General features: G+C 38.2%; 1 protein-coding gene across 1 annotated transcript; it reads left to right on the top strand.

The window, feature by feature from the left end:
- The first annotated feature begins 15,542 nt into the window (after positions 1-15,542).
- Positions 15,543-56,697, top strand: LOC110133248 (complement factor H-like). The gene is made up of 9 exons (XM_070463092.1): positions 15,543-15,840; positions 33,922-34,107; positions 34,422-34,527; positions 37,521-37,597; positions 42,281-42,472; positions 47,620-47,790; positions 50,207-50,380; positions 54,324-54,512; positions 54,938-56,697. Exons 1-9 carry the CDS (start codon positions 15,783-15,785, stop codon positions 55,120-55,122), a joined length of 1,338 nt encoding a protein of 445 aa, XP_070319193.1. The 5' UTR covers positions 15,543-15,782; the 3' UTR covers positions 55,123-56,697.
- Positions 56,698-72,089: the final 15,392 nt, after the last annotated feature.

Here is a 72,089-nt window from a genome sequence, read left to right as displayed (position 1 = left end):
TAAAACTAAAGGTCATGCGAAAGCACTACTCTAGCTAACCAAATTATTTCTCATATGGACATGGGTTGATAATTCTGATAGTGTTATACATTTATGTGTGCTGTGCTTCGTGGCTCAGTTGTGTCCGACTCTTTGTGACCCCATGGACTGTAGCCCACCAGCCTTCTCTGTCCATGGGATTTCCCAGGCAAGAATACTGGAGTGGGTTGCCATTTTCTTCCCTGGGGAATTTCCCAACCCAGGAATCAAACCTGCATCTCCTGCTTAGCAGGCAGAATTTTTTTTTTTTTTTTTAACCACTGAGCCACCTAGAAGCTTCATAAATTTATACCAGAGTGTATTTAAGTCTGCTATAACTTCCTGGATCTTCAAATCATTGTAAAATGACATATAAAACACAGACTAGTTGTCGCCAAAAAGTACTCAATCTAGAATCAGTGCTCTACCACTGGATATTCCCCAGTTCATTTATATTCTCTCAAGACAGCTTCTTCATATGGAAAATGGAGTTATGAATTTCTTCCTCATAAGCATTTAGGAGAATCAGAAGGTAAAATATATTTGAAAAAGATCTATCAATCAAAATCATGGAGCATTTTTTTAAATGAAAATGTAAGGATTTTACATGGGATAACATGAAAAAGGCCATACAAAGAGCCTGATTCATAAATACTTAATTAAAGTGTGTTCTTTCTGTATAATTTGTAGTTAGGAAATGGTTAAACATAAACCAAAGACACCCTCATCAAAGGTACATTGATTTATAGTAAATAAAACTATATTTATCTGCAAATACTTTTTTCATACATAATTTTTTATTGTCTTGATTCTGTGTTAGAGATTTGGATCATGAAGGCTTTTGAGGGATCATGTCTTCAAATAATCTCTGAATACAACTTTTATTGAATGGTCTTCAAAGAATAAAGTAATTTCCTTTTTTTGCCAAAGCTCTTGCTAATTGGAAAATAATTTGTTTCAAAGACAGTGACAAAAAGAAAAAGAAAGTTTAACCTTCTTATACTAGGATTAAATAAAATTAAGCAGATGTTTGGGCTTCCCAAGTGGTGCTCGTAGTAAAGAACCCACCTACCAATGCAGGAGACGTATGAGACAGGTCTGATCCCTGGATCGGGAAGATAACCTGGAGGAGGGCATGGCAACCCATCCAGTATTCTTGCCTGGAGAATCCCATGGACAGAGGAGGCTGGTGGGCTTCAATCTATAAGGTTGCAGAGTTGGACGTGACTGAAATGACTTAGCACACACTCATGCAAACAGAGGATTCCTTGGTGGCTCAGACAGTAGAGAATCTGCCCGCAAAGCAGGAGACCTGGGTTTGATCCCTGGGTCAGGAAGATCCCCTGGAGAAGGAAATTGCAACCCACTCCAGTACTCTTGCCTGGAGAATTCCGTGGACAGAGGAACCTGGCAGGCTACATGGGGTCACAAAGAGAAGGACACGACCGAGCGACTTTCACTTTCACTTATGCAAAAGGATACTGGATGGTGGGAATCAGGCTTCTCACCAATGAAAAGCAAGATGGTAGGCAAGCAAGGAGGAAGGCTAGGATCAACCTTGTATTAATAGTTTTAGGTTAGGATCATATCCGTTAGCCTGAATTCATGTTTGGCTTAGTATACAAATGGACGGATATAGAGGTTATCATAGGTGTATGTATAAACATAGACTGAGATACATGCATAAATTTCCTAGCTCTGCTGGCTGAAAGAACCTGGAAGAAAATAGCACTCCAGTGAAGCAAGCATAGGTCAGTATCCAGATCTTTGTTTCTATACTCTTCTCCAACAGAAAGAATCAGGGCTTCTTGGAGAAATCACTGATTCTAAGCCTGGGACAGGAATCTATAAGATGATCCTGAATCATCTTGTAGTGCTATAAAGTAAAGACGTGTTTAAAAAAAAAAATGCTGAGGACATGCCAAAAGTACACTGGCATCAACCTAAAAGAATTCTCAATGGCCAAAGCTGGGACAATTTGAGAAAAAATGTAAATATGTAATGGTGGATTATGGACTTCCTTGGTAGCTCAGCTGGTAAAGAATCTGCCCACAGTGCAGGAGACCCAGGTTTGATCCCTGGGTCAGGAAGGTCCCTGGAGAAGGGCATGGTAACCCACTCCAGTATTCTTTCCTGGAGAATCCCCATGGACAGAGGACCCTGGCAGGCTATAATCCATGGGGTCACAAAGAATCAGAGACGACAGAGTGACTAACACACACACACACACACACACACACACACACGCACATGCACGATTGGCTTATCATCTAAAGAAAAAACGTCTGCAGTGGCTTCCCTGGTGACTCAGTGATAAAGAATCTGCCTGCCAATGCAGGAGACATGGGTTCGATCCCTGATCCAGAAAGATCCCACATGCCGTGAAGCAACCAAGCCTGTACACCACAGCTACTGAGCATGTGCCCTAGAGGCCAGGAGCCACAGCTACAGAGTCCAGGGCCAAAACCACTGACCCCTTCCAGTCCATGCTCTGAAACAGGAAGCCACCACAGCCAGAAGCTAGAACACCACAACTAGAGAGTAGCTCCCGCTTGCTGCAAATAGAGAAAAGCCTGTGCAGCAACGAAGACCCAGGATAGTGAATAAATAAATAGCTAAAATTATTTTTAAACAATGGTCAACCAAAAAAAGTTTTAAAAAAGAAACATCTGCAAATCCATACTGGTATATATAAATGATGGAATAAGTGGGAGTGAAGAAATGGATTTTCAGTATGGAAGGATTCCAAATAGTTTATGTAGACCCTCCCGTCAAGGAGCTGGGGTTTCACTTTCCACCTCTCGTATGGGTTGTGCTTAGTAACCAGTTTACAACAAATATAATATAGGAAGGGACAAATAGCTTAGTGTGGAAATCTCACAGATTTCGCTTCAGCCATATAATACAGGTGAACATCATCAGTGATGTCATGTTGATAGCAGGTACCTTTGATGTAATAAGAATGACACTTCTTTCTTTAAGCTTTCTCCCTAAACCCATAACTTCAATACAATCATGAGAAAACCGGCATACAAATTGCAACTGAGAGACATTTTTCAAAGCAGCTGATCAGTCGCCCTCAAAATTGTCAAGGTAATGAGTCTAAAAATCTGTCAGTCCAGATGAGCCTAAAAAACATGATGACTAAATATAATCTGATATTTATATATGATATAATTTGGGTGGGACTTTGGAAAAAGAAAGGACATCGGGTAACAACTAAGGAAATCTGAGTAAAGCATGGAGTTTAGTTGAATACAATGTATCCATATTGGTTCATTAGTTGTAACAAATATTGTATGGGTAATCTGAGAAGCTAGACTTCCCTGGTATCTCAGTGGTTAAAGAATCTGCCCGCCAATGAAGGAAACACAAGTTAGATCCCTCATCCTGCAAGATACCCTAGAGGAGGAAATGGCAACCCACTCCAGTAGTCTTGCCTGGAGAATCCCAGAGACAGAGGAGCCTGGCAGGCTGTAGTCCATGGGGTTGCAGAAGAGTCAGACATGAGTTAGTGACTGAACAGCACCTACAACATGAGATGCTAACGGTGCGGGCAGCTGAAGTAGTGAGGGATTCCTGGCACTATCTTTGCAACACTTCTATGAATTGAAAACTATTCTATAAAAAGCTATTAAAGATTAACACAAGCAGAAACAAGTAATGTGGATATTATTTTATTTGTTAAAGAAATATACTTTATCATTAAAACCTATCCATCAAGAAAAATTAACCTGGTGAATATGTACTCATTTTCTTTTTTTTTTTTTGGTCAAAATCTGGTTTATGTCTCCTCAATTTTGCAGCCTTTCTTATTGAATTATTTATCTTCCTTTTATACTCAGCTTTATATTTACTGATGTTTTACATATATCCCAGTTTTACTGGAAATTCCTAAGCAGAAACTGTGATTAATTTTCTCTACATAGTCAGTTTCCAGCAAATAGAAATACATGTAGTTACCAGTATGTGCTTATTAAATGCATGGAATCTCAGACTATGGGGGAAAAGAAAGAACTAAAGACAAAATTCTGGGAATGTAGAAAACAAGAAGATAAAACAGTCAAGAAGACACAGCCAAACAAAGTTAGAGAAGACAACAGAAAAATTCAGTATCATGGAAGACAAGAAAGGGGATTATCAAGAGAAAAGGCCAGTAGTTTCAAATGCATCAGAGAGAATATGGGGGATTCTCACTGACTGAATACCGTGGGTTGAAACATGTTACTAAAACAGTATGTTCAAGTCCTAACCTCGTACCAGTGAACGTGACCTCATTTGAAAATATGGACTTGGTGGATGCAATCAAGTAAGATTAAGTTAAACTGGAGTAGGATCCCTAATCCAGAGATTGGTGTTGTCATAAGAGAGAGAAGAGGGAGATGTATTTCCACAAGCACAGACACAGCCAGGGGAGACAGCCACCTGAGCTGAGGCGGCACCACTGCAGACGGAGGAACTGCAAGGGTTGACGCCACCACCAGCAGGCAGGAGGACTCACTGAAGGATTCTTCCAGCAGTGCCTGGCCCTGCTGACGTCTTGACTGCAGACTTCTGACCTCCAGTAATTGTGAGAAGACAAATTTCTGTGATCAGAGTAGCCCAGAGAAGCCAATACACCAAAAAGGGATATATGATTAGAGAATTTCCTGGGATTGTTCCAAGGTAGTTGTTTTTGATGGCAGATAGAAGCCAAAATGAAGACTAGTTGGGAAATATATGAGAGGTGAAGAAATAATTCCATAATCATAAACCAGCATTAAAAAAATTTTAAGTGATAAAGGCAAAATAGCTTATGGTTTTCCAGATACTACAGTAATTATCATACTGAGGAAAGTAAGTCAGACAAAGAAGGAGAAATATTGTACAACATCCCTTGTATGTGGAATCTAAAAAGAAATGATACAAATGAACTCACAAAACAAAAAAGACTTCACAGACTTAGAGAATGAACTTATGGTTGCTGGGGGAAAGGATGGGGGAAGGGATAGGGAGTTTGGGATGGACATGTACACACTATGTTTAAACGCATAACAACTTAAATGGATATATACTATATTTAAAATAGATAAGCAGCATTGACCTACTGCATAGCACAGGAATCTAGGTTTAATGTTATGTGGCAGCCTGGATGGGAGGGAGTTTGGGGGAGAAGGGATACTTGCATGGGTATTCCTGACCCTTCATTGTCCACCTGAAGCTATCATAGCATTGATAATTGGCTGTACTCCTCTACAAAATAAAAAGGGTTCTTTTTTTTTTAAAGTTTTATATTAAGCAGTTCTGTAAAGTCAACAAAGCACCTGATAACATGCTTCCACATGCTTTTGGGGTGTGGGAATTAGGATAACATTCTCAAGCAACACTTGGAAATGGTTGAAATGTAAAAATTCATTGCATCTATAACACTTTACAAATTCATTGTCATTTTAGAAATGTCCTTTCTAAATTTATTTTAAAGCCAACAATACATAATCAATTTTCAGATGAGTTCATATTGAAGTAAGAGTTATCTCTTTGTCTCGGTGTGTCTTTCTTTCTTCCTTCACTTTTCTTTCCCTACTGCATGATCTAATTCAACTTCCCTTCCACCCAGTTCTTTGTGCAAAGAATCAGGATATCATTTCCTTCCATGTTAATGAAGTTCAGTATACAGTTCAATCTTAAAATATCTTAAGGTCTAGACCAGTACTTCTGTTTGACTCCTTTCACCCTGTGCTGTGTTTGCTGCAAGATAGATACTGCTTGTAGAGGGATTACATCAACAGCTCAAAGCAACCATTTTTTTCATCAAGAATAGATTTCAACTGACCTTCACCATTGTTTTTAAGAACATAAAGAGGTCATTAATTACAAATCTTTTCATAGGAGTGCCTTAGTAGAACCAATATTTCCCACTATTAATGTCTTCTAAATTTAAATCTTGTAACGAGTTCAAGATGTCAGTATCAGAATAGTCATTCTTACCCTTTGTCCATGAAATAGATCATTACAACAGGCCTGAGTTTGGACTGCTACTGAGAGGACCAGAGATAAAATATGAGACAAGTGCTGTTGACTATTTTATTCAGTAATTCTACCATTTTTTTTTTTACATATAATATCCTAGCACTGTAGTTTTCAAGAACTACAGTTTTAATCTGTGAACACTTAAAAAATAGATTTTATATACAGTTTTAAGAGATCTTCAAAACCTTTGCATTCAAACTTATTTGTACTCATTCTTCTGAGAGAAAAAAACAATTAAAACTGGAATACTATTAAGGAGACTCACAAGTAATTAAGAGTATGTGTCATCTTCTGGTGTATTGAAACTATTGTGAACTAATTTTCCAATTATAGTATTTCTATAAAATAAAATTTTGGAGAAGTTTATTTTAAAATTCTTCATTTCAGAAATTCCTTGTGAATGGAATTTTATTCTTATAAAATATCTGAAAGGAAAAAGTTTATGTTTTACAGCCTTTTTGATAATGACATTAAATACAAATGTTATTAGTAACATGATGTTTAATGATTAGTAGGCTTTCTTAAAAGAATAAAAAGTGTTAATACTGGAACCAGCAGCAACCATGTTGCTTTTGATATGAAATAAATAGATTCAAATAGATTCTTATACCTAATCTACTAAAACCTGGTAATGTACCCAGTGTGATTTTTACATGTTTTATTCTCTTTGATTGTTGATACACGTCAGAATTTAAACAATTGTGAATTCTTAGGTATCATTTTGCATTTGAATTCCATTTAAATGATGGCATATAAACTGACCCAATTGGTTATGTTAATTGGGTTTCTGACCATTTAATTTTGGCTAACTACAGATCGTAGACAAGACTCACTTTATTTCCACCCCCTCCTCAAGTGATTATTTCTACTTTAGAGTAGATAATTTATTAGAGTTTTTAGAAAGATAACTTTCAAAAAATTATCATCTACCAGAACATAGCTTGGTATTATTATAAAAAATACTGCATTGTATACCTCTGAGTCTTCATTAGAGGCTGGAAAAAGTCAAACTCTAAGAGTTTCTTCTCTCCAGAAGGAAAGCTGATGATGAAGCTTGGGAATAATACACACTTGGGGTCAAAAAAGGTGGTGAGACTAGTGTTTAAATATTTAACTTTGGAACCAGACAATCTGGGTTCTAACATAACTTAAATAAGTCACTTAACACTCTCTTAAAGTCAGCTTCCCTATGTGGAAAAAGAGAATGATAGAACTGTCTCATAAGGTTTCTGAGAGAGTTAAAATATGTAATACCTTTAATACAGCACCTGACATACAAAAGTTAATCATTATTAATTATTAATAGATTAATGGAGTGTGGAAGATTGAGGCAGTGCCAGTTGCAGGGGCCATCAGTTGCCTTTGCTCACAGATTTCTAGAAAAGGCTCAGAAACGTGCAGTTACATTGTATGTTGTACCCTATGGTGAATGCCTGGGAACTGGGAAAAAAGGACATTCGTGAAGAGAGAACTAGTTTTCTTGAGGGCTTTTAAAGCTTTCTGCATGTTCTCCATATGCTTGAATGAGTTGCTAAGGAGATATCAGCATCTTTTTTTTTTCTCTTTTTCCTCCTAAGAGTTGAATTATTTGAAAGTGCTTGCAATCTAGTGTTAGAAATGTACCTAAAAGAATAAGTGCAATAAATAGGAATTGGGTGTTTTTGTTTCAACTGGAATTAAGCAAAATCCAGAGTCACTGTTCTTCACTTCTATGCAAATTATTAAATTGGATTATGCTGGTAATATCCCCATGGGAATAAGAAAAAGTTCTAGCCTCCTAAGGAGCAGGGAAGCAAACTCTGGAATGTTCAGGGCTTCTCCATGTAAATGAGGGGAGATTCTAAGATAAATTAGGAGAATGATCTTTACCTAAGGCCATATTTGTACAGTACAACTTGTATATTAATTTTCAGGATAATCCAGGAGGAAAGATGACAAGAAAATATGTCAAGATGTTTTAAGCTTTTTCTGTCAGGAGAGAAAGGAGATCATTACATACCTGAGTAAGTAAGGGGAGGAAAAGTTAACCTCAAACCAGAAACAATGACAGAAAATGAAAAACTGTTCCTAGTTTAAATTAATTACAGAAAGGATAATGAATTCTTCATATTTTTTTCATTTTTTTAAACTTTAATTTGTATTTGCAACAGTGGTGGTGCTCTTAAAACAAGGAGATCAAACCAGTCAATCTTAAAAAAATCAACTCTGAATATTCATTGGAAGGACTGATGCTGAAGCTGAAGCTCCAATACTTTGGCCACCTGATGCAAAAAAAGCTGACTCTTTGGAAAAGACCCTGATGCTGGGAAAGATTGATGGCAGAAGAGAAGGGGATGACAGAGGATGAGATGGTTGGATGGCATCACTGATTCAAGGGACATGAGTTTGAACAAGCTCTGGGAGATAGTGAAAGACAGGGAAGTCAGGTGTGCTTCAGTTCATGGGGGGCAAAGAATCGAACACGATTTATCAACTGAACAACAAGAACATGTTGGTATGAAAAGGAAGATAGCATTTTCTATAGGTTGATCCTGATATATATTTAAAAGAGGAAGACATGGAACAACAGTCAACAAAATCATATACACATGTGACTACAGAATATACTTCACTCATCTCCAACTACATGCATTCTTCCCTTGACTTCTTGGTTGAGTCCTCCAAAGCTGGTGAAGCCAATTAAACTCAGTGGAAGCATGATGAAAGGGAAATCGGAGTAGAAAAAGACAGTAGTTTATTCTCTTGCAATTAAAACTTCTTTCCAACTTTTATGAAAATATATGACCATGAAACAACATCACTAGGGCACCTCTCAGGTCCTTGATGGTTTCTGTTCAAACCAGAAACCCTGAAGTTTAAACGTAATTAGTTTCAAAAGAAATCAAACTCTGACTGTTTTCATCAATTTTCCCCTTTTTTTTCCCATCTTACTGAGCTTCGACATCATTGTTGCACGATGAATTCTTTCAATTATCTGCTTGATTTGTACCCACTCTTCCAAGCACTTTTCTCTCTGTCTGTCCTAATACAATGGCTAAAGCAATTCTACTTAAACTACATCTCCTACATTCTTTTTCTTTGATTAGATCTATCAACAATTACTGGCTTCTCTTGTGGCTCAGCTGGTAAAGAATTCACATCAACAATTACATACTTCTTATACAATGATATACTCTTCATAGACGTTAAATAAGTAGGGTGACAATATACAGCCTTGATGTACTCCTTTCCCAATTTGGAACCAGTCTGTTGTTCCATGTCCGGTTCTAATTATTGCTTCCTGACCTGCATACAGATTTCTCAAGAGGCAGGTAAGGTGGTCTGGTATTCCCATCTCTTGAAGAATTTTCCACAGTTTGTTGTGATCCACACAGTCAAAGACTTTGGCGTAGTCAATAAAGCAGAAGTAGCTGTTTTTTTTCTGAAATTCTCTTGCTTTTTCAGCGATTCAAATGGTGTTGGCAATTTGATCTCTGGTTCCTCTGCCTTTTCTAAACCCAGCTTGAACATCTGGAAGTTCATGGTTCACATACTGTTGAAGCCTGGCTTGGAGAATTTTGAGCATTACTTTGCTAGCATGTGAGATGAGTGCAATTATGTGGTAGTTTGAACATTCTTTGGCATTGCTCTTCTTTGGGATTGGAATGAAAACTGACCTTTTCAGCCCCATGGCCACTGCTGAGTTTTCCAAATATGCTGGCATATTGAGTGCAGCATTTTTTTAAAATTTTTTTTAATCGAAGGATAATTGCTTTACAGAATTTTGTTGTTTTCTGTCAATCCTCAAACTGAATCAGCCATACATATATCCCCACCCTTTTGAACCTCTCTCTCATCTCCCTCCTCATCTCACCCCTCCAGGTTGATACAGAGCCCTTGTTTGAGTTTCTTGACCATACAGCAAATTCCCATTGGCTATCTATTTTAAATATGACAATGTAAGTTTCCATGTTACTCTTTTCATACATCTCACCCTCTCCTTCCCTCTCCCCATGTCCACAAGTCTATTCTCTATGTCTGTTTCTCCATTGCTGCCCTGCAAGTAAATTCTTCAGTACCATTTTCTAGATTCTGTATATATGCATTAGAATATGATATTTATCTTTCTCTTTCTGACATCATTGACTTCCTTGACTTCATTGAGTGCAGCATTATCACAGCATCATCTTTTAGGATGTGAAACAGCTCAACTGGAATGCCATCACCTCTACTAGTTTTGTACATCATGATACTCTCTAAGGTCCACTTGACTTCACATTCCAGGATGTCTGGCTCTAGATGAATGATCACAGCATTGTGGTTATCTGGGTCATGAAGATGCTTTTTGTATAGTTCTTCTGTGTATTCTTGCTACCTCTTCTTAATACCTTCTGCTTCTGTTAGGTCCATAGTGTTTTTGTTCTTTATTGTGCCTGTCTTTGCATGAATTTTCCCTTGGTATCTCTAATTTTCTTGAAGAGATCTCTAGTCTTTCTCATTCTATTGTTTTCCTCTATTTCTTTGCATTGATCACTGAGGAAGGCTTTCTTATCTCTCCTTGCTATTCTTTGGAACTCTGCATTCAAGTGGGTATATCTTTCCTTTTCTCCTTTGCCTTTTCTCAGCTATTTGTAAGGTATCCTCAGACAACCATTTTGCCTTTTTGGATTTCTTTTTCTTGGGATGGTCTTGATCACTGCTTCCTGTACAATGTCATGAACCTCCATCCATAGTTCTTCAGGCAGTCTGTCTATCAGATCTAACCCCTTGAATCTATTTGTCACTTCCACTATATAATCATAAGGGATTTGATTTAGGTCATACCTGAATGGTCTTGCTGTTTCCCTACTTTCTTCAATTTAAGTCTGAATTTGGCAATAAGGAGTTCATGATCTGAGCCACAGTCAGCTCCCAGTCTTGTTTTTGCTGACTGTATAGAACCTTTCCACCTTTGACTGCAAAGAATATAATCAATCTAATTTCAGCATTGATCATCTGGTGATGTCCATGTATAGAGTTTTCACTTGTGTTGTTGAAAGAGGGTGTTTTCCATGACCAGTTCATTCTCTTGGCAAAACTGTGTTAGCCTTTGTCCTGCTTAATTTTGTATTCCAAGGGCAAATTTGCCTGTTACTCCAGGTATCTCTTGACTTCCTACTTTTGTGTTCCAGTCCCCTATCATACAAAGGACATCTTTTGGAGTGTTAGTTCTAGAAGATCTTGTATGTCTTTATAGAACCCTTCAACTTCAGCTTCTTCAGCATTTGTGTTTGAGTAATAGACTTGGATTACTGTGATATTGAATGGTTTGCCTTGGAAAGGAACAGAGATCATTCTGTCGTTTTTGAGATTGCACCCAAGTACTGCCTTTCAGACTCTTTTGTTGACCATGAGGAATTCTTGCCCACAGTAGTAGATATAATGGTCATCTGAATTAAATTCACCCATTCCAGTCCATTTTAGTTCACTGATTCCTAAAATGTTGATGTTCACTCTTTCCATCTCCTGTTTGACCACTTCCAATTTACCTTGATTCATTCCAGGTCACTATACAATATAGCTCTTTATAGCATGGACTTTACTTCCATCACCAGTCACATCCACAACTGGGCATTGTTTTTGCTTTGGCTCCATCTCTTCATTCTTTCTGGAGTTATTTCTCCACTCTTCTCCAGTAGCATATTGGGCACCTACCTACCTGGGGAGTTCATCTTTCAGTGTCATATCTTTTTGCCTTTTCATACTGTTCACAGGGTTCTCAAGGAAAGAATATTGAAGTGGTTTGCCATTCCCTTCCCCAGTGTATCATGGTGTTTTTTTGTTTTTTGTTTTTTTTTTGGTCAGAACTCTCCACCATGATCTGTCTATCTTAGGTGGCCCCACATGGCATGGCTCATACTTTCACTGAATTAACAAGGCTGTGGTCCTTGTGATCAGTTTGATTTGTTTTCTGTGATTGTGGTTTTTATTCTGTTCACTCTCTGACGGATAAGGATAAGAGGTTTATGGAAGCTCCCTGATGGGAGAGACTGACTGACAGACTAAGTCACTTGTTATGTCTAATTTTTTGTGACCCTATGGGCTGTAGCTCACCAGGCTCCTCTGTCCATGAGATTCTCCAGGCAAGAATACTGGAGTGTGTTGCCATGCCCTCCTCCAGGGGATCTTCCCTGCTCACGGATCGAACCCACATCTCTTATGTCTCCTGCATTAGCAGGTGAGTTCTTTACCACTAACACCACCTGGTGTCAATATTGTTTTTAATTCTAGGACACTCTCGATACGTTCTGATACCTCAGAGTCTTTGCTTGGATGTCCTCTTCCCTTAAATTAGAATTTAATTACCAAATATTCCAAATATTCTTGTTGTTCAGTCACCCAGTTGTGTCCTACTCTGTGACCATGTGGACCACAACATGCCAGGCCTCCCTGTCCCTCACCATCTCCCAGAGTTTGCCCAAGTTCATGCTCATTGCATTGGTGATGTCAAGCCATCTCACCCTGTGATGCCCTCTTCTCCTTCTGCCTTGATCTTTCCCAGCATCAGGGACTTTTCCAATGAGTCATCTGTTCACATCAGATGACCAAAATACTGGAGCTTCAGCTTCAGCATCAGTCCTTCCAGTGAATATTCAGGGTTGATCTCCCTTAAGATTGACTGGTTTGATCTCCTTGCTGTCCAAGGGACTTTCAGGAGTCTTCTTGAGACCCTCCCAAACAGAGCCTTTGGGGGAAATTTCCTCTTGTGTTACATAGTATTGATTTATTACTGAATGCAGATATTACTTCTAACTTTAAAAATAGAGTTTTAAAAGTCTGTTAAGTCTTGTAAAATTTTGCCTAAATTTTTGCCTTGCTATACATAGAACACATTTGTTGAGAAAGTGTCAATGTGAATATTGAGAATAAATAGGAGTATTTGGGGCTTAATTTTAGTATAATGGTTAATTATTTGCTGTCTGTTCTTGCTATGGTAATATAATACCATATAACAACTTCATGTCATGAAATAATAACACGTTGGTAATTTTATGTTTTTCTAAATCTCTTTGAAATAAACATTTGCTTCTTAAAAATACTGATGGATAATAAAAAGGAAAACAAAAGCAATCAACTAATGCCTTAGGCATAAGTCTTTGAAATCAAATAAAAAGGAGAAAAAATGGTAAAAATAATACATTTAAAAGATATTGTTGAAACTAATTTGAAGCCATTACTTTCACTTGAATAGTTGAGTGGTATCTTCTGCAAACAAAGCAAAAATTTGTAAAGGTATATCACCCTGAAAATACTTTAAAATCTCCATAAATGTATAACATCTCCATACACACATACATAAATATGTGTGTGTGTGTGTGTGTGTGTGTGTCTGTGTGTGTCTGTGTGTGTGTGTACATACATTAAAAGCCTCTAGGGTGATTGCTGTTGTTGTTAAGTCACTAAGTCATGTCTGACTCTGCACCTTCATGGAATACAGCATGCCAGGCTTCCCTGTCCTTCACTCTTTCCCAGAGTTTGTTCAAGCTCACATCCATTGTGCTGGTGATGCTATCCAACTGTTTCATCTTCTGTCACTCCCTTCTCCTGCCCTCAGTCTTTCCCAGTATCAGGGTCTTTTCTATTGAGTTGGCTCTTCACATCAATTGGCAAGGTATTGGAGCTGCAGCATCAGTCCTTCCAATGAATATTCATGTTTACATAATTATAAGACAAATAGGTAAATGTGAAGCATTTACTAAAATACATATGGAAATATTTTGTAGTATTTTAATTTATAAGTGTTTAATACTATGGGAAGCAAATAATTTGAAAGGCAGATCTGTATGCATAAAAAATAAAATTCAGGGAATCATATCACTGGGTTTGAAATCTAGTCGGGAAGATCCCCTGGAGACGGAAATGGCAACCCACTCCAGTACTCTTGCCTGGAAAATCCCATGGACAGAGGAGCCCAGTCTGTGTGGTAGCAAAGAGTCGGACACAATTGAGCAACTTTACTTACTTACTCTAGCACCATGTTTTTTGACTTTGAGAAAATGGCTTAAATGATCGTTAGCTCAGCTAAATGTCTCCTCAAGGCATGAATTCACTCAGCTTCATTCCTTATCAGCAAAATGCATATGAAAGCCACAAAGGGTTATTGTTCTATGCTCACCAGAAGGGCAAAAATTACAAAGATAGAGGGTGTGTTGAGGGTGTGGAACAACTTACAACTTGCTGATGGGAATATCAACTGATGGAGTCCTTTTGGAGAAATGTCTGATGATCCCTGTTACACCCAAACCTAATCATACGTTATGTCCTGATATTTCACTCCTCAGTATGTAGTTACCGGAAGTGAGGTCACGTGCTTACTGAAGCCTCATAATATGGCATTCACAGCAGCACTCCGTGCGTTACCACCAACCACAATCTACCCAGATGCCCACTGACAGGCACCAGGTAAATAAAATGTGGCATAGTCAAAGAACTGAGTGAAAATGAAAGTGTTTGTTGCTCAGTCATGTCAGACTCTTTGTAACCCCGTGGACTGTAGCCCACCATATTTCTGTCCATGGGATTTCCCACGTAGGAGTACTGGAGTGGGTTGCCATTTCCTTCTCCAAGGAATCTTCCCGACCCAGGGATCAAACCCAGGTCTCCTGCATTGCAGGCAGATTTTTTTTTTTTTTTTTTTTTTTTAACCATCTGAGCCACCAGGGAAACCCGAAGAATTGAATATCATACAGCGAAAAGAGTTGATAATCTACAGCAACACCCAATGGTGTGGCTGAATAATCTAAACATTGTTTTTAGTGGAAGACTCCAAGCACAAAAAGATGAATATCTTATTACCAGATGTATATACAGTATTAATATAAAACCAGGCAAATCTGTCCCAGGTGCACAGAAATCAGGAGAGGGTACAGTGGGGCAGGATTGAGGGTTGACTAAAGTGTTGAATGGGAGGATGGGGTGGGGTGGGGGGGGCTAGGGGGATGCTGGGGTTTTCCTGAGAAGCTGTTCTTCACCTGGAGCTCTTAGCATGTGTCTCTTCACTTTCTCTACATTCAGCAAACCATTTGCTTAAGTCTCTTTATGTATATTATATTTCAATACAAAGTTTAAGAAATTCAGCATTTCAATTTCTTGAATTTTGAATTATTAAACTCTTTTGTACCTAAAGAGAGTGAGTCTGTTGCTTTACACACATTTATAACAAATCCTTAAAAGATTAATTTCTTGAACTGCAGGAAAAGCAGGCTTCCAAATCAGCCAGCACTTGCATTCTTGGCAAAGTCTATTCCTGTTGTCTGGGTCTTGATTGTGAAAGCATTGCCTAACCTCGAGTTCTGTAAATGAATTTGAAAGAGCTTCTATTTATTTATTTTTTAATCTCCTGAGGTTATAGATGGGAGATCTGAATAGGTCTGATTAATCGGAGGGTTTATGAAATGCAGAGTATTACCAGGTATGCACATTCCAAGAACTTGAACATTTCCAGAGAACTAGCCTGGGTTTATAAAAACAAATCAAGGGCAGGTCACGGCATTCACTTTCAGTGGGAGTGCAGGTTCAAACTCTGGCATTGCTGGGGCTCCTGACTGAGATTTTTCTTTCACTTTGCAAAGTTTCTGATGGGCGGGACATCTAGCAATCCCTTTAATTCCCAAGCTGTGTTTCCACTTCCTTTTGAAGCAAGTGGTTTCCTGCACTTTTCACAGTTTTTAGCAGAGGGGAACTTGACACAGTGGTGAGCACTGTCAATGCTAGATGTGCCCTGAAGGGTCTCCAAAATGAGATTTCCAGCAAAAATCGTGTGGCTTGTGTTGTGGACTGTTTGTGTCGCAGAAGGTAAGAGTTTTGCTTTTTATTTTTTTCCTATATTGCAAAACATTTGCTAATGTGCTTTTTATGGCAGTAAGAAAAACTTGGTCTAGAAGATGTGTTTTCATTACTGTTCTGTGGCCTCCTGTGTGAGACAATTTTGACATTGTGAACAATGTCAAAAAGTATAAGCAGCTTTTTGAATGGCATATCTGATCATTCATCATAATTTTATTTAACGTAAAATTTTAGAAAGTGTTTTAATAATTATTTTCAAAAACTGTAACATGTCATAATTGCAATTACCATAGAATGCACTTTACCGTTTTTTTTTGCCTAGAATTTTCACCTTATGTGAAAGTATTAAGAAGTGTGTGAACAAATACAGAACAGGAAAATAAATTAGAAAATAAAAGCCTTCATATTACAATGATTGGACTTATTTCAGATAGAGACGTTAAATCTTTCTAAAGAAAAATTTACTTATCATTTACAATTGATACTGCAATGGCCTTAAAAGTCTTGGAGTCAAACAGCACTTGCCTCATTAGAATGAAAATATATAAATTTGAAAAAAAATTGCATATTCAAACTTTGTAAAAGTTGCTTAATAGGATTTTTTCCCTCAGTAGTTGTATATAAGATATTCTAGAAGAATAGCCTTTAGGAGTGGCACATCTGAGTGCAGGGTTTTTTCTTTATATCAATAAGACAATTTCTGGATAATTAAACTATAACTTTTTCCTCGTAGATTAAAAAAATTTTTGTGTGGAGGAAATTTGGTTTTCTAGTTCATGTTAGGTAACCAATTATGGGATAGATGTTTGATTGACATTTTTTTAAGTTATCACACATGAATTCCCAGAATTTTTCACTAAATCAACAAATTTTGATCAAATGCTTATTTCAAGTCAACCTCTAGGCAGTGAGGAATATTAGCAAATAAACAAAACCCCTATTCTTGAGGATGGTTCAATCTAGAAAATAAAGGGTTATTTTTTTAAGTTATATCCTTTCATAATTTTTTCAGATTTTCTCAAATGTGTTTAAGACTTTTTTAAAGATAAAGTCTTTTCTTGTTATATTGCTAATATGTGATTGCTTGATTTTTAGCTTATAAACCATATATCCAGTCACTTTTTATACTAGGTATATAGTCATTTCCCCATCCATAAAAGTATTGCAATAATAACTAATATTACAACAAAATATACCAAGAGATGATTACATTGGCAAAGAGTTCTGGAACAATGTAATGTTATCAAAACCAAGCATCTTTTTCTTTACACATGTGTTTTCTGTCTTTTCTTTAATAAGAATACTTTTAGTGCCTCCCGAGTGACATCCTGTTTGCGGAAGTTTTCTGTCGACTGCATTTGTCAAGCTAGGGATTTGTTTTGTTTCTAGATCATGTTTAAAACTAAGGATTGATGCTAAATTTAATTAAACTGTTTCAGTGATCCACAAAGTGGAACTTGAATTATTATTTAAAATTGGTTGCTACAAAGAATAAATGATTAAAACTAAGTAGCAGTGATTTAAAGTCCTTGCTTCTCTAATTTATTCCAGCTGGCTCATTTCATTTGTATTTTATGTTTCATCAATGTATGTTTGAATGTGACATGAGTTTTCACTAAAGAACTGAGTATTAGGACTATACCCATTACAGTGAGAATGGCTATAAACCTGGTCACATTCTAGATAAAGTACAGCTTTAGTATTTAAAATAATGTTTAGGTTATCCTCGTGGTTTTCACAAAAACCACACCCAATGCACAAGCTAGTAGAGAAAAATTACATGAGCTTTCAGTGGATATGGGGGCTTCCCTGATAGCTCAGTTGGTAAAGAATCTGCCTGCAATGCAGGAGACCCCAGTTCAATTCCTGGGTTGGGAAGATCCCCTGGAGAAGGGATAGGCTACTCACTCCAGTATTCTGGCCTGGAGAATTCCATGGGGGTCACAAAGAGTCGGACATGACTGAATGACTTTCACTTTTTCAGTGGATATAGAACTGTTCTTTTACCGCTTGTTCACCAAATATTTCTGAAACTGTTAGTTCAATTGTCAGTCAATTTCATCGGTCTAGCATACCTAACAGAAATTTTATTAAAGAGTGGCCTTAGTCATTTAAAAATATACACATATACTTCAACACATGCCTCTTTCTTTTTCTCCTATGTAGAAATAACTACAGAATACAAATTGAGAGGTTGAGAAATACTAAATTGAATACCGAATGCTAAGTTGAAACATTAAGAAAAGATAGTTGTGTCTGCTATCACGATGGGCTTCACTCAACTAGATACAGCCTTTCAGCATTTCCTACATGGTCTCTGTCTTGTTAGGAGTGAACATTCCCCAACAATACTAATCACTACTAAAGAGGAATAGTAACCAATGGGAAGAATTTATAAGCTCAACTCTCTTTAAGTTTTTCCTTTATACTGGAGACCAAGTAGTACCTTTTTAATGCAGTAGGTTATCTGCTTTTTCATCCTTAGTTGAACAAGAACATCAGTTGCTTCAGGGGGAGTCACTCCAGGCTACTAAGAATCTGGTCAGATTTACAGAGTTTAGAATGACAGTTCCTCAGTTATAACACATTGTTTCAGCCTTCTGGAATATCTTGTGACCAATTTTTCAAGAAGACCTTTTAAGATCCAAAAAGTGTATACACTTTGAAATTAACTATGGCCCCCAAATTCCAGGCTGATTAAAGTAAACAAATCAAAACATAGCTGAAGCATGTCCAAGGCATGATGACTGTGTTGCTTGGCAAGATATATGTTTTGTAATTCTGGAGGTTAAAAGGGTAAAAACATTCTTTCAGGACCGGAAATATATTACATATCAGAGAGATTCTATTCCAACACAGAGAGGAGAATTCATTTTTTAATATATTTTATTGTTTCAAGTACAGGGTTGTTTTAAATTAGAGTTAACTCTAATAAAAAAAATGATATGATCATAAAAATTAATTGTAAATTCATAAAAATTACTTTTTAATGCAAAAAAGAACTGATATGATAAGAACTAATTATAAATTAATAACTATTGCTCTTTTACAAGGATAGATGTGAATGTCATATATAGTTATCTAACCCAGAAAACTAAACTTATGTTTCAAGTCTAGTGTGATAAGTAAGAATCCTTCCTCTCCAGAAAATCTCACATTTTCAGAGCTAGTAGTGTGAGAATTTACCTATATGGTGTGACCAGTTGTCTTCAAAATCTTCTCTTCTCTTAAAATGTTGTACATATTAATAATACCAAAAATTCAACCAGTCTGAAATTTATGTGGAAGGCCATACATGAGTAAGAGGTGGGGTAGTTAAATTCAGTCATCATGATTTACTGTGAATTACATGTTGATAAGTTTTCTGCAACAGTTTTAGTTAGCAAAGGGTAGCAACGAATGGAGGTAAGAACAGAATTAAGCAATTTGGAAGATGAGGTGTTCCCAGGAAGGAAGATCTGATGGAGGAAGTGCTCTCTGGGTGCTTCGACAAAAGGTGGAGCAAATGCCCCCAGGGCAGCCAGGAGAGGGAGAGCCTTGCTGATTTTAAGTTTAGGTCCAGTGTGGGAACGCACATGCTACTCTTTTACCTGCATGTAATTTCAAACTAGGGGCTTCCCAAGTGGTGCTAGTGGTAAAGAACTCACTTGCAATGCAGGAGACATAAGAGATGCGGGTTCCAATCCCTGGGTCAGGAAGATCCCCTGGAGGAGGGCATGGCAACCCACTCCAATATTCTTGCCTGGAGAATTCCACTGACAGAGGAGCCTGGCGGGCTATAGTCCACAGGGTCACACAGAGTTGGACACAACTGAAGTGACTTAGCATGCAATTTTAAAGTAGAACTAAATCATTTAAGTATTGCTAAAATTATTCTCAGCTCGAAGTATGTTTTCAAATACAGGTGGAAGCACAGATAAGGAGGCATTCTTTATCTGGGGGCCTTTATGGCTAAGGCTTGAGCCTCAGTCTGAGTTGACCCAGTTTTATTCCCTCAGGCTGTGACTGTCCTACTATTTTGACCATGTTTTCTTCTTCTCAACTTGCTTGTTCCCCCGTCTCACCCCCCACACCATCCCACACCTGCCTGTCCTGAGATTCTGCCAAGCAACCTGTCCTGTGGTCACTTAACAAATGTGTACTTTGCCCATTTCTTAACATCTTGAACCAGTCTCAGGACATAGTGCTCAAAAAGGATATGATGTCACTGAAAAAATAGTGCTGCATTTTAGCTTAAGACTAAAAGGAAACATGATAAAAATAGTTCAGAGAAAGTAAAGTAATGGAACAGGGAAAAAAAATCATAAAAATAATACAAGTAAAAAGATTTGACAGAATACTTCTATTTGTTTTGACATTTTGACCGAGAGAGCCAAGTTTCCCCTAAACCTTGTTAACCAGAAATGTAATAGATAGAAAAGTGATTATAGAAATGTTCCTTCAAAGGTGCTCTGAAATTTTCTGAACTAAATTAAAATGATTCTGAACTTCAAAAAGTATAAAATAAATTCAAATATAGGACCCATAAACAAGATGTAGAATGTAATTTTACAGATGTTAAAATTTCTGGGTTCATGCAACAGAGCACTAAACATTTGTACCCTTGTCTTATCTTTTACTTTTGCTCCCATCTACGATGCCTTTTCTCCAGGTTATCCATTCAGTTCAGTTCAGTTCAGTTGCAGTCATGTCTGACTCTTTGTGACTCCATGGACTGCAGCACACCAGGCTTCCCTGTCCATCACCAACTCAGCATGATCTTGCTGAAATTCTTGCCCATCGAGTCGGTGATGCTATCCAACCATCTCTACTCTGTCGTCCCCTTCTCCTCCTGCCTTCGGTCTCTCCCAGCATCAGGGTCTTTTCTGATGAGTCAGTTCTTCACATCAGGTGGCCAAAGTATTGGAGCTTCAGCTTCAGCATCAGTCCTTCCAATGAATATTCAGGATTGATTTCCTTTAGGATGGACTGGTTTGATCTTGCTGTCCAAGGGACTCTCAAGAGTCTTCTCCAACACTGCAATTCAAAAGCATCAATTCTTCAGCACTCAACTTTCTTTATGGTTCAACTCTCACATCCATACATGACTACTGGAAAAACCATAGCTTTGACTAGACAGATCTTTGTTGGCTAAAGTAATGTCTCTGCTTTTTAATATGCTGTCTAAGTTTGTCATAGCTTTACTTTCAAGGAGCAAGCGTCTTTTAATTTTATGGCTGCAGTCACCATCTGCAGTGATTTTGAAGCCCAAGAAAATAAAGTCTGTCATTGTTTCCACTTTTTCCCCATCTATTTGCCATGAAGTGATGGAATCAGATGCCATGATCTTCAGTTTTTGAATGTTGAGTTTGAAGCCAGCTTTTTCACTCTCCTCTTTCACTTTCATCAGAGGCTCTTTACTTCCTCTTCGCTTTCTGCCTTAATGGTGGTGTCAACTGCATATCTGAGGTTATTGACATTTCTTCCTGCAATATGGATTCCCGCTTGTGCTTCATCCAATCTGACATTTTGCAGGTTATCCATAATCTACAGATAAAATGGAAAGTCTCTGGGTTAGCTTTGCGTTCATTCATTCATTCTTTTGTTCATTCAATGATCTTTTTTTTTTTTTTAGTGATTGCTGAATACCAGGCACGATGACAATAAACACTTTTCAAGCACCTCCCACTTGGGAGGGAAAAATAGCAACGGTTATTATATATCACTAATATATTTATTTTATCATATATTTTGATGGAGATAAATGAAAACACTATAGGATCACTTAGGGAAGGTAAGATACTCAGACTGGAATGAAAGGATGGAGTAGGGTGGGGCTGAGGAGTTGGTTTGTAAGAAGAGCAAGGAGGGGAGGGAAGTATGTCAGAGTTGTGATGACAACATAGGTAGGTTCTGACAGTTGAATAGGAGTTAACCAGATGAGGGTTGACAAGGAGGATATTGATTTTAAGAAGATGCAAATGTGTACTCCAAGGACTAAAAGTAGCCCTGTAAAGCCAGAGGAACCCAATCACTTTCCATATTTCTAATTCTTTAATCAGTTGAACTTGTCCAAATAATATGGGTAAAATTGAGTATCATGTGTGCTGTTTCCCCCCCTTTCTCTTTTCATATGAATCCCCAAGGTTGTTGTGATAGTCCTTATTCTCTGGGAAGTTACATTTTCATAGGAGGACAGATGAAATTCTAGTAAACATAAACATAACTCTGAATCATGAATTACATTGTGAAGAAAGCGAAGCAGGGGCTGAGGGAACATGACAGAGAAGAGGTAGTAGGGTGTCCAGTGGGTCTTGGAGCCTAGAGATAAGTGGATCCCTTGCAGGAAGCAACATGTGAGTAGAGCCTGAAAGATGGGACAGCTAGTCACCAAGTGCCTAAGGTTAAAGTGACTGAGGAGGGAAACAACATGTGCACAAGGCCTAAGGGGAAAAAATTCATTTGAGATGTTCAACTAAATATAAACAATCAAACTATGGCAGCATTGGCATTGTGAATAAATGATGGAGGTGATAAGATGAAATCAGAGAAAGACAAGAGCCAAATACAGATTCTAAAGCCAAGGGGAGGAGACATACAAGTATAAGGAGAAGTCAGGGGAATTTTAATCCCAGAAACGACATGAGCAAATTTGCAAAAGTCACCTGTGGCTCTGATGCCAATATGAGAAGGGAGCTTGGGGACTAGTTAGCAGATTGAGTTATCATCAAGCTGACAGATGATGCTAATCAGAATTAAGATTTTAGAGATGGCAGAGGAAAAATGGAAAAACAGTGTAGTTGATGGTAATCTCTTTTTTTCATAGAGACAAGAGATGCCATTTAAAGTTCTTGGACGTGTCTGTGTTTTTTCAGTTAACACCATGTCTTCAAGATTTAGCATGTTGTGGCATGTATCAAAGTATCCTTCCTTTATAAGGCTAGTATTCCATTGTATATCTGCTATATTTTGTTTATCCATTTGCCTACTGATGGACACTGGGGTGTTTCCATTGTTTGGCTCTTGTGCTCCTTTGAGTATTGATATACAAGTATCTCTTCAGGTCCCTGCTTTCATTTCTTTTGGGTCCATATTTAAGAGTTGAGTTGCTGACCGTTCATAACCACTTTAGCACACCTTGTATACTAAGTTAATTCAATTGTGTTCGACTCTTTGTGACCCAATGGACTGTAGCCCTCTAGGCTCCTCTGTCCATGGGATTTTCCTAGCAAGAATACTGGAGGGGGTGCCATGCCCTTATGCAGAGGATCTTCCTGACCCAGGAATCCGATTCATGCCTCTTACCTCTCCGGCATTGGCTCCTGCCTTGGGTTCTTTACCACTAGCGCCACCTGGGAATTGCTGCTGCTATCTCCGACTCTGTGCGACCCCATGGACGGCAGCCCACCAGGCTCCTCTGTCCCTGGAATTCTCCAGGGAAGAATACTGGAGTGGGTTGCCATTTCCTTCTCCAATGCATGCATGCATGCATGCTAAATCACTTCAGTCGTGTCCGACTCTGTGCGACCCCATGGACGGCAGCCCACCAGGCTCCTCTCTCCACTGGATTCCCTAGGCAAGAATACTGGAATGGGTCGCCATTTCCTTCTCCAGGGAATTGCTGAATCACGTTAATACTGTTTAACTTTATGGGGAACTGCTAAACTGTTTTCCACAATGGCTGCACCACAGTGGTTAAGTATAAAATTTAAAATTTATCCTTTCAAAGTCCTGAACTCATTCAAGTAAATGATTCATCTACTATAAGGGGGAAAAAAATTTCATGGAAAAAGCACCAGAAGCTTACGTATCATTTGAAGTATAATCAATATGAGAACTCTTTTTATAGTAAATATGTCTACACAGAGTAAGTATTGTGAGAAGCTAGAAGGAAGAGTTTATGAAAGTAATGTATCCTTGTCTTTCCTGGTTGTTCAAAGCAAGTAACAAAGGAATAAATACCCTTTGTGTAACTGCATTGCTTTAATAAAAATCATTTAAATTGAATAAGCTAATGGATAAAAAAATTTTACTTTTTCCTTGCATGAGCATAAGGAAAGGATAGGAACTAAATTCGTCAGCATGTTAGTATATTAGTGAAAATTGGTGCTTCACTCGTGATGCTGCCATCTACATTTGGAATTTGACAGATTAATTTTTCTGGCAACCTAAATGCCATGAAGTGGATCTGAATTTAGAAAGTGGAATAATCTTGTAATTAAACACAACATTTCCATGTTAAAAAGAAAAAAAAATCTTTAATTTGAAAACGCGAAACCAAAACCTCGGGCTTGATGGGGGTGGGGGGGGGGGGCGGGGGGTGGTGGCGGGCGCTGGTAGGAAGAGGGTCAGGCAGTTTGTGTTGTTTTATGATGGGGTGGTAGCACCATCTAGTGGAGAGAGAGTAGGTTTACTTAAATTTTGGAAATCAAAACGAACGTGAACTCACAAAAATTCTCTTAACAAATCTGCCACACAGTTGCAAAATTCAAGGAAAAACTAGTGCATATGAAAGCCCATGTAAGTGTTATATGTTACAGAAAAATGAAGTTTCATGTGAACTTTCTGTTCTGTTCAATGAAATGTAGAACGTTTTCAAAATGGGATCCAGCTCAGTAGATTATTTCTTTCCCTTGTCTTTATGAAAAGATATTCTAGAATAGAATGTTAGATCATTATTATAAAACCAAGTAAGAAACGAAGTTTAGCAATGAAAATAATATCAACGAATAAATATGGTGAGAAGTATCTTTGAATTTGCCATTTTTAAAGTAATATGTTGAGCATCTACTAATGAAGTCATCCTAATATCAAGGGTTCAGTTCAGTTCAGTCGCTCAGTCGTGTCTGACTCTTTGCGACCCCATGAATCGCAGCACGCCAGGCCTCCCTGTCCATCACCAACTCCCGGAGTTTACTCAAACTCATGTCCATTGAGTCGGTGATGCCATCCAACCATCTCATCCTCTGTCGTCCCCTTCTCCTCCTGCCCCCAATCCCTCCCAGCATCAGGGTCTTTTCCAATGAGTCAACTCTTCGCATGAGGTGGCCAAAGTATTGGAGTTTCAGCTTCAGCATCAGTCCTTCCAATGAAAGCCCAGAACTGATCTCCTTTAGGATGGACTGGTTGGATCTCCTTGCAGCCCAAGGGACTCTCAAGAGTCTTCTCCAATACCACAGTTCAAAAGCATTAATTTTTCAGCACTCAGCTTTCTTCACAGTCCAACTCTCACATCCATACATGACCACTGGAAAAACCATAGCCTTTGTTGGCAAAGTAATGTCTCTGCTTTTTAATATGCTATCTAGGTTGGTCATAACTTTCCTTCCAAGGAGTAAGTGTCTTTTAATTTCATGGCTGCAATCACCATCTGCAGTGATTTTGGAGCCCCCAAAATAAAGTCTGACACTGTTTCCACTGTCTCCCCATCTATTTCCCATGAAGTGATGGGATCAGATGCCATGATCTTAGTTTTCTGAATGTTAAGCTTTAAGCCAACTTTTTCACTCTCTTCTTTCACTTTCATCAAGAGGCTTTTTAGTTCCTCTTCACTTTCTGCCATAAGGGTGGTGTCATTTGCATATCTGAGGTTACTGATATTTCTCCTGGCAATCTTGATTCCATCTTGTGCTTCTTCTAGCCCAGTGTTTCTCATGATGTATTCTGCATATAATATCAGGGGTAGTTATATCTAAATTAAGCAGCAAGAAATATTGAAATGATTATCAATTATAATAAGTAGACATTAACTTCATTATTAATTGCATCTATTCCTCTTTTTATATGTCATATTGTTAATGAATTATTTTTTCAGAAAATAAGAATCATACGGTATAGGCAGATTCTATTACTAAATATCTTTATTTAGTATTACTAAATTTATTTAGTATTTATTTAGATATTACTAAATATCTTTATTGTGAAGTATATGAGTGAATGTATATGTATATACATATGTATATGTATATGTGTGCTGTGTTAAAAATAATTATAACTGCCCATGTCAACATATAGAACTTTCTGAGCATCCCCAACATACGCTTGGGTTTCTTTTGAATTAATACCCCTTCCTTTCTTCCAATGGAAAACATTATTAATATTTATGGTAATTATATTTTTGCTCTTCCTTCATAGTTTTTAAATGTCTATGTACACATCCCTCTTATATATGTTTGTTCTTGAATATTATGTAGATGAACATAATTTTGTAACACTTGAGGTCTTCTTACTTCATGTGATTGCTATCATTTGTTTCTGTACCATTTTGTGGCATTGGTGTGATATTGTAATGCAGAAATATACACAAATTTCAATCCACTCAATAGTTGACAGACTTTGAAATTATTTCCATTTTTAATTATGAAAAAAATGTATGACTATAAAATATTACCATACATGAAAATATAGTTTAGTGTATTCCTAGGAATAAAATAGCTCTTCAGTTCAGTTCAGTCTCTCAGTCATGTCCGACTCTTTTCGACCCCATGGACTGCAGCACACCAGGCTTCCCTGTCCATCACCAACTCCCAGAGTTTACTCAAACTCATGTCCATTGAGTCGGTGATGCCATCTAACCATCTCATCCTCTGTCATCCCCTTCTCCTCCTGCCTTCAGTCTTTCCCAGCATCAGGATCTTTTCAAATGAGTCAGTTCTTCGCATCAGGTGGCCAAAGTATTGGAGTTTCACATCAGTCCTTCCAATGAATTCAGGACTGATTTCCTTTAGGATGGACTGGTTGGATCTCCTTGCAGTCCAAGGAACTCTTAAGCCTTCTCCAACACCACAGTTCAAAAGCATCAAATCTTCGGCGCTCAGCTTTCTTTATAGTCCAACTCCCACATCCATACATGACTACTGGAAAAACCATAGCTTGACTAGATGGACCTTTGTTGGCTAAGTAATGTCTTTGCTTTTTAATATGCTGTCTAGTTTGGTCATAGCTTTTCTTCCAAGGAGCGAGCGTCTTTTAATTTCATGGCTGCAGTCACCAACAGCAGTGATTTTGGAGTCTCAAAAAAATAGTCTCTCACTTTCCATTGTTTGCCCATCTATTTGCCATGAAGTGATGGAACCAGATGCCATGATCTTAGTTTTATGAATGTTGAGCTTTAAGCCAGCTTTTTCACTCTCCTCTTTCACTTACATCAAGAGGATCTTTAATTCTTCTTCACTTTCTGTCATAAGTGTGGTGTCATCTGCATACCTGAAGTAAATGATATTTATCCCGGCAATCTTGATTCCAGCTTGTGCTTCATCCAGCCTGGCATTTCGCATAATGTACTCTGCATAGAAGTTAAATAAGCAGAGTGACAATATACAGCCTTGATGTACTCCTTTCCCAGTTTGAAACCAGTCTGTTGTTCCATGTCCAGTTCTAGCACTGGCTTCTTGACCTGCATACAGATTTCTCAGGAGGCAGGTAAGGTGGTCTGGTATTCCAATCTTTAGAATTTTCCACAGTTTGTTGTGATCCATACAGTCAAAGGATTTGGCGTAGTCAATAAAGCAGATGTAGATTTTTTTTTTCTGGAACTCTCTTGCTTTTTCGATGATCCAGCAGATGTTGGCAATTTGATCTTTGGTTCCTCTGCCTTTTCTAAATCCAGTTTCAACATCTGGAAGTTCTTGGTTCACATACTTCTGAATCCTGGCTTGGAGAATTTTGAGCATTAATTTGCTAGCATGTGAAGTGAGTGCAATTGTGCGGTAGTTTGAAACATTCTTTGGTATTGCCTTTCTTTGGGATTGGGATGAAAACTGACCTTTTCCAGTCCTGTGGCCACTGCTGAGTTTTCTAAATTTGCTGGCATCTTGATTGCAGCACTTTTACAGCATCATCTTTTGGTTTTCAAATAGCTCAGCTAGAAAATAGCTGAGTAACAAATAATGATATCTTCAACTTCACTATGAGTTGCTAAGTTCCTCTCTGTCATGGGATTTCCAATTTTCCTTCCCAACAATAGTACCTAATACTACACATTCTTTCCAAGTAGTAGGATTTTTAGACATTAAATAAGTCTGCCAATGCCATGTTATTTTATTTGCAGTTTATTATGGTTTTAATTTTTATTTGCATTTTGAGCAGTTTTTAATAAGTTTACTGATCACCTGGATTTTCTTTTTGGTGAAATCCATTCCAGTCTTTTACTCATTATCTTTTTTTTTCCTCACATGTAAGTGATACCATAGTTTTTATCTCTCTCTCTCTCTCTGACTTGTTTCACTTAGTAAAAACCCTCAAGAGTTGTCCGTGTTGTGGCAAATGGCACGACTGACCTCTTTTTATGGCTGAATAATATTCCACTATACATATATAGAGCATTTTCTTTATTCATTCATTCCTCAATGTCCACTTAAGTTGTTTCCTTATCTTGGCTATTCTAAGTAATGCTGCAGTGAAGATGAGAGCGCAAATATTCAAGATACTAATTTAGTAAAGACCATTGACTTTGAACTATATTTAATCTACTCCTATCCAATAAAATTACTGCTATGTTTGAGTTAAAATCTAACATTCAATCCCCAGTACTGTATTTTTTCCTCTCTCTGATCTTGCCATCTTTTGATTTAGTTATTTCTTGTTATTTAATCTTTTCCTGTCAATCAGGATGGAATTTTTATCTAAATTCTGCTTCTATAATTTTAATAATTAACTTAGAAATTAAAATATGCCTTCTTCTCAAAGCTTGGTATTAATTTATCAGCCAGGGTTCAACTAGAGAAACATAATAGTAAAAGCTTTTCATCTATGTATCTATCTATCTGACTTCCCTGGTGGCTCAGTGGTAAATAATTGCCTGCCAGTGCAGGAGATGCAGATTCAATCCCGAGGTCAGGAAGATCCCCTGCAGTAGGAAATGGCAACCCACTGTAGGATTCAGTCCAGTGGCTTCCAAAAGAGTCAGACACGACTTAGCAGATAAGGAATAACAAAAATCTATCTATCTACCTACCTACCTAACTGCCTATCAAGATAGAAATCTATCAGAAGAACAAAGTTGTCTAATGCAATTGTGGCTGTTTATTGTTGTTCAGTCACTAAATTGTGTCCTAGTCTTGGGACCCAATGTGACAAACCAGGCATCTTTGTCCATGAGATTTCCCAGACAAGAATACTGGTTCAGTTCAGTTCAGTTCAGTCGTTCAGTTGTGTCCAACTCTTTGCACCCCATGAACTGAAGCACACCTGGCTTCCCTGTCCATCCCCAACTCCCGAAGATGACTCAAACTCATGTTCGTTGAGCTAGTGATACCATCCAACTATCTCATCCTCTGTTGTCCCCTTCTCCTCCTGCCCTCAATCTTTGCCAACATCAGGGTCTTTTCAAATGAGTCAGTTCTTCACATCAGGTAGCCAAAGTATTGGAGTTTCAGCTTCAGCATCAGTCCTTCCAATGAATATTCAGGACTGATTTCCTTTAGGATAGACTGATTGGATCTCCTTGCAGTCCAAGGGACTCTCAAGAGTCTTCTCCAACACCACAGTTCAAAAGCATCAATTCTTCAGTGCTCAGCTTTCAGCTTTCTTTATAGTCCAACTCTCACATCCATACGTGACTATTGAAAAAAATATAGTTTTGACTAGACAGACCTTTGTTGGCAAAGTAATGTCTCTGCTTTTTAATATGCTATCTAGGTTGGTCATAACTTTTCTTCCAAGGAGTAAGCGTCTTTTAATTTCATGGCTGCAGTCACCATCTGCAGTGATTTATTGGAGCCCCCCAAAATAAAAGTCTGCCACTGTTTCCACTGTTTCCCCATCATCTAATTGCCATGAAGTGATGGGGCCAGATGCCATGATCTTTGTTTTCTAAATGTTGAGCTTTAAGCCAACTTTTTCACTCTCTTCTTTCACTTTCATCAAGAGGCTCTTTAGTTCTTCTTCACTTTCTGCCAGAAGGGTGGTGTCATCTGCATATCTGAGGTTACTGATATTTCTCCCAGCAATCTTGATTCCAGCTTGTGTTTCATCCAGCCCAGCATTTCTCATGATATACTCTGCATACAAGTTAAATAAGCAGGGTGACAATATACAGCCTTGACGTACTCCTTTTCCTATTTGGAACCAGTCTGTTGTTCCATGTCCAGTTCTAACTGTTGTTTCCTGATGTGCATACAGATTTCTCAAGAGGCAGGTCAAGTGGTCTGGTATTCCCATCTCTTTCAGAATTTTCCAGTTTGTTGTGATCCACACAATCAAAGGCTTTGGCATAGTCAATAAAGCAGAAATAGATGTTTTTCTGGAACTCTCTTGCTTTTTCAATGATCCAGCAGATGTTGACAATTTGATCTCTGGTTCCTCTGCCTTTTCTAAATCCAGCTTGAACATCTGGAAGTTCACGGTTCACATACTGTTGAATCCTAGCTTGGTGAATTTTGAGCATTACTCTATTACATGTGAGATGAGTGCAGTTGTGCAGTAGTTTGAACACTCTTTGGCATTGCCTTTCTTTGGGATTGGAATGAAAACTGAACTTTTCTGGTCCTGTGGCCACTGCTGAGTTTTCGAAATTTGCTGGCATATTGAGTGCAGCACTTTCACAGCATCATCTTTTAGGATTTGAAATAGCTCAACTGGAATTCCGTCAATTCCCCTAGCTTTCTTCATAGTGATGCTTCCTAAGACCCACTTGACTTCACATTGCAAGATGTTTGGATCCAGGTGAGTGATCACACCATCGTGGTTATCTGGGTTGTGAAGATCTTTTTTTGGCATAGTTCTTCTGTGTATTCTTGCCACTTCTTCTTAATATGTTTGATTCTGTTAGGTCCATACCATTTCTGTCCTTTACTGTGCCCATCTTTGCATGAAATGTTCCCTTGGTATCTCTGATTTTCTTGAAGAGAGCTCTAGTCTTTTCCATTCTATTATTTTCCTCTATTTCTTTGCACTGATTGCTGAGGAAGGCTTTCTTTTCTCTCCTTGCTATTCTTTAGAACTCTGCATTCAAATGGATATATCTCTCTTTTTCTCCATTACTTTTCACGTCTCTTCTTTTCAAAGCTATTTGTTAGGCCTCCTCAGACAGTCATTATGCTTTTTTTGCATTTCTTTTTCTTGGGGATGATCTTGATCCCTGCCTCCTGTACAAAGTCATGAACCTCCATCCATAGTTCATCAGGCACTCTGTCTATCAGATCTAATCCCTTAAATCTATTTCTCACTTCCACTGTATAATCATAAGGGATTTGATTTAGGTATACCTGAATAGTCTCATGGTTTTCCCAACTTCTTCAATTTAAATCTGAATTTGGCAATAAGGAGTTCATGATCTGAGCCACAGTCAGCTCCCAGTCTTGTTTTTGCTGACTGTATAGAGCTTCTCCATCTTTGGCTGCAAAGAATATAATCAATCTGATTTCAATATTGACCATCTGGTGATGTCCATGTGTAGAGTCTTCTCTTGTGTTATTGGAAGAGGGTGTTTTCTATGACCAGTGCATTCTCTTGCAAAACTCTATGAGCCTTTTCCCTGCTTCATTCTGTACTCCAAGGCCAAATTTGCCTGTTACTCTAGGTGTTTCTTTACTTCCTACTTTTGCATTCCAGTCCCCTGTAATGAAAAGGCCATCTTATTTGGGTGTTAGTTCTAGAAGGTCTTGTAGGTCTTCATAGAACTGCTATTTCCTTCTCTATGGGATCTTTCCAGATCAGGGATCAAACCCACATTTCCTGCATTAGCAGGCAGAATCACCAGGGAAGCCTGCACTGTGGGTAAGCAGGTCTAAACTTCATAGGGCTGACTGTCAGAAAGGGCAGAGCACAGGTAAGGAAGCTGAGTCCACAGTACAGTTTCTTCTCTCTTTTGGATCAGGTTTAGCCCTGCTTTAAAAGCCATTCAAGTGATTTAATTGGGCCTACACCAGTTATCCAGGATAATTAGCTTGTTTAAAATTAAGTGTTTAGGATTATATCTTGTCATGTAGCTTCTCAGCAGTGCTTAGATTAGTGTTGGTTTAAATAACTGAGGGTGGATGCCCAGTCAGGCTGACGCCTCATCAAAGCTATCACAGCTGATTCATATCTCTTCATTCCTCTGGACATTGTTATCCTTCAAGTTATATTCTTCATTTTCTGTTTTCTTCTCTCAATTAATGCATGGCTGTCCTGTATTTTATGTATATGCATATGTGTATGAGTATATATGTATTTTAAATTACATAAGACTACAGTTTTATTGTTTCAAAGTTGGTGTTCTCTTAGACTTATTTGTTTAGGTACTGTTATTGTTTTTCTTTCATTACAAACCTTATATCTGAGATAATTTTCCTTTTTCTAAAGTACATGTTTTATTTTCCTTTAATGTGAATCTATAAAACAAATTCTCTCACATTCTATTAATTGAAATCTTGAACCTTAAAAAAATTGTTCCTTTATGTAGAATTCTAAGTAGACAATTATTGCTTTATGCAGATAGAAGTGATAACACCTTCTGGTTTCCATTACTGCTGCTGAAAAGTCAGCTTTAAGTACTGACCATTCTGATCCTTGATCACTATAGTATATATTAGAAACAAAAAGTCTATAATACCTTCCCCCTTACTCTTATGCTAACATTTACCCATATGATTAAATATTCCCCAAAACACAATTTTCAAAAGCCATAAAATATTTCCTTAGGTGAATGTACCACAATCTGACAATATTCACATTAACATATCTTATTTTTTACACTATAAAAATGTTGGAATAAACATCTTATACATAAGAATCTTAGAAAAACTTTATTGCTTTAGGATCTTTTTTCAGTTTGAAATTCTTTAATTTACATTAGCATTTTTAAGATTCTTTATAAGTGTCATCAAATCGCTGTAGTCATTTATACCTCTAATTTTATTTAAAATAATATTTATAACATTTCTTTTTCTACAAAATCAAGTGTCATTCCCTTTACATTTTTGCCATTGAAATTTGTCCAAAAACATCACTTACACTTAATTGTCATGTCTTTGATTTTAGTAATGCTTATGTTATCAGCCATTCTTAAGAAAATGTTTTATCATCCTACTGTATTTTTCCTTTGGTTGTGTTAGTGCTTTTGTTATTGCAAGAAGTGCTTTTGTGTGGAAAATAATTTTGCAGATAATTTTCCTTTGAATTTTGTATAGATTAAATCTTCATAAATAGAATTTTAATTAAAAACATTCTAATATGTGTATACTTTTTATAATTCACTTTATTCCTTGAATTCATGAGTTTCCTAATGACAGTTTTCTGAGAAAAGTAGGGATTTGATTTTATTCATTTTTATCTTCAATGGCTTCTAATTGCTAGAGTGCCAGAGTGGGTTTCAATTTGAGATTGTCAATCACATTTACACATACGCTTGACCACTCCAGCCCCAAGGTTACTGAGGTTCAAGAGATTGTATAGAATAGGTGGTAGAGCAGACTGTACAAGAGCTTGATGAAGATTTCAGACACCTGGATACGTCATATCTTTGAATACATATTCAATAACTTCCTTACTAGAGTGACAACATTTTGCGAGCACTTTTGTCTCCATACCCACTGTTGTTTCTTCAAACCTTAAAATAGTGCCTAATGTTTCCTGAATTTAAGGAAGAATGTGCTGTGCTGTGCTTAATCGCTCAGTTGTGTCCGACTCTGTGACCCCATGGACTGTAGCCCATCAGGCTCCTTTGTCCATGGGATTCTCCAGGCAAGAATATGGGATGGGTTGCCATGCCCACCTCCAGGGGATCTTCCCAACCCAGGAACTGAACCCAGGTCTCCCACATTGCAGGCAAATTCTTTACCATCTGAGTCACCAGGGAAGCCCAAGAATACTGGAGTGGGTAGCCTATTCTTTCTCCAGGGGATCTTCCCAACCCAGGAATCGAACCAGGTTCTCCTGAATTGCAGGTGGATTCTTTATCAGCTAAGTTACCTGGGAAGCCCTTAGAAAAGAGCAGAATTACAGAATCTTGAAAGTTATTCTTACAAATCTATGTAGATTTAATTTTTGTAAGGTAAAAATATATATTGAGTTACATTGGATGGACCTGTATAAGTTTTGTTTTTGTTTTGGTTTTTTTTTTTAAAGCAAAACTAACCTAAAAATACTGCATTTTTCATTGTATTTAGACACTTACTTTTTTTTTTGTAGACTGTAGAGAACCCCCTCCCAGAAAAGAAACAGAAATCCTGTCAGGTTCTTGGAATGAACAAACATATCGAGAGGGCACTCAGGCTACATATAAATGCCGCCCTGGATACAGAACTCTGGGGAGTATCGTAATGGTGTGCAGGGGTGGAAAATGGGTGTCTCTTCATCCATCAAGGATATGTCGGAGTAAGTAATTCCTACTTTTGTGAAACCTGTGAAAAGTTGTGAAAATAACGAATGCTATTGTGGCAATACTGGCTGAATTCTATCGCTAGTGTTATTTAAATACAAAGCGATATATCCTCATCATTCTTAAAAAGGGGTTGTCATCTTCCAAAATTAAAAAAAAAAAAGCGTACAGATAACTTTGGCATTTTTCACTTTTCTATATTTTCCAATTCTGTCCTCTAAAACAATATCAAATATCCCTGTTCTTGAACTCCTATGTAAATTGTTACTCCCTGTGCTACATGCTAACATCATATTCTTTTTCATTTTAGAAAAGCCGTGTGCACACCCTGGAGACACTCCATTTGGTTCTTTCCATCTTGCAGAAGGCACTCAGTTTGAATATGGAGCAAAAGTTGTTTATACGTGTGATGAGGGGTATGTCATCAACAGAAAGAGCAGTTTATAATTCAGATTTTTCATACTGGAAAGAGTAAATAGAAACTGATCTTATTTATGTGTTTAAGGTTACTATGTTTTTCTATGAACATTTTTATAAGTAACATACAAGTAATCTGAAAATGTAAACTATAATGAAAATGACTATTTTTGGATAATATGATTATCTCCTCAACATTGAAGAATTAAAATGAATTATAATTACTCTGGTAGAGTATAGTTACAGGAGAGTGGGAAAATTGTACACATTTAAATAAAAATTCTCCGCAATGAGTCCTCACCGCATCCTATTATGTGCAGAGTAAGAATTCTCAGGGGCAGTGGGAATGGTAACAAAATTAGAGAACGTGGATCTACTTGGGTAAAATTTTATACAATTTACGAGAAATCAGACTAACTGAACACTGAAATAATAACTATCATTAAGTTTCCACAATTGTAAATTACGCTTATCACGCAGACCGAAAATGCTCCTATGCTCAGAAGAGGTGACTCCGCTCCTTCTAAGCACCTGCTGGGTTCCCACAGCTCGGCTAGTCTCAACCCTGTGTTGTTTCCTCCTCGGTCTTCTTTCTTTCTTGTGACTCCCGGCACCTTGTTTCGAAGAAAGTTTTATACATAGAAAAACTGATCATTGTACTTTTATACTACATAAATATACATAGGGTGAAGAAATTACACGTGGAATCATTATTCACTCCCCATTTATTTCTTGATTTGAGGCAGCAGAATATTTTAGAGTTTAGGCTTTGAAGTAAGCTCGCATTCCAAAACTCTACCACTTAATTACTATATGTATTAAAAAAAAAATAGCTCTTTACTGCAGTTTTCTCACTTATAAAAGCAGAAACATATCAAGCGCACCACGGGCTTGGTGGGAGAAGTAAGTGCGGCCGACTGTAAGCGAGCAGGGCTGCTTTTCAGGGTCTCCTCAGCTGGGAGCAGGGCGGGGCTCCCGCGGGCGGGGCAGCGCGGGCCTCGGGCTCCAGAGCGCGCTGGGCCGTGCGGCGACAGCACCGGGCCCCAGGCTGAGGCGACACCACAGAGCCCCAGGCTGAGGCGACAGCACCGGGCCCCAGGCTGAGGCGACACCACAGGGCCCCAGGCTGAGGCGACAGTACCGGGCCCCAGGCTGAGGCGACACCACAGGGCCCCAGGCTGAGGCGACACCACAGGGCCCCAGGCTGAGGCGACACCACAGGGCCCCAGGCTGAGGCGCCCGGGCGGCCATTTTGAACTGGGAACGCCCGTCTGAAGGGCTGGCTCGGAGGCTTCGGTATGCGGGACCCTGTGAGCCTGCTAAAGGAAGCTCAGCGCGGAGGGGGAAATAAGGTTAGATTTATCCCCCAGGTTCTATTTTTATTCCTAGCTGGTAGCACTAGGAGGATTTGTGTGGAATTTCGCAGAAATCCGAAGAGAGATTTAGGCAAATGACTGGGTCCCTGGTGGAAAATAGTCAACAGGGAATGTTCCTTTGTTATAAGGCGGAGCCAATAAAGGAGCCAGAGCAGAGCCTTTGACAACCAGTCATGTTGTTCCTTTGTGTGAAGGGGCACAGAGTAAAAGTTCGAGTCCTGTTTACTCTACTGAAACGATTTCTTCCCTTAGAGAATTAGGGACAAATCAACCCCAATCCAAGAAGGCAAAGTGTTTTTTGAAGGAGAGAGTTTCTTTTACTTGTATAACTAGCAGGACTGCTTTCATTCAGGGTCAAAGGAAAAGTTTGTCCAGGTACAATTCTTTAGACGTTTATGAGAGGCCTTTTTTTTCCCCCTCCAAAATTCTCTCACTTGTGGTTATTAAAATGCCTTTCCTTATTTATTTTTTTGAGTAAAAAAATTTTTTTTTGCTTCCAATTGTCAAATGTAATAAATTTGAGAAGGATGCTTTTTTTTTTTTTAAGTTTAGTCTTTTGTATGGAGAAGGAAATGGCAACCTACTACAGTATTCTTGCCTGGAAAATCCCGTGGACAGGGCAGCCTGGTGGGCTGCCGTCCATGGGGTTGCAAACAGTCGGACATGACTGAAGCGACTTAGCATGCATGCATGTATACATTGGAGAAGGAAATGGCAAGCCACTCCAGTATTCTTGCCTGGAGAATCCCAGGGACAGAGGAGCCTGGTGGGCTGCTGTCTATGGGGTCACACAGAGTTAGACACGAGTGATGTGACTTAGCAGCAGAAGCAGCAGTATTTTGTATTGGAATATAGCCATTAACAATGTTGTGATAGTTTCAAGTGAACAGCAAAGGAACTCAGCCATACACATACATGTATCCATTCTCCCCAGACTCCCCTCCCATCCAGGCTGCCATATAACACTGAGCATAGTTCCCTTTGCAGGTGCAGCATCTTTGGTTTGAAACGCAGGCTTGATGAGTTAGTATAGTTTGTCACTGAATGACTTCTGTAAGCAGGCTTGACTTGGTGACCACACTCTTGGAAGCATGGGCCAGGATGGAGCTGGGAGATGTAGATAAGTGCTGACAATAAACCACATTGAAACATTCTTGCTAGCACTGTCCTTGATCATGTTAAAAAAAAGCCCAAAGTGTGCAGAAAATATCACAATCGTGGAGGGTAGGGCTATGGATAGAAATATGGAAAAAAGTGGACTGGGGTAATATACAGTGAACTGTTGTTTACTGCGTTTATCATGATCTTATGTTTCTGTCTTTGGTTTTGGTGATAGTTCGTGGAGCTTATTACATTGTTAAGTGTATCTCATTAACTGACTCAGAAAAATAAAAGTGCATGAAACAATAAGGAGTTTGCATCACGAACCAAGGATTTTGATCATTCAAGTCCATGCACCTGAGGGCTTAAGGGCCTTTCCTGAGGAGGGAGGGAAGCGTGTGCTCTTATTAATAGTTTTCCTCAAAATAGAGTTTCTGGATATTTGAAATGGTATCAAACTTAAAACTTCACATAAACACACATCAGCTTACAATTCTGTTATTTTTTATTTTCAGGTATCAGATGCTGGGTGAGATGAATTTCCGTGAATGTGACACAAATGGATGGACCAATGATATTCCCATATGTGAAGGTAGATGTAAAACTGATTTACAAGTATATTAGAGCATATTATTTAAAATATGATTTTTTGGAAATGTCTTACATTAAATATTCTTAAAGTTTATAATTAAATATTTCTTACTCACATTATTTTTGTGGATTCTACTTTAGTGCAGAGTTGGATCTAATCTTTTATTGCTATGTTGTTAAGTGTTTCAATAACTAAGTGTAAATATAGGTTCATCTAATCTAATAGTCCAAGTATTAAGACTAGAAAAAAAAATCTAAGTTTTGTTTTTCCTTTTGGATTCTAACCACTGGGAATAACACACATATCACATTAAAATGAAGATGAGAGTTTCAGCTCTATTAATGAAGGAGCACTCAGTCAAATAGCCACCCCAATGCAAGGATCTCTGATAACAGCTTAACTGGAGAATATGGTTTAGACATCTCCTTCCTCCTGCCTGACAAGGGGAGTTTTCCTATGGTTTTAGTTTACTGAAAAGAGCCAGAAACTAAGGAAGAGCTCTGCCGTTTCTTACTGATCCATAAAGCAAACAGAAAGAATGAAAAAATTGCACATCCTATTTCCAACTTTTAAACCGGTACTTCCAATCTGTAGTCATCATGAAAATAACAGCCCCTTTGCTGTCCACCTGAAACTATCACAACATTGTTAATTGACTATACTCCAATATAAAATAAAAAGAATAACCTGTAGTTATCATGAAAATAAATTTTCCTAGTTGAACGGTGATGATTAAGTAGAGAGGGAAAAGGAGAGGTAAATGCAAGGCAAAGACAGAGAGAGAGGGAGGAAAGAGAGAGAAAAAGACAGAGGCAGAGAAAGACGGTAAGAAGAAAAGTGATCACTCAAAACTCCTGTTTTCTGAAAAAGAGACTGGGAGGTCTTTCATCTACAGAAATGAGAGGAAGGGGATAAATGTTGTATGGGACATCCATACTGGAATGATCTGGAATGCTTGTAAAAACTGAAATTTTTGGATCATAAAGATTGACTGAATCAGTGTTCCTTGGGTGATAGCACAGAGAGCTAGCCACAGAATTTCCGTATAACAAGCATCCTGGGAGTTTCTATTGTAAAATAAAGGTTGACTATCTTAAAACTAAGGGATATTGGAAAATAATAAGGGAAATAAAAAAAGTGCTCTAATTATTTTGATATAAAAGAAGAAAAATTAAAGATTATTTATTTATTGAGGACATATAACCAGAAAGTTTGCTTTTACACCTTTTAAGAATTCAGCTTTATATTGTTGTGAGACAAATGGAAAATTTGTATTCAAGTATCCCCAACTTTATATTTCTCAATTATGTAAGAAACACTTATTTTGCTACTACAAAATATATCAGTTCAGTTCAGTTCAATCGCTCAGTCATGTCCGACTCTTTGCGACCCCATGGACTGCAGCACTCCAGGCCTCCCTGTCCATCACCAACTCCCAGAGTTTACTCAAACTCATCTCCATTGAGTTGGTGATGCATCCAACCATCTCATCCTCTGTCATCCCCTTCTCTTCAATCTTTCTCAGCCTCAGGGTCTTTTCAAATGAGTCAGCTCTTTGCATCAGGTGGCCAAAATATTGGAATTTCAACTTCAACATCAGTCCTTCCAGTGAACACCCAGGACTGATCTCCTTTAGGATGGACTGGTTGGATCTCCTTGCAGTCCAAGGGACTCTCAAGAGTCTTCTCCAACACCACAGTTCAAAAGCATCAATTCTTCGGTGCTCAGCTTTCTTTACAGTCCAACTCTCACATCCATACATGATTACTGGAAAAACCATAGCCTTGACTAGACGGATCTTTGTTGGCAAAGTAATGTCTGATTTTAATATGCTGTCTAGGTTGGTCACAACTTCTCTTCAAAGGAGTAAGCATCTTTTAATTTCATGGCTGCAGTCACCATCTGCAGTGATTTTGGAGCCCCCCAAAATAAAGTCAGCCACTGTTTACACTGTTTCTCCATCTATTTACCATGAAGTGATGGGGCCAGATGCCGTGATCTTAGTTTTCTGAATGTTGAGCTGTAAGCCAACTTTTACACTCTCCTCTTTCACTTTCATCAAGAGGCTCTTTAGTTTCTCTTCACTATCTGCCATAAGGGTGGTGTCCTCTGCATATCTGAGGTTATTGATATTTCTCCCAGCAATATTGCCTCCAGCTTGTGTTTCATCCAGCCCAGCGTTTCTCATGATCTACTCTGCATACAAGTTAAATAAGCAGGGTGACAATATACAGCCTTGACGTACTCCTTTTCCTATTTGGAACCAGTCTGTTGTTCCATGTCCAGTTCTAACTTTTGCTTCCTGGCGTGCATATAGATTTCTCAAGAGGCTGGTCAGGTGGTCTGGTATTCCCATCTCTTTCAGAATTTTCCACAGTTTGTTGTGATCCACATAGTCAAAGTCTTTGGCATAGTCAGTAAAGCAGAAATGATTTTTTCTGGAACTCTCTTGCTTTTTCAATGATCCAACGAATGTTGGCAATTTGATCTCTGGTTCCTCTGCCTTTTCTAAAACCAGCTTGAACATCTGAAAGTTCATGGTTCATGTATTGCTGAAGTCTGGCTTGGAGAATTTTGAGGATTACTTTGCTTCAGTGTGAGATAAGTGCAATTATGTGGTAGTTTGAGCATTCTTTGGTCTTGCCTTTCTTTGTGATTGGAATGAAAACTGACCTTTTCCAGTCCTGTGGCCACTGCTGTGTTTTCAAAATTTGCTAACATATTGAGCACAGCACTTTCACAGCATCATCTTTTAGGATTTGAAATAGCTCAATTGGAATTGCATCACCTCCACTAGGTTTGTTTGTAGTTATGCTTCCTAAGGCCCCCTTGACTTCACATTCCAGGATGTCTGGCTCTAGGTGAGTGATCACACCATCCTGGTTATCTGGGTTGTAAAGATCTTTTTTGTACAGTTCTGTGTATTCTTGCTAACTCTTCTTAATATGTTCTGATTCTGTTAGGTCCATACCATTTCTGTCCTTTGTTGTGCCCATCTTTGCATGAAATATTCCCTTGGTATCTCTAACTTTCTTGAAGAGATCTCTAGTCTTTCCAATTCTATTATTTCCCCCTATTTCTTTGCACTTTTCACTGAAGAAGGCTTTCTTATCTCTCCTTGGCATTCTTTGGAACTCTGCATTCAAATGGGTTTATCATTCCTTTTCTCCTTTGCTTTTTGCTTCTCTTCTTTCCAACGCTATTTGAAAGACCTCTTCAGACAGCATTTTGCTTTTTGGCATTTCTTTTTCTTGGGGATGGTCTTAATCCCTGTCTCCTGTACAGTGTCACAAACCCCTGTCCATAGTTCATCAGGCACTATGTATATCAGGTCTAGTTCCTTAAATCTATTTCTCACTTCCACTGTATAATCATAAGGGGTTTGATTTAGGTCATACCTGAATGGTCTAGTGGTTTTCCCTACATTTCTTCAATTTAAGTCTGAATTTGGCAATAAGGAGTTCATGATCTGAGCCATAGTCAGCTCCCAGTCTTGTTTTTGCTGACTGTATAGAGCTTCTCCATCTTTGGCTGCAAAGAATATAATCAGTCTGATTTCAGTGTTGGCCATCTGGTGATGTCTATGTGTAGAGTCTTCTCTTGTGTTGTTGGAAGAGGGTGTTTGCTATGACCAGTGCGTTCTCTTGGCAAAACTCTATTAGCCTTTGCCCTGCTTCATTCTGTACTCCAAGGCCAAATTTGCCTGTTACTCTAGGTGTTTCTTTACTTCCTACTTTTGCATTCCAGTCCCCTATCATGAAAAGGTCATCTCTTTTGGGTGTTAGTTCTAGAATGTCTTGTAGGTCTTCATAGAACCCTTCAACTTCAGCTTCTTCAGCATTACTGGTCAGGGCATAGACTTGGATTACTGTGATATTGATTGGTTTGCCTTGGAAACAATCAGAGATCATTCTGTCGTTTTTGAGATTGCATCCAACTACTGCATTTCCGGCTCTTTTGTTGACTATGATAGCTACTCCATTTCTTCTAAGAAATTCCTGCCCACAGTAGTAAATATAATAGTCTTCTGAGTTAAATTCACCCATTCCAGTCCATTTTAGTTTGCTGATTCCTAGAATGTTGACGTTCACTCTTAACATCTCCTGTTTGACCACTTCCAATTTGCCTTGATTCATGGACCTAACATTCCAGGTTCCCATGCAGTATTGCTGTTTACAGCGTTGGACCTTGCTTTTATCACCAGTCACATCCACAGCTGGGTGTTGTTTTTGCTTTGGCTCCATCCCTTCATTCTTTCTGTAGTTATTTTCTCCACTGATCTCTGGTAACCTATTGAGCCCCTTTACTGACCTGGGGAGTTCATCTTTCAGTGTCCTATGTTTTTGCTTTTCCATACTGTTCATGGAGTATATATATAGTTTCATTAAAAATGAAAGTGAAAATATATACACTTTCATTACAAAACTCAAGGTAGTAGGTTTTTTGCTTACTCTCACAGAAAAGAATCAGAGATAAGCTTACTACTATTATTGTTTTTCTTTGTTTTTACTTAGTAGAATTTATTTCTGGCTAACAGTTTTCAAATAAACACATATTTAAAAAAGTAATCTTGTTGTTGGTTTTATATATATATATATGTCAAATTTATATATACTCATTTCTTCATGATAAAGTTTTATAGTTTTCCAATTTCATTAGAGGAAGTTATGTTTATTTTTTCAGTTGTTAAGTGTTTACCAGTGACAGAACCAGAGAATGGGAAAATTTCCAGTGGTGCCCTGGAACCAGACCAAGAATATACCTATGGACAAGTGGTACAGTTTGAGTGTAATTCAGGCTACATGCTGGATGGACCCAAACAAATACATTGCTCAGCAGGTGGTGTTTGGAGTGCAGAAACACCAAAATGTGTAGGTAAGATAAACTTACTCACTTACTGTTGGTTTGATTACTTGCATGAATTTAGTTTTTTTCATGAAAATATGCCTTTCGAAACACTGTGCATCCTATAGGATTTGAAAAATACTAGCAATCACTAGCATTTATTCAGCACTTTTTTTTTTACAGTATTTTACAGTAGATGATCTAAATTGTTTTTCAGTAGGTGATGTAAATTGTTTACAAGTGTCATCTATTTAACCTTCCAAATGACCATGTGATTTATGTACTGTGTTCATCTCTGTTTCATAATTAAGGAAATCATGGTGCAAAGAAATAAAATTACATGTCCAAAATGATCTTGGTGTATATGGTAGAGGTAAGATTCAAACCTAGGTTATATGACACTAAAGTCCATTCTCATAACCATAATTAAAGTGTAATGACTCATGACTAAAGTAAAATCTTAAGTATTTCTGCTACAAGTTTTAATATACCAAAAGGTCATTTTATATTTGAAAAACTGAACATTCAATGTTTATCTCTACTGATGTATCATGATGACATTCTGTCTTTGAATAACACTTCTAAAAGTGGCCCTGTTTTATACTTGCACTGGAAGTTTTGTATAAACATTGCTGATCTGAATTGAATCCACTAAATAAATTTTTGTCTTAAAAAGAAAGTTCTATAGTAACCTGTAAGCCAGCATTTCTTCACTCTTAATACTGCTGACCAGTATGATGATTTTGTTGTTGCTCAGTTGCTCAGTCCTGTCTGACTCTTTGCAACCCCATGAATTGCAATGCCCCAGGCTTCCCTGTCCTTCACTATCTCCCAGAGTTTGCTCAAACACAGGTCCATTGAGTCAGTGAACCCATCCAACCATCTCATCCTCTGTTGCCCCCTTTTCCTCCTGCTCTAAATTTCCCCCAGCATCAGAGGTTTTTCCCAATGAGTCGGCTCTTTGCATCAGGTGGCCAAAGTATTGGAGCTTCAGCTTCAGCATCAGTCCTTCCAATGAATATTCAGGGTTGATTTCCTTTAGGATTGACCAGTTTGATCTCCTTGCAGTCCAAGGGACTCTCAAGAGCCTTCTCCAGCACCACAGTTTGAAAGCATCAGTTCTTTGGCACTCAGCCTTCTTTATGGTGTAACTCTCACATCCGTACATGACTAGTGGAAAAAATCATAACTTTGGCTATACAGACCTTTTTTGGCAAAGTGATGATTCTGATTTTTAATACACTGTCTAGGTTTGTCATAGCTTTTCTTCCAAGGAGCAAGTGTCTTTTAATTTCATGGCTGCAGTCACCATCTGCAGTGATTTTGGAGCCCAAGAAAATGAAATCTGACACTGTTTCCACATTTTTCCCATCTATTTGCCATGAAGTGATGGGACTGGATGCCATGATCTTCATTTTTTGAATGCTGAGTTTTAAGCCAAATTTTTCACTCTCCTCTTTCATTTTCATCAAGAGGCTCTTTAGTTCCTCTTTCTGCCATTAGAGTGGTATCATCTGTGTATCTGAGGTTGTTGATATTTCTCCCAGCAATCTTGATTCCAGCTTGTGATTCATCCAGCCCAAGCATTTTGCATGATGTACTCTGCATGTAAGTTAAATAAGCAGGGTGACAATATACAGCCTTGACATACTCCTTTCTCAATTTTGAACCAGTCAGTTGTTCCATGTCCAGTTCTAACTGTTGCTTCTTGTCCTGCATACTAGTTTCCCAGGAGGCAGGTAAGATGGTCAGGCATTCCAAACTCTTGGAGAATTTCCACAGTTTGTTGTGATCCACACAGTCAAAGGCTTTAGCATAGTCAATGAAGTAGAAATAGATTTTTTTTTTCTGGAATCCCCTTTCTTTTTATTTATGATCCAACAGATGTTGGTTGTTTGGTTTCTCTGCTTTTTCTAAATCCAGCTGTACATCTGGAAGTTCTTGGTTCACATATTGTTGAAGCCTAGCTTGAAGGATTTTGAGTATTACCTTGCTAGCATGTGAAATGAGTGCAATTGTGTGGTAGTTTGAACATTCTTTGGCATTGCCCTTCTTTGGGATCAGAATGAAAGCTGAACTTTTCCGGTCCTGTACCACTGCTGAGTTTTCCAAGGTTGCTGGCATATTGAGTGCAGCACTTCAACAGCATTATCTTTTAGGATTTGAAATAGCTCAGCTGGAATTCCATCACCTCCACTACTTTTGTTTGTAACAAGGCTTCCTATGGCCCACTTGACTTCATGCTTCAGGATGTCTGGCTATAGGTGAGTGACCACACAATTGTGGTTATCTGGGTCATTAAGACTTTTTTGTACAATTCTTCTGTGTATTCTTGCCACCTCTTCTTAATCTCTTCTGCTTTTTGTTAGGTCCCTCCTGTTTTTCTCCTTTATTGTGCCTATCTTTGTGTGAAATGTTCCCTTGAGAACCTCATGATGATTTTGGCTTTTGTCATAATGTATTATGTCTAATTTATTTAAAATCACCATACCTTGTTTTACCAATACTTGTTTGGGAGAAATTTCTACTATTTTTTTTAAACATTATCTAATATCCCCAAATTATTTACATTTTCTTAGTCTAGTCTGTCCTACAATGAGACACAAAGAGAAGTGTTCCTCTTCCTAGAAAGTCCTTTTTACAAAACTATTTCAAGTTAATAAAGACAAACGTATTTATATGCAGTGTAGCAGTTACATATGCTCTAGAGATCATGTGGTGGGAGTTGTGATTTAGTTGCTGAGTTGTGTCTGACTCTTGCAACCCCATGGATTGTAGCCCCTAGGTTCCTCTGTCCGTGGGATTTCCAGGCAAGAATGCTGGAGTGGGTTGACATTCTCTTCTCCAGGGAATCTTTCTGACCCAGGGATCCAGCTTGGGTCTCCTGCATTGCAGGCAGGTTCTTTACCAAGTGAGCCAAGAGGGAAGCTCTAGAGGATCGTGGGTGGGGTTTATTTTTTGCTTAAGTTTCTGTGGTTAGTGAAATCTTTCTGAAATGACTGATGCAAAACATGTCTTAAAGGAAGAATGAGAATCTTTAGATGAATTGAGGCAGGGAAAATCAAGCCAGTCAGATGGAGAGGAAGGGGCAGTGGCCTTGAGGCCTCTTTGAGCATGAAGCCCCTTGTTCCCATTGTTCTCAGAGGCCTTAACATAGGATGCAGGCAAAGAAGTCAATGATGGAGTGAATATGGGCAGTCCAAGGTTCTGAGGGGTGGCACACACCATGCTGAAGGATTAGGCTTTTATGCAGATTGATTTGGGAATCAATGCAGCATTTTAAGTGGAATAGTGAAGCGACAGGAAAAATATCATTAAGTTGCAAACAGGAAAGAAAAGATTGAGATGAAGGAAGAATAGAATCTGGGAAATTAGTCACCGTTGCTGGAATCCCAAGGGAAAATGTTTGATAGAGGACAATGTGAAAGATGATGTCCAGCTTTTGTTTGTTTGTTTGTTTGTTTTTGACAGAAACTTAAATGGATGGCAATCACAAGAGCTGGTCAGTTGCTTTTTGGAGATATAATACAACAAGTTAAATTAATTTATTTGATAAAGTATTTTGTTAATAATTACTTTATTATCAATAACAAAAAATATATATAATTTTTACAGGTCATTCGCTGAATTTATGTATCACATTTGACCTATTTTTTTGAAAAAAATTATGTTAATTACATTGCAGAACTACATGAGTTCATGTAAATTGAATGTAATATCTGTGATACAATTCCTTCATATTAGAAAAAAGAGTTCCATAGTTACTTCTATATAAATTCTTTCCATGAGAATGTTTTCCCTTAAAAAACACATATATTCTTCTTGAATATATTGATTTGTACTTTCCCATTAAACTTATATGCAAGTATTAGAACATTTATTAAGTGCCTCAGCAGTACAACTGGAAACGTTATGTGGTATAAGAATATTGAATGCGAGAAAAGTTCATTATGTATTGCTAATTATTATTTTTTTAAAAGCAAGTTTAAATGATTTGGAATTTAGTTCACATATTTTTTCTATTTTTGATTATGCTTGAAAATTTTTATAAAAAGCTTTTAAAAAATGATTTATGTAGAAGAGGCCTATGTGCTGTCATATGGAGTGAAATAAGTCACAAAGAAAATCAAGTATTTTGTATTAACACATATATGTAGAATCTGAAAAAATTGGTAGAGATGATCTCATTTACAGAGCCGAAATAGAGACACAGATGTAGAGAACAAACATATGGATAGCAAGTGGGAAGAGGGGAGTGGGATGAATTGTAAGACTGGGATTGACATATATATATAGACATTATTGATACTATGTATAAAATAGAAAATTAATGAGAACCTACTGTATAGCGCAGGGAACTCAGTGCTCTGTGGAGACACAAGTGGAAAGGAAATCCAAAAAGAAGGGGTATATGTATACATATGTATATGTATAAACATATACATATAGTTCATTAACTGTGCTGTACAGTAGAAACTAACACATAATTGTAAAGCAGATAAATGCCAATAAAAATTAGGAAAAATAAAAAAAGAAAAAGCCTAGAAAAAGTTGAAAAAAAGAGAAAGGCATTAAGTACATGATATTTTCTGGCTTTCTACAAATGAAGGACAGGAGGCAACATAAATATTCAGTAATACCAAATGGGTAAACATCCTTTTGATGTAATTTCCCACAGCTCTAGAAATTGATGTTCAGATTCATTCAAAATGCTATAATATATAAAATGCTTAAGTTACAACAAGTATCCTCTTTATATAACATTAATCTAAAATAAAGCAAAATATATGGAAAACCAGGGTAAATAATAGGCTGTTTTACAGAAATCACAATGAAACTACTTCGGTATTCAGTTATATATATATATATATATATATATATATTATATATATGATGAAGTTACTGGCCATTATTTCTTTCAAGAGGACTAATTTATTCCCCCATCTAAATAAATTAGCAACAAGATTTAAATCAGAATTTTAACTTTCTTCCAAAATAAAAGTTAAGAACAACTGATAAATTCTTCATCAAACATTCAAGTCAAAACAGGACTTTGTTTGGTGGCCTAATTTACTTAATGGAATGGAAACAAAAGTTGTATCTTTATATAGCCTATGTCTGGGACACAGTACTTTGACATATAATGGACATTTTGGAATTTAATCCCTTTTGTTTAGAAATTTCCTGCAAACCACCAGTTATTTTAAATGGACAAGTTGTACTTCCAAAGGCAACTTATAAGGCAAATGAACGAGTTCAATATAGATGTGCAGCCGGTTTTGAATATGGTGAGAGAGGAGATACAGTATGCACTAAATTTGGATGGACTCCAGCTCCTGCTTGTAAAGGTAATGTTACATTTCTTCCACCTCTTTTGCTGTATATTTTACCAGTTGCTTTAAGTCCTATCCTCCTTACCATTAAGCAGTTTATTTTTTTCTGACAACGGAGTATTGATATTTATTTGTTGTTGTTTAGTTGCTAAGTCATGTCTGACTCCTTTGAGATCCCATGGACTGTAGCCCACCAGGCTCTTCTGTCCTTGGGATTTCCCAGGCAAGAATACTGGAGTGGGTTGCATTCCCTTCTCCAGGGGATCTTCCTGACCCAGGGACTGAACCTCCATCTCCTGCATTGGATTCTTTACCACTGAGCCACCTGGGAAGCATGACTTAAAAAAAAAAAGAAAAGATTATTGCAAATTGATCCTTGTTGTGTACTAGCAAAGTTAATATAAATGACCGAGTAGAACTTTATAAATCAGAAAGGACTATGTCAAGGGGTAGCACACTATTATTGTGTAGCACACTGTTGTTGTTCACTCATGAAGTTGTGTCTGACTCTTTGCAACCCCATAAATGGCAGCATGACAGGTTTCCCTGTCCTTCACTATCTCCCAGAGTTTGCTCCAACTCATGTCTATTGAGTTAGTGATGCCATTCAACCATCTTGTCCTTTGTTGTCCCCTTCTCCCCTCACCTTTAATCTTTCCCAGCATCAAGAGTCTTTTCCAGTGAGTCAGCTCTTTGCATCAGATGGCCAAAGTATTGGAGCTTCAGCTTCAGTCCTTCCAATGAATATTCCAGGGTTGATTTCCTTTAGGATTGACTGGTTTGATCTCCTTGCTGTCCAAGGGACTCAAGAGTCTTCTCCAGCACCACAGTTTGAAAGCATCAGTTCTTTGGTGTTCAGCCTTCTTTATGGTCCAACTCTCACATCCATACATGACTACTGGAAAAACCATAGCTTTGACTAGACAGGCCTTTGTTGGCAAAGTAATGTCTCTGCTTTTTAATGTGATGTCTAGGTTGGTCATAGCTTTTCTTTTAAGGAGTAAGCGTTTCTTAATTTCATGGCTGCAGTCACCATCTGCAGTGATTTTGGAATCCAAGAAAATAAAATCTGCCACTGATTCCAGTTTTTCCCCTCATTTGCCATGAAATGACAGGACCAATTGCCATGATCTTAGGTTTTTGAATGTTAAATTTTAAGCCAGCTTTTTCACTCTCCTCTTTCACTTTCATCAAGAGGCTCTTTAGTTCCTCTTCACTTTCTGCCATTAGAGTGGTATCATCTGCATATCTGAGGTTGTTGATATTTCTCCTGGCAATCTTGATTCCAGCTTGTGATTCATCCAGTCCAGCATTTTGCATGATGTACTCTGCATAGAAGTTAAATAAGCGCAGTGACAATATACAGCCTTGACATACTCCTTTCTCAAATTTGAACCAGTTTGTTGTTCCACATCTGGTTCACACCATAGCCCCAGGTCAAATCCAGCCTGTCCCTTTTTTTGTAAACTAAGACTTACTGGAACAGAGACATGCCCATTTCTTATAAGTATTGTCTATGGCTACTTCTGCCCTACAATGGTGGAGTTCAGTATTTACAGTAGACACCTTTCACCTGAGTCTTTATGTGAAAGAGGAGTTTTGAAACCTGGATTAGCTTATTTGATTACAATATGAATAATGTACTCCAAAATCTTAGTGGCTTAAAAAACTAAAGTTTACTTTCTACCCATGCTCACTTCCAACCTTCATTGGACCCTGCATCTCCTATGTCTCCTGCATTGGCAGGCGGATTCCTTACCACTTGTGCCAACTGGAAGCCTACTGTATTAGATATAGAGTCTTAATTAACAAATTTCCCAGAAAACATAGGTCAGGAGGGACCCTCCTCATTATTTTAATTGTAAGAATCAGGGAATGGAGATATGACCTCCCATGTTCTTCTTTAATCACTGTAGATGTGGGAAAGAGAACAGGAAAATTCAATTTTTCCAATTCCCTCCCTAAAGGAAAACATTACTTCCACATTCATTTCATTGCCCTATGCAATCCCTGTACTTAAGTCTACTTCAAAAGGACAGGGTGTACTATTGCCACAAGGGTCTGGAGGGAGGAGAATATTTGCCAGCAGAACTTGTGAGAAATACAGAAGCTGAGAAACTTGCAGAAAGTGGAAAGAACAGCTGAAGTGATACATCACGAATTCTTTGCCAAATGTGGAATATCATGAAGTGTGCACTGAGTGTGGAGAAAGAGGGTTCAAGAGCAGCGAGGGTACAGATACATCAGATGAGAAACACAGTGAAGGGAAATGTAAGTGATACAGCAGGAGGGGTGTGAGGCTGTGCTCATTTTACTGACTTTTGTGCTGTACTAAGAACAAATTAATAACATCCACTTTTATATTTTTATATCATTGATTATTTTAAGGGATGTGATTTCTATATTGTGAACATACCTTTTTTCTTTTCAGAAATAATATGTGACCCTCCTCGTATTCCAAACGGTGTGTACAGACCTGAATTAAGCAAATACAGAGGTCAAGATACAATCACTTATGAGTGTAAAAAGGGTTTTATTCCTGAGATCCATGGAAATGTTGCAACGTGTACTAGAGATGGCTGGGCACCTGCTCCGAGATGTACCTGTATGTTCCATTCATATCTTGACCTTCTTTTTTTTAATTTCATTTTTTATATTAGTTGGAGGCTAATCACTTGACAATATTATAGTGGTTTTTGCCATACATTGACATGAATCAGCCATGGATTTACATGTGTTCCCCATCCTGAACCCCCGTCTCACCTCCCTCCCCATCCTGTCCTTCTGGGTCATCCTAGTGCACCAGCCCTGGGCACTTGTCTCATGCATCTTCTTAATTGTGAAATTTCTTTCTCTTTAACACACAACAATGGGGCACAATGCCCTACACAGTAGGGCAAATCCAAGTATCTGCCCTACTGTGTATGCTAATTAGGGGCTTTTAGAGGCATTTTTTTGCTTCTTGAAGTAGGCAATTCTAATAAGGAATAAAAACATTTTTGTAATCTAAAAACTCTTTAAATTTTTGCCACTCAAAATTAAAATATGGCTGTGTTTTTTAATATTTAAATCTCTAACAACCCACTCCACTATTCTTGCCTGAAGAATCCCATGGACAGAGAAGCTTGGCAAGATGTAGTCCACAGGGGTCACAAAGAACTAGATACGACTGAAGTGACTTAGCATGCAAAATAATTGTAATACTGGATCTAAGCCATTAAGCAAAAATAATATCACATAGGGCCTATTGTATTAGATGCCTGCATGCATGCATGCTAAGTTGCTCAGTCATGTCTGACTCTTTGCCACCCTATGGACTGTAGCCCACCAGGCTTCGCTGTTCATGGGATTTTCCAGGCAAGAATGCTGGAGTGCCCTCCTCCAGGGGTTCTTCCCAACCCAGCGATCGAAACCTGCATCTCCTGTGTCTCCTGCATTGGCAGGCGGCTTCCTTACCACTTGTGCCCACTGGGACGCCATTGTATTAGACACATAGTCCAAATTAACAAATTTCCCAGAAAACATATTGGCGTAGGACAACACCCCTCCATGTTCTTAGAGCTCCTGTGGGTCAGGAGTGAGGAAGGGGCTTCACTGTCTGGTTCTGAATCACTGTGCATGGGTGGCAGTCAGGGTACTGACCTGGGCCACTGTCATCTGGACGCCCAGCTGGGCTGGAGGCTTTGCTTCCAAGTTGGCTCACTCTCCTGGCTTTGTGGGGAGGCCTCGGTACCTGACCAGCTGGGCATCTCTGCAGGTTGCTTGAGTGAGAGCTCGCTTTCCTCAGGGCCAGTGACCCCAGAGGGAGGAGGAAGCCTCCACACCAGGTATGACTTGGTCACTCAGTGTCACGTCCGTCATGTGTGATCTTTAGAAATGGACGCTAAGCCCTGCACACTCAGTGGTGAGGACTTAGGCTCTAATTTTGAAGAGAGGAGTGTGGAAGGCATTGTGGACTTTCCTAAAACCATAAAATATAGAAAAATGTCAGCTGAACAGAGTATTTTCTGGGGATGCTTCCTTCACTCCTCAACTTCCTCTAAGTTGCCTCTAAACAATCCTCCTCTTTCTAACAGTACACTGTAAAATTTAAGCATACTTAAGCCAGTTATTCCATGAAAGAAAACTGTAATGATATAAAACAGTTCAATGACCTTAATGGTAATTCCAAGCATACATTTAAAATGAATTTTCAAAGCATAAGTTCCATTAAAATGAAGGTATCAGCAGTATGAAACAGATTTTAATCTGCATAAGAATTTTAAGAAAAATATTTAATCTTGTTGAAGATGGATTTATGAAAATGGTGCTGTGTGCTTAGTGGCTCAGTCGTGTACAACTCTTTGTGATCCTTGGGACTATAGCCTACCAGGATCCTCTGTCTGTGGAATTCTCCAGGCGAGAATACTGGCATGGGTTGCCATTTCCTTCTCCAGGGGAATCTTTCTGACCCAGAGATGAAACCTACATCTCCTGTGTCTCCTGCATTGCAGGTGGATTCTCCACCCACTGAGCCGTAGGGAAGCCCTTTGAAAATGGTCGATCAACCCAATCCTATTTTTATCACAACAAGGTTATCCCACAAGGGACCTTGTGACGTTCTTGTGGACAACATGAGGAAACTGACCATTTAAACAGTTTATCAACATTCATAATTTCATTAAATGAGCTGATTATCAGATGCAGGACTTTGTCCTCAGGCCTGTTCCTTTCCACTTTTGTATCATCAGCTAATTTAATGCTGCAAAGGAGATGCATCTTAAATGATACAGAGCTGCTGAAAGTGAACCTATAGTAGGACAGATTCATCACTCAGAACGACTCCCATGTGTGAGATTGGACCTAATAACATGAAATCTAAAACTTAAATTTAAAAATTATAAGATCCTGGGCCTGGATCTTTGGAGTAAGTTGCAGAGGTACAGAAAGACTAGAAGCACTTTAGAACTTGTGAATACTTTTCATCAATTTTGAGGTCAATCTGAGCCAACATTATGATGGACAGCTGAGCCTGCTCATGAGACCTGAACTTGTATTGGTGGGAGTGTAACAGAAGAATGAGGCTGTTCTGAATCCTGACAAAGTTAATGCCATTCCAACTATAGGGGACTATTATGTGTGCTTCAATAAATGATCTGGTTAGAGAGACAAAGACAGATTCACATGTGCCCAAATGAAAGAGAAGACAGGGAATATACCTCAGAGCAGTGATAGTAACGATGCTTACGTTTAATTATGCCCTCTTTGTGTACCTTTTGGAAGTGAGTCTCAGTGGATTATTTTACTGTATTAATATCCTATGATGCATCAGAGTGATAAATGTACTAGTTCCGGAATCAGATACTCAGAACTCAAATCTCTCCTCTACAATGTAATGACAAAGTTAATTGAGTTCTTTACACTTGGTTCTTGCAAATACAAAGACTCAAACTTGTCTAACATAGAATTATTGAAAGATACACATATCTTAACATACATGATGAAATTTATAAAATTCAAGGATGAAGAGAAATTATTCTAATCTCCAAAAAGTAGTGGAGAGAAACCTAGACTATTTCTTAAGAGGAATCAAACTGTGTAAGCATTTCAAACTTAAAAATGTAGAGAAGCTTAAAAAAAGTGGGGGAAATCTATCAGTGATGAGAGATGCAGACTATAGGCCATGAGAGGGTATAATTGACAAGTCTTTGTTAAAGAAATGGGTTAAGTTATGCAAAGAGTCAAATTTTATAATTCACATAGCAAGCATATATGTGAAAACTTTACTCCATATATAATAATAACAATAAAATTTAATTATGTTATACCTCATTTAAAATCTTTGTAAGAAATACTGAAAAATACATCATTCTCCAATTAAAATTAGACCATAAGTGACAAGGGTTTCCCTTCATCTTAACCATTTGGATATTAAGAATTTTTCATTGTTCATTTCTCTGATTAGACAAGCAAGGGAAAAGATATCTTACCGCCTAGTTTGATGGATAAATAAGAATGTTACTTTGTGAGATTTGATTAATGAAGAATTGTTGTGGTTCTCTATATACATCACACATTTCCAATAAAGAGAAAAGTAAACTAATGAATGATAATTTAAAAAAATATGTTTTCTTCCTACACTGCCTTGGTCTGAGAACAAATATCAGGATTCTGATTTTTGATTAGAATGGAAAAGAAAGAAAAAGAAGGCAGATGAGCCACAAGATAAAATCTGTAATTTCATCTCTTGATTAAGATGCTAATTTAGTCAACCAAGGTTGGGACTTCTGTACTTAAGGGGAATTTATTTAATAAGTCTGTATAGTTTCCTACCAAGAGAATCCACATACAAATTTTACATAATATGACTCACCAGACATAATTTGATCTTCCTTAGCAAGGTTTCCTTACATACTTCGATCATATGAATTTTCTATAACTTTACTTTCCCTAGACCATAATGTAATGAGTGTAATTAACTGAACAAGAATATAATTCATAGATGAAACATTAATTCTAATTTGATTGTATACTGGGGTAAAACATTATTTCTACTTTTTTATTCCAAGGGAAACCTTGTAATTATCCAGTAATAAAACATGGACGGCTATACTATTCATACAGAGGATACTTTCCAGCACGTGTGAATCAACAGTTTGTCTATAACTGTGATCAGCCTTTTGTGGCTCCTTCACAATATTCCTGGGATTACCTGACTTGCACAGCAGAAGGATGGTCTCCAGAAGAACCATGCCTCAGTAAGTAAACCTCTTTAAGTTTATGTGCATAAATTCTTTGAAAGAGTGAAGAGACAAAAGTATATAAGTGAGTACAGTTAAGTGTTGTGTAACAACAGTAAGGCCAAGGGATGAGTTCTATGAGCAGAAACATCCCAATAGATTTTCTGTTTACTACAGGCTCTTCATGTAAATCCTGTGAGAGATACAGAGGCTTTACAAGAATATCTGCATCATTTATACATATTTTAATCATAAACTAAGGACAAATGATATGGGATGTTGATCTTCATTTCTAACAAACGTGTACTAGCTTTCATTTTTTTTCTGACATGATATATTTGAATACTAATGCATTCTCATGTAAATTCTATAAGATTAATTTTAATGTACTATTTTACAAAATTTATGTTTTATTTCTTTCATATTACTTGAATGATCCTAAGGACAATGTATTTTCAATTATTTGGAAAATGGACATACCCCACGTCGTGAAGAAAAATACTTACAGGGTAAAACTGTAAGAGTTCACTGCTATGACGGCTACAGTCTTGAAAATAATCAGAACACAATGACCTGCACAGAGAATGGCTGGTCTCCTCCTCCCAGATGCATCCGTGTCAGTGAGTAAACTGGGCTGAGATCCCAGTGTGTTCATAATTTTCTAAGACTCAGCTGCATTATCCACTGCAAAAGTTGATATCAACCTCTTGTTTTGCCAAAGGACCTATTTAATTTTATTTTTTACAAGTGTCTGTGAGTGTACCTATAGACGTCTTGATAAGTATATGACAAAATACATATACCTATTGATAGATGTTAGTCAAGAAAATAGGAAAAGATCCACAAAGAAGAAACCTGTAGTAACAGAGTGAGGTCAGAAAGATGGCAGGAGTCTCACTGTCTCTCCTGATACAAACGCAGACTTTGACCGTCATTTGCGGATAAGAGTATCTTTGTGGGGGTCCAGGAGTCTGGCAGGGACACGACAGCAGCTGCTAGAGCACAAAGATTCGAAGCTGGGGGTTAGAGGGGGAGCCTCACTTTGCCCCCAGTGGCCCTGCTTAGCGCCAAGACAGACCCCTCGGCCAGGATTTCACCTGTGGGGAGATGAGAGCGCGTGAGCAAGGGCGGGTCCTCATCTTCCAGCGCGCTCCTCTCTCCCCTTGTCCGGACACTGGGGTCACCTGCATGGCTGGGGGTGGGGAGAGGCCAGGAGCACAGCCCCCAGGGCTAGAATTCTTCAAGGAACATGGGTCCTGCTGACCACGTGGAGACCCCACCAGGGAGCCCCAAACCATTGCAGACACGGTGCTTGTGGTCCTGCTCACCCCTGGGCCCCTCACGTCATCCACATCCCCTCCCCAGGGCCAGCTCCCTGTGTAGGGCCCCACGGTGGCATCTAAGCCTTTGCAGATGGCCTGAGGGACATCTAGAAGCCAGCCTGTCCCCGTGGGTCTGTGAGAAAGCACACGGATGTGAGCATTTGGCATTGCCCAGGGAAGCAGCCAGGAAACTGTCCGCACAGAGACTGTCTGTCTGTTGCGTTGATAGAAGCATCCGAGCTTGAAAATTCTCTCCCGGAGAAATTGAGTACATGGGACAGGTGTATCCTTAAAAAAGGTCTGAAAAAGTCTCAAAATCCCCATCAGTGTGACAGTGTACTTCCCTCCCCAAGTCAGTCTGTAAAGACTGGAGGGGGTGACTGCTTCTTTAAATGCAAACACAGCAACCTGAGACTTCAAGGGACACAGACATCAAAGGACTAAAATATTAACAGAGAAACACAATAGATTTTCAGTTACTGACCCCAAATAATGGATATGGACGATTTGTCTGATAAGTAATTAAAAGCAATTGCTTAAGAATTTCATTGAGATAGAAGAAAACAGTGGAGAAGGAAATGGCAACTCACTCCAGTATTCTTGCCTGGGAAGTCCCATGGACAGAGGAGCCTGGTGGGCTACAGTCTGTTGAGTCTCAAAGAGTCAGACACAAATGTAGTGGCTTAGCATGCGCTCATGCAATCCTTTATATTTAGAGTAATTATTGATAGATAAGGATATATTAGTATTATCTTTTTTTTACAAGATGTTTTATAATTTCTCAATTCCTTACTTCCTCTGACTGCTTGCCTTTGTGAATTCATGATTTTTGTTATAGCAGTATGCATTTAATAAACTTTTCTTTACCAGTTGTGAATCTAGTATGGATTCTTGCTTTGTTTACCATGAGATTTATGTAAAACACCTTACAGAGAGAGCAGTGTATTTTATGCTGATGATATATGAACATCAACCACATGTTAAATCTCCTTCCTTTTACCCTTCTCCATTTTATGTTTTTGATGTCATGATTTGCCTCTTTTTTTAGTGTGTACTTAATTAAAAATAATTGTAGCTATAGTAATTTTTATATTCTTGTACTTTAACTCTTAAATAGTTGTGTTTAACATTCCATATCAAAGTACTACAGTGTTCTGAATGTGAATGTGCACTTAAATTTACCAGTGTACTAGGTATCTTCATGGAATGAATTAGCATTCTTTTACTTCAGCTTGATTAATTCCTTGTAGTGTTTCAGTAGGGAAGGTCTGTGTGCCTGCTCTGTCACCTCAGCTGTGTCTGACTCTTTGCCATCCTGCGGGCAGCAGCCCACCAGGCTCCTCTGTCCGTGCAGTTCTCCAGGCAAGAATACTGGAGTGGGTTCCCAAGCCCTCCTCAAGGAAGGTCTAGTTGTGTTCAATCTCCTCAGTATTTGTTGGTCTGGTGAAGTCTTTATATTCTTTTCTTTTTTGAATGATGTTTTCAAATATTTTTCTTTGGCAGTTTTTTCTTGCAACACTTGGAATATATCATCCCACTTTCTCCTGGCCTAGTAGGTTTCTGCTGAGAGATATGCTAAGATCCAAATGAAGGCTCCTTAGTAAATTTCAGGGTTTTTGTTTTGTTAGCTTGTTTGTTTTTTCCTCATGCTGCTTGAAGTCTTCTCTAGTTTTCTTTAATTTTTGCAACTTTATTATAATGTGTGTTGTAGAGAATTTTTTATGTTGATTTGGTTTGGTCACCTGTAAGCTTCCTGAACTTATATATTCAAATATCATCCTTGATTTGGGAGGTTCTCAGACATTACTCCTTAAATGTGTTTTCTGCCTCATCTCCTTTTCTCCTCCTGGAACTTCAATAATTTGCAAATCCGTTCTGTTTTCAATGTAGCATAGATCATGTAGCCTTTCTTTGTTCTTTTTCATTCTTTTTGTTTTTAAAAATTTTTTTAATTTTATTTTTAATCTCCTTTGACAGGATAACTTTGATATATCATCTATCTCACAGTTTCTTCTGCTTTTTTGATTCTGTGGTGGATACTCTTTAATGAATTTTTTCATTTCATCCTTGGAACCTTCAGCACCAGGGTTTCTTTTTTTTTTATGATTTGTACATTTTTATTAAACTGTTTGTTTTGCCCATTGTTTATTGTTTTCCTGCTTTTGTTCAAGTATCTTACTGTATTTTCTGTAGAACACTGAGTTATTTAAAATGGCTATTTTGAATTCTCCACTGGCTAAATCACACATCGGCCAATCTTTGGATGTGAATACTGAAGATTTTTATACTTTGTTGCTCTCATGATACTTTGAGTTCATGTTTCTTGAAGTTTTGTGGTGCTGTTTTTGTAATTAAAGTACCAGTCTCCTTTGGTTGAGAGACAACTTCCTTCAACCCTGCTAGAGACTCTGCAGCTATTTCAGATCTTCTATAGTGGCACCTGCTGACATTCTCATCCCTGTTACGCCAGAATTTCTGTGCTTCTATGTCTTGTCTAGATACATTAGTGCACCAGAAATGGTACTGACAGCCTGTCCTTTGTTTCCCCCAAAGTAGCACGACATCTGTTTTTAATTTTTTTTTTTTTTTAAAATTTTTATTTTAATTGGAGGCTATTTACTTTACAGTATTGTGGTGGTTTTTGCCACACATTGACATGAATCAGCCGTGGGTGTACATGTGTCCCCCGTCCTGAATCCCCCACCCTCCTCCGTCCGCATCCCATCTCTCAGGGTCATCGCAGTACACCAGCCCTGAGCACTCTATCTCATGCATAGAACCTGAACTGGCTTCACGTATGATAATATACATGTTTCAATGCTACTAATCTTGTGTTCTTGTTCTGGGCCACAGATTTAAGTCAAATTTTTGTGTATGCTCCCTGGTGGTCTGCCAAAGGTTGCTCTTCCCTCTGAGTCAGTTGTCACCACAGGGATCTGGCCACAGGATGGAAGCGTGTGTGAATGAAGCAGACAGGTCCTCCTGTGGAAACCTGGAGGACTCACAGAAGGACTTAGCTGCATGCATGATTTTCTAAGATAGGTTTTCCAGGACTCCTGGAAAGCAGCTGAGAGGGAAGTGAGATGGTTCATGAGCCACTGCAGGCATCACAGGACAGAGATCTGTCTGCCTTTTACCTCATTCTTGTATGAGTGAGCCTCCTCCTGGGCCCCTTGGCATATGGAATTTCAGGGGTGGGTGGTGGTTTATTTTGGATTTATTTATTTTTAAATGAGGGATTATTGCTTTACAGTATTACTTTGGGTTCTAACAAGCATCAACAAGATTCAGGCATAGATTTACCCATGCCCCTCCCACATGAACATCCCTCCCAGCGCCCTGCCCACCCCACCCGTCTAGGTTGTTACTAGCTCTGGTCTGAGTTCCCTGAGCCATACAGCAAATCCCCGCTGACTGTCTGTTTTGCATAGGGTAGTGCAAGTTTGCATGCTGAGCCTCTGCTCACATCCCACCCCCTACCTCCTCCCTGGCAGCCGATCCGTGAGTCTGTTCTCATGTCTGTGTCTCTATTGCTGCTGTGCAGTAGGTTTATCAGCACAATATGTCTAGGTTCCATGTGTATGTGTTAGTATATGATATTTGTTTTTCTCTTTCTGACTTATTTCACTCTGTATATCAGGCTCTAGGTTCATCCACCTCTTTAGGACTGACTTTAATGCATTCCTTTTATGACTGAGGAAGATCCCCTGGAGAAGGAAATAGGAACCCACTCCAGTATTCTTGCCTTGGAAAATCCCATGGACTGAGGAGCCTGGTAGGCTACAGTCCATGGGGTTGCAAAGAGTCAGACATGACTGAGCGACTTCACTTTCACTTTCACTTTCAACCTATATGCAGGTCAGGAAGCAACAGTTAGAACTGGACATGGAACAACAGACTGGTTCCAAATAGGAAAAGGAGTACGTCAGGCTGAATATTGTCACCTTGCTTATTTAACTTATATGCAAAGTACGTCATGAGAAACACTGGACTGGAAGAAGCACAAGCTGAAATCAAGATTGCTGGGAGAAATATCAATAACCTCAGATATGCAGATGACACCATCCTATGGCAGAAAGTGAAGAGGAACTAAAAAGCCTCTTGATGAAAGTGAAAGAGGAGAGTGAGAAAGTTGGCTTAAAGCTCAGCATTCAGAAAACTAAGATCATGGCATCTGGTCCCATCACTTCATGGGAAATAGATGGGGAAACAGTGGAACAGTGTCAGACTTTATTTTTGGGGGGCTCCAAAATCACTGCAGATGGTGATTGCAGCCATGAAATTAAAAGACGCTTACTCCTTGGAAGGAAAGTTATGACCAACCTAGATAACATATTAAAAAGCAGAGACATTATTTGCCAACAAAGGTCCATCTAGTCAAGGTTATGGTTTTTCCAGTGGTCATGTATGGATGTGAGAGTTGGACTGTGAAGAAAGCTGAGTGCTGAAGAACTGATGCTTTTGAATTGTGGTGTTGGAGAAGACTCTTGAGAGTCCCCTGGACTGCAAGGAGATCCAACCAGTCCATCCTAAAGGAGATAAGTCCTGGGTGTTCATTGGAAGGACTGATGCTGAAGCTGAAACTCCAGTACTTTGGCCACCTTATGCAAAGAGTTGACTAGTTGGAAAAGACCCTGATGCTGGGAAGGGTTGGGGGCAGGAGGAGAAGGGGACGACAGAGGATGAGATGGCTGGATGGCATCACCGACTCGATGGACATGGGTTTGAGTAAACTCCAAGAGTTGGTGATGGACAGGGAGGCCTGGTGTGCTGTGATTCATGGGGTTGCAAAGAGTTGGACATGACTGAATGACTGAACTGAACTGAATATTCCATTGTATATATGTAGCATAGCTTTTTTATCTCTTCATCTGTCAATGGACAGCTATGTTGCTTCCATGTCCTAGCTGTTGTAAATGGAGCTGCAGTGAACATTGGGGTACATATGTCTTTTTCAGTTTTGGTTTCCTCAGGGTACATACCAGGTACATACCTGGGGTTGATGGGTCATATAGTGGTTTTACTCCTCGCTTTGTAAGGACTCTCCTTACTGTTCTTCATAGTGGCTGTATCAATTTACATTCCCACCAACAGTGCAAGAGCATTCCCTTTTCTCCACACCCTCTCCAGCATTTATTGTTTGTAGACTTTTTGATGATGGCCATTCTGACTGGTGTGAAGTGATATCTCATTGTAGTTTTGATTTTCATTTCTCTAATAATGAGTGATATTGAGAATATATTCATGTGTTTATTAGCCATTGTAGGTCTTTGGACAAATGTCTGTTTAGGTCTTTTTACCACTTTTTGATTGGGTTGTTTGTTTTTCTGGTATTGATTTGTATGAACTGCTTGTATCTTTTGGAAATTAATCCTTTGTCAGTTGTTTCATATGCTATTATTTTTTTTCCCATTATGAGCATTGCCTTTTCACCTTATTCATAGTTTCCTTTGATGTGGAGAAGCTTTTAAGTTTAATTATGTCCCACTTGATTATCTTTGTTTTTTTCTCGACTACTGTAGGAGGTGGGTCATAGAGGAACTTGCTGTGATTTATGACATAGAGTGTTCTGCCTGTGTATTCCATCCACTTTGAGTTCATCTTTGTGTATGGTGTTAGGAAGTAATCTAATTTCATTCTTTTCCATGTAGCTGTCAAGTTTTCCCAGCAGCACTTATAGAAGAGAGTCTCTTTGCCCCATGGTATATTCTTGCCTCCTTTGTCAAACATAAGCTATCCACGGTTGTGTGGGTTTATCTGTGGCGTTCCATCTTGTTCCACTGGCCTGTATCTCTGTGTTTGCACCAGCGCCATACTGTCTGGATGACCATAGCTCTGCAGTCAGTCTGAAGTCAGGGAGGTTGATTCCTCTAGCTCTGTTTCTTTCTCAAGATTGCTTTGGCTCTTCAGGTCTTCTGTGTTTCCATATGAGTTGTGAGACTTTTTGTTCTAGTCCTGTGAAAAATAGCATTGGTGATCCAATACAGATGGCATTGGATCTGCAGATTATATTTGGTAGTATAGTCTTTTTCACAGTGTTGATTCTTCCAACCCAGGAACATGGAATATCTCTCCATCTGTTTATGTTGTCTTTGATTTCTTTCCTCAGTGTCTTATACTTTTCTGTATACAGCTCTTATGTCTCCTTAGGTAGGTTTATTCCTTGGCATTTTATTCTTTTTGTTGCAGTGGTAAATGGGATTGATACCTTAATTTCTCTTTCTGATGTTTCATTGATAGTACAGAGGAATGCAAGTGATTTCTGTGTATTCTTTTTGTATCCTGTCACTTTGCTAAATTCACTGATTACCTCTAGTAATTTTCTGAAACTATCTGTAGGGTTTTCTCTGTGTAGTATTGTCTGTGTGAAAACGATGAGAGTTTTCCTTCTTCTTTTCAAATCTGGATACCTTTTGTTTATTTTTCTTCTCTGATTGCTGTATCTAGGGCTTCCAAACAATGTTGATTAATAGTGGTGAGAGTGGGCAGGCACCCTTGTCTTTTCCTGATCTCAGAGGGAATGATTTCAGTTTTTCACCTTTGAGAATTATGTTTGCTATGGGTTTCTCACATGTGGCCTTTATTATGTTGAGGTAGGTTCCTTCTTTGCTCATTTTTTAAAGAGTATTTATCATAAATGGGTGTTGAAATTTTTCAAAAGCTTTTTCTGCATCTATTGAGATGACCATATGTTTTTATCTTGCAATTTGTTAATATGGTGTATCACATTGATGGATCTGTGTATATTGAAGAATGCTTGCATCTTTGGGATTAACCCAACTTGATCATGGTGTACTATCTTTTTAATGTATTTTTGAATTCTCTTTGCTAGAGTTTTGTTGAGGATTTTTCCATCTATTTTCATCAATGATATTGGTGTGTAATTTTCTTTATTGTGTTGTCTTTGTCTGGTTTTGGTATTAGGATGATGATGGCCTTGTAGAATGAGTTTGGAAGTGTTCCTTCCTCTGCAGTTTTTTTTAAAGAGTTTTATAAGAATAGGCATTAACTCTTCTCTAAATGTTTGAGAGAATTCACCTGTGAAACCATCTGGCCCTGTGCTTCAATTTTTTGGGAGTTTTTAAATCACATTTTTTATTTCAGTGCATATACCTGGCTTGTTCATAATTTATATTTCTTCCTGATTCAGTCTTGGAAGATTTAATTTTTCTAAGAATATATCCATTTCTTTCAGGTTGTCCGTTTTATTGGTGTAGAGTTGCTCAGAGTAGTATTGTGGTCAGAAAAGATGCTTCATAGAATTTCAAGTTTTAATAATTTACTGAGGTCTGATTTTTGGACCAAATATGGTCTATTCTGGAAAATGTTCCATGCACACTTGAGAAGAAAGTGTGTTCTTTTGGATTTGTGTGGAAAATGCTGAAGAAATAAATTAGATCCATTTGGTCTAATGTTTCATTTAATGTTTGTGTTTCCTTATTATTTTTTTGTTTTGATGATCTGTCCATTGGTGTAAGTGGGATGTTAAAGTCCCTTACTATTATTGTGTTGCTGTCAATTTCCCTTTTTATGTCTGTTAGTATTTGCCTTATGTATTGAGGTGCTTCTATGCTGGGTGCATAGATGTTTAGAATTTTGTCTTCTTTTGGGATTGATCCCTTGATCATTATGTAATGTCCCTTCTTTATCATGCATAATATTCTTTATTTTAAAGTCTATTTTGTCAGAAATAAGAATTGCCACTCCAACTTCCTTTTGATTTCCATGTTCATGGAATATGTTTTTCCATCCTTTTAATTTCAGTCTGTATGTGTCTCTAGGCCTGAAGTGGGTCTCTTGTAGACAGCATATATATGGGTCTTGTTTTTGTATCCATTCAGCCAATCTGTGTCTTTTGGTTGGAGCATTTAATCCATTTACATTTAAAGTAATTATTTATATATTACTATTAGCATTTTCCTATTATAATTTAGTGCTATATGTTCCTATTAACATTTTTTAATTAGTTAATTTATTTTAATTGGAGGCTAATCACTTTACAATATTGTGGTGGTTTTTGCCATATGTTGACATGGATCAGCTATGCGTGTACATGTGTTCCCCATCCTGAAGCCCCCTCCCCATCCCATCCCTCAGAGTCATCCCAGTGCACTGGTCCTGAGCACCTTGTCTCATGCATCGAACCTGGACTTGCAATCTATTTCACATGTTATAATAAACATGTTTCAATGCTATTCTCTCAAATCATCCCACCCTCACCTTCTCCCACAGAGTTCAAAAGTCTGTTGCTTACATCCTGTCTCTTTTGCTGTCTCGCATATAGGGTCTTCACTACCATCTTTCTAAATTCCATAAAAATGCCTTAATATACTATACTGGTGTTTTCTTTCTGACTTACTTCACTCTGTATAATAGGCTCCATTTTCATATACCTCACTAGAACTGATTCAAATGAATTTTTAATAGCTGAGTAATGGACAGGGAGGCCTGGTGTGCTGCGATTCATGGGGTCGCAAAGAGTTGGACATGACTGAGCAACTGAAATAAACTGAACTGAACTGAATATTCCATTGTGTATATGTACCACAACTTTCTTATCCATTCGTCTGCTGATGGACATCTAGGTTGGTTCCATGTCTTAGCTATTGGAAACAGTGCTACAAGGAACACTGGGGTACATGTGTCTCTTTCATTTCTGTATTCTTCAAGGGTATGCCCAGCAGTGGGATTGCTGGGTCATATGGTAGATCTGCTTTCAGTTGTTTAAGTAATCTCCACACTGTTTTCCATAGTGGCTTGTACTAGTTTGCATTCCCACAAATAGTGTAAGAAGGTTCCCTTTTCTCCACACTCTCCAGCATTTATTGTTTGTAGACTTTTTATAACAGCCATTCTGACCAGCATGAGATAGTACCTCATTGTGATTTTAATTTGCATTTCTCTGATAATGAGTGATGTTGAGCATCTTTTCATGTGTTTGTTAGGCATCTGTATGTCTTCTTTGGAGAAATGTCTGTTTAGTTCTTTGGCCCATTTTTTGATTGGGTCATTATATTTTTCTGTAATTGATCTTCATGAGCTGCTTGTATAGTTTGGAGAATAATTCCTTGTCAGTTGTTTCATTTGCTATTATTTTCTCCCATTCTGAAGGCTATCTTTTCACATTAATTATTATAGTTTCCTTCATTGTGCAAAAGCTTTTAAGTTTAATTAGGTCCTATTTGTTTATTTTTGCTTTTATTTCCATTACTCTGGGAGGTGGGTCATAGGGGATCTTGCTGTGATTTATGTCAGAGGGTGTTTTGCCTCATGTTTTCCTCTAGGAGTTTTATAGTTTCTGGTCTTACATTTAGATCTTTAATCCATTTGGAGTTTATTTTTTGTGTATGGTGTTAGAAAGTGTTCTAGTTTCATTCTTTTACAAGTGATTGGCCAGTTTTCCCAGCACCACTTGTTAAAGAGATTGTCTTTTCTCCATTGTATATTCTTGCCTCCTCTCTCAAAGATAAGGTGTCCATCAGTGTGTGGATTTATCTCTGGGCTTTCTATTTTGTTCCATTGATCTGTATTTCTGTCTCTGTGCAAGTATCATGCTGTCTTAATGAGTGTAGCTTTGTAGTATATTCTGAAGTCAGGTAGGTTGATTCCTCCAGTTTAATTCTTCTTTCTCAGGATTGCTTTGACTATTTGAGATTTTTTTGTATTTCCATACAAATTGTGAATATATTTGTTCTAGTTCTCTGAAAAATGCCATTCGTAGCTTGATAGGGATTGCATTGAATCTACAGATTGTTTTTTGTAGTGTACTCATTTTCACTATATTGATTCTTCTTATCCATGGACATGGTATATTTCTACATCTGTTTGTGTTCTTTGATATTTTTTCATCAGTGTTTTATAGTTTTCTATATATAGGTCTTTTGTTTCTTTAGGAAAATTTATTCCTAAGTATTTCATTCTTTTCCTTTCAGTGGTGAATGGAATTGTTTCCTTAATTTCTCTTCCTGTTTTCTTAGTGTATAGGAATGCAAGGGATTTCTGTGTGTTAATTTTATATCCTGCAACTTTACTATATTCATTGACTAGCTCTAGTAATTTTCTGGTGGTGTCTTTAGGGTTTCCTATGTAGAGGATCATGTCATCTGCAAACAGTGAGAGTTTTACTTCTTCTTTTCCAATCTGGATTCCTTCTATTTCTGTTTTCTCTTCTGATTTCTGTGGCTAAAACTTCCAAAACTATGTTGAATAGTAGTGAGAATGGGCACCCTACTCTTGTTCCTGACTTTAGGGAAAATGCTTTCAATTTTCACCATTGAGGGTAATGTTTGCTGTGGGTTTATCATATATGGCCTTTATTATGCTGAGTTATGTGGACTGTGAGGAAAGCTGAGTGCCGAAAAAATTGATGCTTTTGAACTATGCTGTTGGAGAAGACTCTTGAGAGTCCCTTGGACTGCAAGGAGATCCAACCAGTCCATCCTAAAGGAGATCAGTCCTGGGTGTTCATTGGAAGGACTGATGCTGAAGCTGAAACTCCAAAACTTTGGCCACCTCATGCAAAGAGTTGACTCATTGGAAAAGACCCTAATGCTGGGAGGGATTGGAGGCAGGAGGAAAAGGGGACGACAGAGCATGAGATGGCTGGATGGCATCACCAACTTGATGGGCATGAGTTTGAGTAAACTCCGGGAGTTGGTGATGGACAGGGAGGCCTGGTGTGCTGCGATTCATGGGGTTGCAAAGAGTTGGACACGACTGAGTGACTGAACTGAACTGAACTGATGTTCCTTCTGTGCATGCTTTCTGGAGGGTTTTTATCATAAATGGATGCTGAATTTTGTCAAAGGCTTTCTCGACATCTATTGAGGTAATCATATGGTTTTTATCTTTTAATTTGTTAATGTGGTGTGTCACATTGATTGTTTGTGAATATTGAAGAATCCTTGCATCCCTGGGGTAAACCCCACTTGGTCATGACATATGATTTTTTTTGATATGCTGTTGGATTCTGTTTGCTAGAATTTTGTTAAGGACTTTTGCATCTATGTTCATCAGTGATATTGGTCTGTAGCTTTCTTTTTTTGTGGCATCTTTGTCTGGCTTTGGGATTAGGGTGATGGTGGCCTCATAGAATGAGTTTGGCAGTTTACCTTCCTCTGCAATTTTCTGGAAGATTTTGAGTAGGATAGGTGTTAGGTCTTCTCTAAATTTTTGGTAGAATTCACCTGTGAAGCCACCTGGGTTTGGCTTTTGTTTGTTGGAGGATTTTTTATTACAGTTTCTATTTCTGTGCTTTGTGATGGGTCTGTTAAGATTTTCTCTTTCTTCCTGGTTCAGTTTTGGAATGTTATACTTTTTAAAGAATTCATTCATTTCTTCCAAGTTGTCCATTTTATTGTCATAAAGTTGCTGATAGTAGTCTCCTATGATCCTTTGTGTTGTTTCTGTGTTGTCTATTGTGATTTCTCCATTTTCATTTCTAATTTTGTTGATTTGATTCTTCTCCCTTTTTTTCTTGATGAGTCTGGCTAATGGTTTGTCTATTTTATTTATCTTCTCAAAGAACCAGCTTTTAATTTTGTTGATTTTTGCTATAGTCTCCTTTGTTTCTTTTTCATTTATTTCTGCCCTAATTTTTATGATTTCTTTCCTTCTACTAACCCTGGGCTTCTTCATGTCTTCTTTTTCTAGTTGCTTTAGGTGTAAAGTTAGGTTACTTATTTGATTTTTCTCTTATTTATTGAGGTAAGTTTGTAATGCTATGAACCTTCCCCTTAGCACTGCTTTTACTGAATTCCATAGGTTTTGGGTTGTCGTGTTTTCATTTTCATTTGTTTCTATGCATATTTTGATTTCTTTTTTGATTTCTTCTGTGATTTGTTGGTTATTCAGAAGTGTGTTGTTTAGCCTCCATATGTTTGTATTTTTAATAGTTTTTTCCACCCCTGTAGTTGACATCTAATCTTACTGCAGTGTGACCAGAAAAGATACTTGAAATGATTTCAATTTTTTTGAATTTGCCAAGGCTAAATTTATAGCCCAGGATGTGATCTATCCTGGAGAAGGTTCCATGTGCACTTGAGAAAAATGTGAAATTCATTGTTTGGGGGTAAAATGTCATATAGATATCCATTAGGTCTAACTGGTCCATTGTATCATTTAAAGTTTGTGTTTCCCATGAAAAGATGCTCAACATCACTCATTATCAGAGAAAAGCAAATCAAAACCACAATGAGGTACCATTACACGCCAGTCAGGGTGGCTGCTATCCAAAAGTCTACAAGCAATAAATGTTGGAGAGGGTGTGGAGAAAAGGGAACCCTCTTACCCTGTTGGTGGGAATGCAAACTAGTAGAGCCGCTATGGAGAACAGTATGGAGATTTCTTTAAAAACTGGAAATAGAACTGCCATATGACCCAGCAATCCCACTTCTGGGCATACACACCGAGGAAACCAGATCTGAAAGAGACACGTGCACCCCAATGTTCATCGCAGCACTGTTTATAATAGCCAGGACATGGAAGCAACCTAGATGCCCATCAGCAGATGAATGGATAAGGAAGCTGTGGTACATATACACCATGGAATATTACTCAGCCATTGAAAAGAATTCATTTGAATCAGTTCTAATGAGATGGATGAAACTGGCAGCCCATTATACAGGGTGAAGTAAGCCAGAAAGATAAAGACCAATACAGTATACTAATGCATATATATGGAATTTAGAAAGATGGTAATGATAACCCTATATGCAAAACAGAAAAAGAGACACAGGTGTACAGAACAGAATTTTGGACTCTGTGGGAGAAGGCGAGGGTGGGATGTTTCGAGAGAACAGCATCAAAACATGTATATTATCAAGGGTGAAACAGATCACCAGCCCAGGCTGGATGCATGAGACAAGTGCTCGGGCCTGGTGCACTGGGAAGACCCAGAGGAATCGGGTGGAGAGGGAGGTGGGAGGGGGGATCGGGATGGGGAATACATGTAAATCCATGGCTGATTCATGTCAATGTATGACAAAAACCACTACAATATTGTAAAGTAATTAGCCTCCAACTAATTAAAATAAATGGAAAAAAAAAGTTTATTAGGAAAAAAAAAGTTTGTGTTTCCTTGTTAATTTTCTGTTTAGTTGATCTATCATTAGGTGTAAGTGGGCTATTAAAGTCTCCCACTATTATTGTGTTATTTTACCCTTCCATACTTGTTAGCATTTGCCTTATATATTGCAGTGTGTCTGTGTTGGGTGCATATATGTTTATAACTGTTATATCTTCTTGGATTGATCCTTTGGTCATTATTTAGTGTCCTTCTCTGTCACTTTTCACGGCCTTTATTTCAAAATCTGTTTCATCTGATATGAGTATTGCTACTCCTGCTTTTTTTGGTCTACATTTGCTTGAAATATATTTTTCCAGCCCTCTACTTTCAGTCTGTGTGTGTCCCTTGTTTTGACGTGGGTCCCTTGTAGTCAGCATATATAGCGGTATTGTTTTTGTATCCATTCAGCCAGTCTTTGTCTTTTGGTTGGGACATTCAACCCATTTATATTTTGGGTAATTATTGATAAGTATGATCCCATTGCCATTTATTTTGTTGTTTTGGATTCGAGTTTATAAACCTTTATAGCTTCCCTTGTAGCTCAGTCAGTAAAGAATCTGGCTGCAGTACAAGCAACCCGGGTTTGATCCCTGGGTTGGGACGATCCCCTGGAGAAGGACATGGCAACCCACTCAAGTATCCTTGACTGGAAAATCTCATGGATAGAGGAGCCTTGTGGGCTGCATTCCATGGGGTCGCAACAAGTCGGGCACGACTGAGTGACTAACACTTACTTATAAACCATTTCTGTGTTTCCTATCTAGAGAAGTTCATTTATCATTTGTTGATGAGATGGTTCGGTGGTGCTGAATTCACTCAGCTTTTGCTTGTCTGTAAATCTTTTGATTTCTCCTTCATATTTAAATGAGATCCTTACTGGGTATAGTAATCTGGGTTGTAGGTTTTTCTCTTTCATCACTTTAAGTATGTCCTGCCAATCCCTTCTGGCCTGAAGAGTTTCTGTAGAAAGATCAACTGTTATCCTTATGGGAATCCCCTTGTGTGTTATTTGTTGCTTTTCCCTTACTGCTTTGAATATTTGCTCTTTGTCTTTGATCTTCATTAAGTTGATTAATATGTATCTTGGGGTGTTTCACCTTGGGTTTATCCTGTTGGGACCCTCCAGTTTTCTTGGACTTGGGTGGCTGTTTCCTTCCACATTTTAGGGAAGTTTTCAACTATTATCTCCTCAAGTATTTTCTCATGGCCTTTCTTTTTGTCTTCTTCTTCCAGGATGCCTATGATTCAACGTTGGGATATTTAACATTGTCCCAGAGATCTCTGAGGTTGTTCTCATTTCTTTTAATTATGTTTTTTCTTTTTTCCTCTCTGCTTCATTTATTTACACCATTATATCTTCCACCTCACTTATCCTATCTTCTGCTTCAGTTATTCTACTGTTGGTCCCCTCCAGAGTGTTTTTGATCTTAGTTATTGCAATATTCATGATTTTTTCCCATTTATTTTTATTAATTGGAGGCTAATTACTTTACAGTATTGTAGTGGTTTTTGTCATACATTGACATGAATCAGCCATGGATTTACATGTATTCCCCATCCCGATCCCCCCTCCTACCTCCCTCTCCACCTGATTCTTCTGGGTCTTCCCAGTGCACCAGGCCCGAGCACTTGTCTCATGCATCCAGCCTGGGCTGGTGATCTGTTTCACCCTTGATAATATACATGTTTCGATGCTGTTCTCTCGAAACATCCCACCCTCGCCTTCTCCCACAGAGTCCAAAATTCTGTTCTGTACATCTGTGTCTCTTTTTCTGTTTTGCATATAGGGTTATCATTACCATCTTTCTAAATTCCATATATATGCATTAGTATACTGTATTGGTCTTTATCTTTCTGGCTTACTTCACCCTGTATAATGGGCTGCCAGTTTCATCCATCTCATTAGAACTGATTCAAATGAATTCTTTTCAATGGCTGAGTAATATTCCATGGTGTATATGTACCACAGCTTCCTTATCCATTCATCTGCTGATGGGCATCTAGGTTGCTTCCATGTCCTGGCTATTATAAACAGTGCTGCGATGAACACTGGGGTGCACGTGTCTCTTTCAGATCTGGTTTCCTCGGTGTGTATGCCCAGAAGTGGGATTGCTGGGTCATATGGCAGTTCTATTTCCAGTTTTTAAAGAAATCTCCATACTGTTCTCCATAGCGGCTATACTAGTTTGCATTCTCACCAACAGGGTAAGAGGGTTCCCTTTTCTCCACACCCTCTCCAGCATTTATTGCTTGTAGACTTTTGGATAGCAGCCACCCTGACTGGCGTGTAATGGTACCTCATTGTGGTTTTGATTTGCATTTCTCTGATAATGAGTGATGTTGAGCATCTTTTCATGTGTTTGTTAGCCATTTGTATGTCTCCTTTGGAGAAATGTCTGTTGAGTTCTTTGGCCCATATTTTGATTGGGTCATTTATTTTTCTGGAGTTGAGCTTCAGGAGTTGCTTGTATATTTTTAAGATTAATCCTTTGTCTGTTGCTTCGTTTGCTATTATTTTCTCCCAATCTGAGGGCTGTCTTTTCACCTTGCTTATAGTTTCCTTTGTTGTGCAAAAGCTTTTAAGTTTCATTAGGTCCCATTTGTTTATTTTTGCTTTTATTTCCAATATTCTGGGAGGTGGGTCATAGAGGATCCTGCTGTGATTTATGTCGGAGACTGTTTTGCCTATGTTCTCCTCTAGGAGTTTTATAGTTTCTGGTCTTACATTTAGATCTTTAATCCATTTTGAGTTTATTTTTGTGTACGGTGTTAGAAAGTGTTCTAGTTTCATTCTTTTACAAGTGGTTGACCAGTTTTCCCAGCACCACTTGTTAAAGAGGTTGTCTTTTTTCCATTGTATATTCTTGCCTCCTTTGTCGAAGATAAGGTGTCCATAGGTTCATGAATTTATCTCTGGGCTTTCTATTCTGTTCCATTGATCTATATTTCTGTCTTTGTGCCAGTACCATACTGTCTTGATGACTGTGGCTTTGTAGTATAGTCTGAAGTCAGGCAGATTGATTCCTCCAGTTCCATTCTTCTTTCTCAAGATTACTTTGGCTATTCGAGGTTTTTCATATTTCCATACAAAGTGTGAAATTATTTGTTCTATATCTGTGAGAAATACTGTTGGTAGCTTGATAGGGATTGCATTGAATCTATAGATTGCTTTGGGTAGTATAGCCATTTTGACAATATTGCTTCTTC

Source organism: Odocoileus virginianus, unplaced genomic scaffold, assembly GCF_023699985.2.
Source record: "Odocoileus virginianus isolate 20LAN1187 ecotype Illinois unplaced genomic scaffold, Ovbor_1.2 Unplaced_Scaffold_26, whole genome shotgun sequence".
Classification (NCBI taxonomy): Eukaryota; Metazoa; Chordata; class Mammalia; order Artiodactyla; family Cervidae; genus Odocoileus; species Odocoileus virginianus.
Note: the sequence above shows the minus strand (reverse complement) of the source record. Positions and strands in the feature narration are given on the sequence as shown.

What these genes read in the sequence shown, in the direction of transcription:
- LOC110133248 (XM_070463092.1), top strand. Translation starts at nt 15,783, where the DNA reads ATGAGATTTCCAGCAAAAATCGTGTGGCTTGTGTTGTGGACTGTTTGT. An exon ending in AGAAACACCAAAATGTGTAG is followed by an intron (nt 42,473 to 47,619) that starts GTAAGATAAACT and finishes CCTTTTGTTTAG; the next exon opens with AAATTTCCTGCAAACCACCA. An exon ending in TCCAGCTCCTGCTTGTAAAG is followed by an intron (nt 47,791 to 50,206) that starts GTAATGTTACAT and finishes TTTTCTTTTCAG; the next exon opens with AAATAATATGTGACCCTCCT.